Genomic DNA, 72,089 nt, shown 5'->3' on the forward strand with positions numbered 1-72,089 from the left:
TGTTGTGTGCTGTCCTTAGGTTAGTTAGGTTTAAGTAGTTCTAAGTTCTAGGGGACTTATGACCACAGCAGTTGAGTCCCATAGTGCTCAGAGCCACTACCGTATAGCTTCTGTTCAGCTTTCCTACGACGGCAGTTGTCGCACCAGTCTGTAGCCCACCTCTCCTTACTGATGTGTACGTAGTTGTACACAGCAAATATACTTTCCAAAATGCCAAACATATTTTTCATGGTCGCCTTCAACTGTGATTTGCCTGTTTTTACTAGAGGCTAACATGTTTACTGTAACTGAAAATGCTTGTTGAGATAAAGTTATAGGTTATGTGGCCCTTGATCTCTGCCCATCGTACAAGCCGGGACACATTTTTGGACACATGGAAATGTATATACGTGTATATGCATAAATTCGTCATTATTACACTACAGGCCATTAAAATTGCTACACCAGGAATAAATGCAGATGATAAACGGGTATTCATTGGATAAATATATTATACTAGAACTCATATTACACTTTCACGCAATTTGTGTGCATGGATCCTGAGAAATCAGTACCCAGAACAACCACCTCCGACGGTAATAACGGCCTTGATACGCCTGGGCATTGAGTCCAACAGAGTTTGGATGGCGTGTACAGGTACAGCTGCCCATGCAGCTTCAACACGATACCACACTTTATCAAGAGTATTGACTGGCGTATTGTCACTAGCCAGTTGCTCGGCCACCATTGACCAGACGTTTTCAATTGGTGAGAGATCTGGCCAGGGCAGCAGTCCAACATTTTCTGTATCTAGAAAGGCCCGTACAGAACCTGCAACATGCGGTTGTGCATTGTCCTGCTGAAATGTTGGGTTTCACAGGGACTGAATGAAGGGTAGAGCCACAGGTCATAACACATCTCAAATGTAACATCCACTGTTCAAAGTGCCGTCAGTGCGAACAAGAGGTGACCGAGACGTCACCCCATATCATCTCGCCGGGTGATACGCCAGTATTGCGATGACTCATACACGCTTCCAATGTGCGTCCACCGCGATGTCACCAAACACGGATGCGACCATCATGATGCTGTAAACAGAACCTTTATTCATCCGAAAAAATTACATTTTGCCATTCGAGCACCCAGGTTCATCGTTGAGTACACCATCGGATGCGCTCCTGTCTGTGATGCAGCGTCAAGGGTAACCGCATCCATGGTCTCCGAGCTGACCGTCCATGCTGCTCCAAACGTCGTCGAAGTGTTCGTGCAGACGGTTGTTGTCTTGCGAACGTCCTCATCTGTTGACTCAGGGATCGAGGCGCGGCTGCACAATCCATTACAGCCATGCGGATAAGATGCCTGTCATCACGACTGCTAGTGATACGAGGCCGCTGGGATCCAGCACGGAATTCCGTATTACCCTCCTGAACCCACCGATTCCATATTCTGCTAACAGCCATTGGATCTTGACCAACACAATCAGCAATGTCGCGATACGATAAACCGCAATCGTGATAGGCTACAATCTGACCTTTATCAAAGTCGGAAACGTGATAGTGCGCATTTCTCCTCCTTACACCAGGCATTACAACAACATTTCACCAGGCAACGTCGGTCAATCGCTGTTTATGTACGAGAAATCGGTTGGAAACTTTCCTCATGTAAGCACGTTGTAGGTGTCGCCACCGGCGCCAACCTTGTGTGAATGCTCTGAAAAGCTAATCATTTGCATATCACAGCATCTTCTTCCCGTCGGTTAAATTTCGCGCCGGTAGCACGTCATCTTCGTGGTGTAGCAATTTTAATCGCCAGTAGGGTATTTCATGTCGTTTGATCAGTTCTTAAAGATGTTTTTTCATCATTCCAAAAATGGTCAAATGGCTCTGAGCACTATGGGACATAGCATCTGAGGTCATCAGTCCCCTAGAACTTAAAACTACTTAAACCTAACTAACCTAAGGACATCACACAAATCCATGCCCGAAGCAGGATTCGAACTTGCGACCGTAGCGGTCGCGCGGTTCCACACTGAAGCGCCTAGAACCGCTCGGCCACACCGACCGGCTTTCTTCATTCCCTCAACTATCCATATCCCAAAGATTAAACGTGCAAATACTGTCGCTATTTAAAACAATGAATGTGCAATAATTTCGCATGGGTCCCATGGTTTTACATAATTACAGTAACAGTCACAGAAATGGAGTGTAATCGCGGGCTGCTTCTCGCGATACACGGCCGTCGACGGAGTGATTTCATCTGGTGATGGTGAAGTAAAATTCCCGTGTTGCCCGGAGAACCATAGTGGCCCACACACGATTTCTGAGCCGCTAATGCAACGAAGAAATATGAAAAAAAGAAAAAATAAAACCACCTTGCAGTTTTTCATATTAAATTGCTTCTACCATATAACGATAAACATGCATAACAAGTAGATCGTGATCTTTCCATGTACGTACCGTGGAGGAGGCAGAAGCACCCAGTGGTACGTCATCGTATGAAGTGCCACTACAATAGGCCACCTGGCTTGGTGCCCCCTCTTGCCGCTGAGTGGAAGGGCGTAATGGGGCGCGTGCCGGCGCGTCAGTGGCCGCGGCGCAGCAGCCGTGGCCGGGGATTAACGTCCAGCGGCGGCCCACATCAAAGCGGGGCGCGCCAGCGCGGCGAGCGGGAGGGTTGGGGGAGGGAAGACTCGTGGGAGCCACAGCGTGCCGCTCCGCGCAACAGGCGACGCCACACACACAGCGCAGCACACGCGTTCTACAGGTTGGAGCGACACGTTCCCCTACAACCACCTCACAGAGCCTGAAACCGTATGGAGTTTCGCAGGTCGAGGCAGAAGAGTGCCGGTCCAAATACGCACTGAAACCGGCATTTAAACATCCTGCTAGTCACCCCAAGCATACTGTTAAACAGTAGAATAGCAAGTGCAGGAGTAGAAATTTGTTAAGAACCAACGCAGACGACCAAAACTGCGGTCACAGTGGCATCGATATCGGTGGATTCCGTCGACGACCGACATCGGCCGAAGACGGCCGATCTTTATCAAATCAGTACACCACTGTGACCGAGGTCACACTGTTGCGCCTGCCGGAGTCTGGAACCGCGCGACAGCTGCGGTCGCAGGTTCGAATCCTGCCTCGGGCATGGATGTGTGTGATGTCTTTAGGTTAGTTAGGTTTAAGTAATTCTAACTTCTAGGGGACTGATGACCTCAGATGTTAAGTCCCATAGTGCTCAGAGCCATTTGAACCACACTGTTGCCGTTCTCATCGTCTGAACACATAGACTTCGGACAACTGCTGAAATTCAAATCAGTTGGCTTTCTTCGGTGAAATTGACCGACGCCCACGCACACGAAATATGGCCTATGAGAAACTGTAAGCCTAATCCAAGAAAGAATGAGTATGTGGCATCCTGAAGGAGAAAAAATATCGTAATCAGGATGCATTTCGAAATATGTGGATTGAAATCGCAGGTTAATTGGAAACGGAAATTTTCGAAGTAAATTATAACCTCAAACGTAATTTGTTCAAGTGAGGAGAATGGCATATCTTATGCTTAAAGTTACAGTAGTGCAGTGGTTCCCAATTTCTGCAGACGATAATTACTCACTAAGGGGTAAAATGAAATTCTCTGAGCGCTAAAAACTAGACGATTCAAATCTGTTTCAGCCACGAAACAAAATTATTTTCAAAAGATAGTTACTATTATCATAATTTTGTAAGACTCTAATAATAATTATCTAAGATACCGATAATAATCTCAGTTAGTAGCATTAATGCGATGGTGGTTACGGGTTCCTCACGTAATCCATCCACTACACACATATGTTGTGCTTAGTCCCGTACATAGTCGATGGTAAAAGTGAGATATATACCTAACAAATGCTGAATATCTCAAGAAAATGTCTTCGCTATGTTTTAGATAGTACCTGCATTAGTCCAGAAATTGCTTCATTACTCTCTTCGAAGCAGATTGTAACCGCCCTGTTAAGTTGTTAGAAGCTTAGTCAGTCAGTGTCGTAATTTTGAAATTAGAGTTATTATGAATGTCGCATAATAAGTATTTCGCGTGTAGCGCCGTTGCGACAAAGGCAAAGGTCAATTGTGGGAACTAAGCTAATGAATATTAAAAGTAATGATATTAAGAAATTTACCCGACTGACCATACAAAATAATGGAGCACGTACATTCGCGAGTGAGTGGTTCAAAATAAGAATTAATACTGAAAGGGAAATTGGTCATAAATTTAGTTACATTTGTACACACTCAGTTGTATACGAACGTACGATTGGGATAGAGGCACGTACCTTCTAAGTGCTATTAGTCCCCGCGGCCTCGGTAAAAAGAATTGTGATTAAAAGGTATTTATTCATCTAAGAAAGAAAATTATCGGCCTTCCTAGGCGGCCACGAAGGGAAAGAGATGAACACATTCATATACCTCTATTGTTGAGCAGCGCCGTCGTGAAGATTGTCGCCTCCATCTAAATTCACCATACAAAATTTAAATAATAATAATAATAATAATCTTCCAGTGTTACGTGAGCTGGGATCCATGGTATCGTAAATCAGGAAATCATATTGTTCATAAATTGCTTTCATTATACAGCGCAATTTGACTTAAAAATTACACGGCACGTCTGATCAATACGACATGAGAACAACTAAAGGTAACTAATACTAAAACTAATAAACGAAGAGCGTAATCTTCTTTTGTCCACCAGTGCTAAATACTTTTCACATTAATCTCTGGTATGAGAGTCGAATAACTATCTATACATTTATCAATATGACAAAAATTATTAAGTTCCTTTATAAGATAAATGAATTTATTGACAGCACGACAGAGCAGTGACTATATAAGGGCTACCTGTAGTGCTGTACACAGAATTATTATTATTATTATTATTATTATTATTATTATTATTATTATTAATGGCTATGGTCAGACACAAATCGTTAACAGCCTGAAATTTTCAAATCTCTGCCAGTTCGGAAGTGTGGAGTGCAGCAATCAAGTAATTTACGAACAGTAATTATAGTGCACACATTTTAACTTGGTTGACTGTAAATGGGATTGCAGTGTGCTGGTCAGCCAAGTCCCTCAGTGGAAAGGGCTAATGCATGGGCAGGGCAATATGTTTTGTAACAAGTGTCTGCCATCATTGTAGATAATTAGCTTTCTTCTATGAGAAGGAATTGTGGGTAGCACTTGCGACGCACCACGAATTCCTTCGTCATTCATTCTAAAACACACACACACACACAACTATGTATCATTCACCTTTAATCATTTTAAGAACAAAAATGTTGCAAGAAAAGTCTTTCATTCCACAGTTTAGTTAGGTGCTAAAGTTGGTGATAATGTGAGGGGAGGGGGAGGGCAACAGACGGCGGTGGAAGACCGGAGTTCTAGCTAATGTCTAATTGCACTCATAGGTAATGGTCTAAGATAGGTTGTGAACCACTGCTGTAGTGTATCTTCTTTGAATTGTGTTAGGTGAACATTAGCTGTCTACAAACTATTATTATTGTTTACTGGCGTTTTTATGCCAGTATGTGGGTGATTCTGTTACATGGAGAGGTTTATGTGTCTCCAGTTTTCAGTGCTTTATGTGTTAAGATTATCATATTCTGGGGTGGCCGAGCGGTTCTAGGCGCTACAGTCTGAACCGCGCGACCGCTACGGTCGCAGGTTCGAATCCTGCCTCGGGCGTGGATGTGTGCGATGTCCTTAGGTTAGTTAGGTTTAAGTATTTCTAAGTTCTAGGGGACTGATGACCTCAGATGTTAAGTCCCATAGTGCTCAGAGCCATTTTTTATCATATTCTAAACTTTATGTTCTTCTTTCATATGTATGCCGAATGACGCTTATTAAAGGTTAATTGACGTACAATTGCACAACTTCAAATAAACAAAGCAAAACAGTGCGTGTTCTCTTGTTTTCCAAGGTCACCACAAATCATCTCGAGTATGTAAAACCGAGGAATCATACCCCACTGAAACATTTTTGGAAAAATAAATGCTTATTTCGAGCTCTTGTAGAGATGTTTCTCGAGCTCTGTTAAAAAATCCGATTCTCACATTGAAAATGCAGTTCTGGCTCAAGTAAATCTAGAAGATAGATATCGATATTTGACATCCGGCAGTTACATTTTGGCTCAAATGGCTCTGAGCACTATGGGACTTAACATCTATGGTCAGCAATCCCCTAGAACTTAGAACCAATTAAACCTAACTAACCTAAGGACAGCACACAACACCCAGCCATCACGAGGCAGAGAAAATCCCTGACCCCGCCGGGAATCGAACCCGGGAACCCGGGCGTGGGAAGCGAGAACGCTACCGCACGACCACGAGATGCGGGCAAGTTACATTTTTCCAGTAATTAGACGTACACCACGTTCTGAGAAGTACATTTTTTTTTTTTTTTTTGTGATACGTTGGCTGTTCTTCACTCTTGCAACCCGAAATACTACGAAATATTACATTTATTCTATACCGAATTTTGGAGCTCTGCTCCGTTCAAGTTCACTAAAAGACACTATAATATAGGTGTTTGCCGGCCGAAGTGGCCGTGCGGTTAAAGGCGCTGCAGTCTGGAACCGCAAGACCGCTACGGTCGCAGGTTCGAATCCTGCCTCGGGCATGGATGTTTGTGATGTCCTTAGGTTAGTTCGGTTTAACTAGTTCTAAGTTCTAGGGGACTAATGACCTCAGCTGTTGAGTCCCATAGTGCTCAGAGCCATTTGAAGCCAATATAGGTGTTTTCCTTTGTTAAGACATACCTCTGAAATAATACTGCCAGCAGAGCCCTTGTTACTTCCTTTATTAAGTATTTAAAAGAACATTAAAGTTTCCAGTACAAGAATCTGATTATATGAATATACTGCCAGTACTGCATTAATCTTCACGGTGTTTACAATAAAGTGAGCTGCAATGAAATCACAAATCTAACTTTCATTAACTAAATACTCCTTGATTACTCATACATAGCTTTTATCCATACTTCACATAATAGAAACATTATCTATTTTCACCACGAAACTTAACCATTATGTGCTCATAAACTCATGGGCAAAATCTTTATACACCGGAGTTGCACATTCTAGCACCATACCATAATAAACCATACTCCGAACAACATGTTTTGGAGAGATCCTTAATGCGGTGTATAATTGAACCTGCATATTTTCGTAATCCCCACGCATAAATGTGAAAGGCATCAAGCAGGCCTACGGCATGTTAAATTGTGAAGTTGTGGCAGAAGGGAAGTGGTGTCACACAGTTTAACTATTGTGGCATGGCGTTTTTCCCTTCATCTCATTTATTCTTAAAATTTGTCTGGTAATTCCAGTAACTGATGACATCGTTTACACTACTCTCCACGTTCTTTTATAGACAGATATAACTCAGTTATATACGTTCGGCATCTTTTTAGCAGCAAACGCCGCATCGCAGCATTCGTCTCCAAGCATCCTGGTATCCATCCGACGCTTGGGTAGCCAAAACCTAACCTGCTTCGTACACAGAATAGTTTCTAACCTAATTTAACCTCCTTTACGAAGGAGATTGGACGCACCGTGACAGAAGATGTTAGCGGACGACATCTGCAGACGGCGTCTGACTACCGTTGTCGGTTCCACTGTGAATGGAGCCTAAGTGGGGCGTGTCTGCCGCAACTGTGTTGTAACTAAATGTCAACACGATGTGCACGAACTATAAACAAGCTATACGCACATTTCGTCAGACCATGCGAGAGGGAAGCCAAGAACAACTGACTGAGCACTTCGACAACAGTACGGAACAGACAGAATGTGCTGCTGTAACGAAGCTAAATATAGTAACTTACAAGGGAACCTCCCCATCGCACCCCCCTCAGATTTAGTTATAACTTGGCACAGTGGATAGGCCTTGATAAACTGAACACAGATCAATTGAGAAAACAGGAGGAAGTTGTGTGGAACTGTGAAAAAATAAGCAAAATATACAAACTTAGTAGTCCTTGGGCCATATAGGCAACATCAAGGAGAACGTGAGCTCAGGAGCGCCGTGGTCCCGTGGTAGCGTGAGCAGCTGCGGAAGGAGAGGTCCTTGGTTCAAGTCTTCCCACGAGTGAAAATTTTACCTTCTTTATTTTTGCATAGTTATCTGTCCGTTCGTTCATTGACGTATCTGTTCACTGTAATAAGTTTAGTGTCTGTGTTTTGCGACCGCACCGCAAAACCGTGCGATTAGTAGACGAAAGGACGTGCCTCTCCAGTGGGAACCGAAAACATTTGATCGCAAGGTCATCGGTCAACCGATTCCTCCACAGGAAAATACGTCTGATATATTCTATACGACACTGGTGACGGCATGTGCGTCACATGACAGGAATATGTTGTCGACCCACCTAACTTGTACACTTGGCGAATGGGTAAAAAGATTCTTCTACCTTGCCCGATTTAGGTTTTCTTGTGGATGTGATAATCACTCCCAAAAAAGTGATGAAAACATAAGAGTTTGTCACATAAACTGAAAATAAGAAATTAAAGTTTTCTCTCGATGGAAGATTTGAACCAAGGACCTTTCGTTCCGCAGCTGCTCATGTTACCACGAGACCACGGTGCTCCTGCATTCCCATTGTCCTTAATGTTGCCTATCTTCCCTTGAACTACTCAGTTTGTATATTTTGCTTATTTTTTCACAATTCCACACAACTTCTTCCTGTTTTCTCAATTGATCTGTGTTCAGTTTTTCAAGGCCTATCCACAGTGCCAACTTATAACTAAATCTGAGGGGGGGTGCGATGGGGAGGTTCCCTTGTTAGAGAAGCCATAAGAACACCTTTCAGGATCTAAATTTCGCATAAAGGAACGCTCTGAAAACTCTAAGTTAAACACTACAACAGCCGTAAGCGTTAACAGGCTTAGGAAGCGAGAGCGCATTCGGTCACCAGTTCGTGTGTGTGTGTGTGTGTGTGTGTGTGTGTGTGTGTGTGTGTGTGTGTGTGTGTGTTTCGACGGGAGGGGGTAATCACGTGATCACCTGCTATAACACTTCCGTCTTACTCAAGCTCAGAGTCCACATTACCGATACCGATGGAAGACCGGCTCTATTAAGTTGGAGGATGCTCTGATGAATCCAACAAGTGTCTACAACAAGCTGCCACCAACTTGGAGTCCACTGCTGCAAATCCACAGCCGTCCGGCCACGGATGGAAGCCGTAGTCCTGCCGGTCACAACGATGGCTGACTGAGGATGCGGACCGGGGCCGATCTTCCGTGGATGAAGAAGCGATGTGCCCCTTTGCAGGCTGTTCAGCTTAGGCACTGAGCGCCTGTATTGCTGCTACTAGGGCAGTGAAGGTCCCACCTTCTTGATTGTACGCTCGGACCGCCACTCGGGCTTTCCTTCGTGTTGCTGCTGGGTCTTCCGCCTACACGCCATCTCGGCAACAGGGCCACGCAGAGTTTGGGAGCCGAGCCTATCTCGTTTAATTGAGAGCGCTGCGATTTTGACGGACATCTACAGCCATTCGAGGCTGCGGGAACGCACAGCCGTCGGATCCTCGTACGACGCGCCCGCAGTGCTGACCACAGGCAAGGCTGCGCCGGGGAGAAGATGGAGTGATTACAAAACTCTCGCCAATAAATAATTGTTGACTGAATGGTTTCATTAGCGCCTTGACACTCTAGAGGAACACTCAGCCACGCTCTTTGCTCGACTCCCTGATAACAACGCGACCTTGGCTCTGGTCGGAACAACATGCAAGTCAAATCGAAGTTTCGTAATTTGAAACATGTCTGACGGTATACTGCCATGTAAATTTTTTGTGTCTTTTATGGTGGTGGTGGGTCGGTGGGAGGATCTGTCAGACCGCTTCTGTTTAAATACGAATATTTCTGGAAAGGCTTGAAAATGACTGTTATCAATATCAAGTGAAAATACAAAATAATGTTATTAGTCACACTTACTATATTTTACATTGTACTAGCCATTTCCGAAGTTCAACAGATAGCTTCATTTCAATTCATAAAGAACGCATGTATTGTGTTAGGTTGGTGCGTAAGAGCGTAGCGTTTTTGTTTTGCAAGTTTTTATTCCGTGTGCTATGGGGTACTTCACTGTTGCAGTTTCAGCTTACGTATTGTCATTTTCGTCATTTGGAGATACCGAGTGCGGCTGTGAACGATGGAAAATGGAAGGCCTAGTAGAGAAATCGGAACATTTCCGACAAATTTTTCTGTTTGACAGCAGTGGTGGCAGCCAGAAACATTTGCGCCGTGTATGGAGTTAATGCCATTAGTCAGAACACGGATAAGAAAATGGTTTTCTCGTTTGAAGGAGGCTTGTTTTGGTATTAGTGACTCTCCTCGTTGAGGAAGACCTTAGGGATTTGATGAAGATCGTTTGAACGCATTAATCCACACTGGACCACGTCACTGTACTCGAGAACAGAAAAATGTATTGAAGTGTGATCAGTCCACCATCGTGCGCCATTTTCATGCAATGGGGAAGGCTCAAAAACCTGGTGTATGGGTAAAGCATGCTTTAAGCCACATTTACAAAAATTTGCATCTTTGCTTGCTCGTCAATCGCCTCTTGAACAACACAGACGGTTGCAACCCTGTATTGTTACTGGTGACTAGAAATGGTGTCTTCATGCTAACATAAGGAAAAGAAAAGAATAGCTTAGCCTAAACAAAGCAGCAACTCCCCGTACAAAGACCTCCGCAGATCCACGAAATATAATGTCATTCATCTGGTGGAACAGCGACGGTCTGGTTGACTACGAATTGCTTCCTCGAGGTGTAACCATAACTACTGGCATTTGTTGTCAACAACTGAGACGTCCAGCAGACGCAGTGCAAGAACAAAGACCAGGGAAACTACGTAAAGTGATGCTACCCGACGATAACGCCCGCCCGCATTCTTATAGACAGACAAAAAAACACTATACTTCAACTGGCTTGGGAAGTCATGCCACATCCACATTACTGATCTGATCTCGCGCCCTCAGATTTTCACCGTTCCACTCTCTATCGAACACCCTTCAAGGAACTTCCTTTCCGGATGAAAATGCGCTCAGAACACGCCTCAACGAATTCTTCGCCTAAAACCACGTGATTTCGACAGTCGCGAAATCGAAAAGTTACACCAGTGTTGGCAGATTCGGAAACAGTGAAGGAGAATATATTACTAATACATTGTCTCTGTTATATGTACCTCTTGTGTTTATTTAACTTACGGAAAAACGCTGCTAACCAACTTATGCACCAAACTAAGAAATACTAGTTTTGAGTTACGTCAGCCACTGCAGCAGAAGACAAAAACACCATTTTACCACAATTCTCGAAGTTGTACGCAAGTTTTCACTACATAGGTGAACAGTGACGCAAGTGTAAACACGTTTCAGTTCAAACATGCTACTTTTTCCGTCGTATTAAATTACACATTATATTGAACTAAGGAAAGTGGCGTATTAGGAGCAAAAAATACTGAAGAACATAATAGTGGACAATTCACATTGTTCTTCAAGACTTGTCACGTCAAAACATTCCGCAGTACCTTTCAAATGGTATCCGCACTGGCCGTCTCGTCGCATCGCGTCACGACTCCGTCATGGTTTCTCGGGAAGAAAGTTCTGACGGCTGACGTCATCTTCCTTTGTTGATCATGTGACCCCAAGATCATTTCGTCTCTATACACAGACAGGATTCGAACTTGCGACCGTAGCAGCAGCGCGGTTCCGGACTGAAGCGCCTGGAACCGCTCAGCCACAGCGGCCGGCTGCCATTATTACAGTCTGTCCAAGGTCTCCATCTTTCCGTATTTGAACAGCTCGCGTGTCTGAAAACGGACGTGGTTCTTCACTCACCATCCAAAGATAGCACGTCTCTTTTGGTGACACAAGGCCACTCCTCGGTTGTTTTGGGGGGAGGAGAGCAGACAGCGAGGTCATCGGTCTCATCGGGTTAGGGAAGGACGGGGAAGGAAGTCTGCCGTGCCCTTTCAAAGGAACCATCCCGGCACTTGCCTGGAGCGATTTAGGGAAATCACGGAAAACCTAAATCAGGATGGCCGGACGCGGGATTGAACCGTCGTCCTCCCGAGTGCGAGTCCAGTGCACTAGCCACTGCGCCACCTCGCTCGGGGGGCCACTCCTACCCAAGCATGATGCCTGTCTGCTGAATCTCTCCTCGTAAATAAAGAAACCTTCACACGACCGCTAGCTGTCATTCTGCTGTCATACTGTCGTACACATCGAAGCGCCGTCTGACGAAGGTTTCACCTCTTCACGTCAAAATGGCTCTGAGCACTATGGGACTCAACTGCTGTGGTCATCAGTCCCCTAGAACTTAGAACTACTTAAACCTAACCTAACCTAAGGACGTCACACACAGCCATGCCCGAGGCAGGATTCGAACCTGCGACCGTAGCAGTCGCACGGTTCCGGACTGCGCGCCTAGAACCGCGAAACCACCGCGGCCGGCCCCTCTTCACGTCCCGCTGGTTGCGTGGGTCCTGATACGGGAATTTACTTACAAGGGAACCTCCCCATCGCACCCCCCTCAGATTTAGTTATAAGTTGGCACAGGGATAGGCCATGAAAAACTGAACACAGATCAATCGAGAAAACAGGAAGAAGTTGTATGGAACTATGAAAAAAATAAGCAAAATATACAAACTGAGTAGTCCGTGTCCAAGATAAGCCACATCGAGGTACGTGTACACTGATGAGCACCGTGGTCTCGTGGTTACCGCGAGCAGCTACGGAACGGAAGGTTCCTGGTTCAATCCTCCCTCGAGTGAAAAGTTTTAATTTTTTTATTTTCAGACAATTATCAAAGTTCATGCACTCAGACATGATCAACTTCGCTCTCCAAAATTCCAGGACATGTTCAGATTTGCTTGGACACATGCAGGATTTGACGGTCTACACACGGAAAAACTTGAAAACGTTAAAAACGTATGTTTTGACAGAGCACAGGGAAAACTGTGCGACTGTGAAACTTGCATTCATTTGTTGCAGTTTATGTGACAAACTCTTATGTCTTCATCACTTTTTTGGGAGTGATTATCACATCCACAAGAAAACCTAAATCGGGCAAGGTAGAAGAAACTTTTTACCCATTCGCCAAGTGTGCAAGTTAGGTGGGTCGACAACATATTCTTGTAATGTGAAGCACATGCCGTCACCAGTGTCGTATAGAATATTTCAGACGTGTTTTCCTGTGGAGGAATCGGTTGACCTATGAATTTGCGATAAAATGTTTTCGGTTCCTATTGGAGAGGCACGTCCTTTCGTCTACTAATCGCACGGTTTTGCGGTGCGGACGCAAAACACAGACACTAAACTTATTACAGTGAACAGAGACGTCAATGAATGAACGGTCAGATCGTAACTTTGCGAAAATAAAGTAAGTAAAGTTTTTACTCGAGGGAGGACTCGAACCAAGGACCTCTCGTTCCGCAGTTACTCACTCTAACCACGGGACCACGGCGCTCCTCAGCTTACACACTCCTTGATGTTGCATATCTTACACTTGGACTACTCAGTTTGTATAATTTGCTTATTTTTTCGTAGTTACACACAACTTCATCCTGTTCTCTCGATTGATCTGTGTTCAGTTTTTCAAGGCCTATCCACTGTGTCAATTTATAACTAAATCTGAGGGGGGTGCGATGGGGAGGTTCCCTTGTTAGTAGAACTAAATTTTTACTACCGATCGTAAGAGGTAGTTTCTGAGTAGTCCTCTTACACTAAAATCTCTGCGGAAGTCATAAAAAAGTGCCGTTCGTTGGCTGCAAAGAGGAGAGGGAGGTAAAGGCCTCAAAGCAGCTGGCTGACAAAGCAATCAAAGTGGTATGAAGAAGCTTAGCCTTAGCGAAGATGATGCCTACTAGTGTGACAGATGGCAGCACATGATTGAGAAATCCGACCACGAGTTACGGGAAAAGGTGAGGACAAAGCAGAAAGAATTCCTTTTCTTAGTTTTTGTGCATATTATGTATTATCCACCTTTCCAGAGAACTTATACCTTGTTTTCTGAAGGTTGTCTGACGCTTTTTCTTGATTGACATATCCCATGAAAGTCTCCTCATTCTTCGTAAGTTTTCTTTCTACTACCTAGCGTAATCTCAAAAATGGGATTGTGCTGCCTTTTCCTTTCATAACTGATCATTATCTAACAAATTCTCAACTTTATCTTCCATTCTGTTGAATCATACTCTGGTCAGAATGTGGTGCATGTGTCAAGCTGATTGTGCGAAACTTCTCGCCTTTATCTTTGGGATTGCGTGGATGAGGTAACAATACTGAGTTGACTTGGAGTTAGACGCATGCGACATTCCATTTCGGAAATTGTTAGGGAATGCAATATTCCGAGACGAACAGCGTCAACAGTGTGCCGAGGCTACAGTGAAATAACCGCAGAAAGCAATGTTGGAAGTACGACGGACATATCCGTTAAGACAGGGGGCGAAATTTGGCGTTAGTGGGCTATTATAGAGACGACCGACGCGAGTGCATTTGCTGACACCATAACATCGCCTGCAGCGCCTCTCTTAGGCTAGTGATCGTGTCCGTTGGGCCCTAGACGTCTATAAAACCGTGGCCTGGTCTGACGAGTGCCAATTTCTGTTGGTAAGAGCTGATGACAGGTTTCGAGCGTGGCTCAAATCCTACGAAGCAAAGGACCCAAGCAGTCAACAAGGCACTGTGCAAGCTGATGATGGGTCCATAGTGGTGTGGACTGCCGGCTACTTGGAGACCATTTGCAGCCATTCCATATTCCCAAACAGCGACCCAAATTTTATTACGAATGAACCGCAATTTTTCACGATGGGTTTGAAGAACAAGTGATTTGGGCACCTAGATTGCCCGGCATCAATCTCATCGGACATTTATGGGACACAATCGAGAGGTCAGTTCGTCAAGAAAATCTTGCACCGGCAACACTTTCGCAGCTATGGACGGCTATACAGGGTGTTACAAAAAGGTACGTCCAAACTTTCAGGAAACATTCTGTGGTGTCACCGCCAGACACCACACTTGCTAGGTGGTAGCCTTTAAATCGGCCGCGGTCCATTAGTATACGTCGGACCCGCGTGTCGCCACTGTTAGTGATAGCAGACCGAGCGCCACCACACGGCAGGTCTAGAGAGACGTCCTAGCACTCGCCCCAGTTGTACAGCCGACTTTGCTAGCGACGGTTAACTGACAAATACGCTCTCATTTGCCGAGACGATAGTTAGCATAGCCTTCAGCTACGTCATTTGCTACGACCTAGCAAGGCGCCATAATCCTTTGCTACATATATTGTGATGCCTGTACCGTCAGACCAATGTTCTCCCATTGTGGATTAGAGTTAAGTATTACAAGATTTTCGTACTTTATTGCAATTCTCAAGACATTGTCCTGTTCCAGACCTCACGCCAGTCTGCGTGTATTTAAACGCGTACATTTCGGCCTCCTCTAGCAACACGGTGTTGGCTCCTCTGCCAACACAGCACATTCCTGACACACAAAGAAAGAAAATATGTTATCTGGACATGTGTCCGGAAACGCTTACTTTCCATGTTAAAGCTCATTTTATAACTTCTCTTCAAATCACATTAATCATGGAATGGAAACACACAGCAACAGAACGTACGAGCGTGACTTGAAACACTTTGTTACAGGAAATGTTCAAAATGTCATCCGCTAGCGAGGATACATGCATCCACCCTCCGTCGCATGGAATCCCCGATGCGCTGATGCAGCCCTGGAGAATGGCGTATTGTATCACAGCCGTCCACAATACGAGTACGAAGAGTCTCTACATTTGGTACCGGGCTTGCGTAGACAAGAGCTTTCAAATGCCCCCATAAATGAAAGTCAGGAGGGTTGAGGTCAGGAGAGCGTGGAGGCCATGGAATTGGTCCACCTCTACCAATCCATCGGTCACCGAATCTGTTGTTGAGAAGCGTAGGAACACTTCGACTGAAATGTACAGGAGCTCCATCGTGCATGAAGCACATGTTGTGTCGTACTTGTAAAGGCACATGCTCTAGCAGCACAGGTAGAGTATCCCGTATGAAATCATGATAACGTGCTCCATTGAGCGTAGGTAGAAGAACAAACTAAAATTAGCTCTAACATGGAAATTAAGCGTTTCCGGACACATGTCCTCATAACATATTTTCTTTATTTGTGTGTGAGGAATGTTTCCTGAAAGTTTGGCCGTACCTTTTTGTAGCACCCTGTAGAGGCAGCATGGCTCAATATTTCTGTTGAGTCCATGCCACGTCGAGTTGCTGCACTGCGCCAGGTAAACGGAGATACAGGTCGATATTTATGAAGTATTCCTTGACTTTCGTCACCTCAGTGTAAATGTAACTGATGTACGTCTGAAATAACCTGCTCATCAGCGGTGAGCTGTAATCGCGATCGCTTTGGATCCGTGTTGACCTGCAACACCTCTGGGAGAACCTGCGCGGAGCCAGTATTGCCTAGAGGTATAGCCTATCGACAGGTGGGAGGGGGCAGAGCCCATTGTCCCGCACCGTCGCGTGTCCCGCGTGCTGGGGTCACGTGATCGATCTGCGGCGAGGTGAGGCGACCCACTTCTGGGCGTTAGGTGGTCTCCTGCATTGCCAATGAGGTCTCCTGCCCTCGGCTTTTAGCGGCCAGATCAACAAGTGCACGCGCCGTGGTGGATTACAATGCCTGCGCCCTTGCCCTAGGCTCACCCTCTCAGCGGACTTCTGAAATGTGTCCACACTAGAGAAGCTGTAGGCATCAGCTCACCACCGTATTTTATTTTCTCTTAACAATAGGGTGCCGTCTTTGATACTTCAGGTAAAGGGTAAATAAAAAAACAGCTATAATTTTCTGTCAGTCGCAGACAGAAAGCGAAGTACCCTTAGACCATAGTGTAAGGCGATCATCGATGTCATTTCATATATATATATATATATATATATATATATATATATATATATATATATATATATATATACAGGGTGATTCAAAAAGAATACCACAACTTTAAAAATGTGTATTTAATGAAAGAAACATAATATAACCTTCTGTTATACATCATTACAAAGAGTATTTAAAAAGGTTTTTTTTTTCACTTAAAAACAATTTCAGAGATGTTCAATATGGCCCCCTCCAGACACTCGAGCAATATCAACCCGATACTCCAACTCGTTCCACACTCTCTGTAGCATATCAGGCGTAACAGTTTGGATAGCTGCTGTTATTTCTCGTTTCAAATCATCAATGGTGGCTGGGAGAGGTGGCCGAAACACCATATCCTTAACATACCCCCATAAGAAAAAATCGCAGGGGGTAAGATCAGGGCTTCTTGGAGGCCAGTGATGAAGTGCTCTGTCACGGGCTGCCTGGCGGCCGATCCATCGCCTCGGGTAGTTGACGTTCAGGTAGTTACGGACAGATAAGTGCCAATGTGGTGGCGCTCCATCCTGCTGAAATACGAATTGTTGTGCTTCTTGTTCGAGCTGAGGGAACAGCCAATTCTCTAACATCTCCAGATACTGTAGTCCAGTTACAGTAGCACCTTCGAAGAAAAAGGGACCAAAAACTTTATTGGCTGAAATGGCACAGAAAACGTTCACCTTATGCGAGTCACGTTCATACTGAGTTGTTTCCCGCGGATTCTCAGTGCCCCATATACAGACATTGTGACGGTTGACTTTCCCGTTAGTGTGGAAAGTTGCTTCATCACTAAACACAATCTTTGAAACGAAAGATTCATCTGTTTCCATTTGAGCAAGGATAAAATCACAGAAATCGATTCTTTTAATCTTATCAGCTGCAGACAGTGCTTGAACCAATTTCAGACGATAAGGTTTCGTAACTAACCTTTTTCGTAGGACTCTCCATACAGTTGATTGTGGAATTTGCAGCTCTCTGCTAGCTCTGCGAGTCGATTTTCCTGGGCTGCGAACAAATGCTTGCTGAATGCGTGCTACATTTTCATCACTCGTTCTCGGCCGTCCAGAACTTTTCCCTTTGCACAAACACCCATCCTCTGTAAACTGTTTATACCAACGTTTAATACACCACCTATCAGGAGGTTTAACACCATACTTCGTTCGAAATGCACGCTGAACAACTGTCGTCGATTCACTTCTGCCGTACTCAATAACACAAAACGCTTTCTGTTGAGCGGTCGCCATCGTAGCATCAACTGACGCTGACGCCTAGTCAACATCGCCTCAAGCGAACAAATGTACAACTAAATGAAACTTTATAGCTCCCTTAATTCGTCGACAGATAGTGCTTAGCTCTGCCTTTTGTCGTTGCAGAGTTTTAAATTCCTAAAGTTGTGGTATTCTTTTTGAATCACCCTGTATATATATAAATAACTGAAAAGTAATTACAACTTAAATGTAGGTAAATGAATAGTTAGCTCAAAACCAATTTTATGTAGGAGTTTAAGAAAGAAGCACCGGTAAGAAATGGAAAATAACTGACAGAATACTGTACTCCTCGGCAAATCACGTAAATGTATAAAACTACGAGTATTGTCTGTTCTGTCGGACATGCACACATTTGTGTGGCAGCGTGACAGATCCTTGACATTTACTTCAGTACGGATGCGCTAATGTCGTCCGAACTTGTAGGGGAATCAATAATTTGCGAGGAGGGGGTTAATCAACGAGGAACGCCGCATTGCAGCGTCCCGTAAGTTGGAAATTCTAGTCGCTCAGGACAGTTCCCAGATGGCCGAAGCGCTTAAGACAACCGCTCATGAGAAGCGACAAATCCGGGCTCGAGTGCTCGCCCGGCACAAATTTTCGCCATTGCATTTTCACAGCGCCTTGTGCTGCTGGTAGTCGCAAGTTTCTCACCCACCCCATTCCCTTTCCTTCCCATTCCTCTACTTCATATACAAATCATGTGCGCCATGCGGTGCAATCGGTGAAAAGCGGAACGTGCAACGCAAGAGCAGCGAATCACTGGAAGAGGTGCCGAAGTAGCGTCACAACACAGGGGGAGAACGGCAGAAGACTTAGAGGGTGGTGGACGTAACAGTGAACGACGGAGAATGATATGGGAGTGCTGCAGAAATTTTGAGATAATTAACTGTTTTAGAGAGAATACTTAACAGCATAAAACCGGCGTGACTACAAGAAAGATCTACAACAATTTAACAAACTGAAATAATGTAGTGTAATCAATGGAACATTGTGTGTGAACAGTTGGTTTTGTAAAACAAACTGAAAATAATGAAGTATAACTCAAAAGAAATAACTGTAGGGCTAGGATTTCATTTAATCATTAAACTGTAAATCAACACCAAGAAAGGTCGACACACTCAGACGGAGCTGACCATCATCATAAAGGTCGCGCTGAGCAGATTATACGCATCTGCAGCAGAATACTTCAAAACCTCGCGGGGTAGCCGCGCGGTCTAGGGCGTGTTGCGACGGTTCGCGCGGCTATCCCCGTCGGAGGTTCGCGTCCTTCCTCTGGCATGGCTGCATGTGTGTGATGTCCTTAGCGTAAGTTAGTTTGTTAGATTAAGTAGTGTGTAACCCTAGGCACCGATGACTTCAGCAGTTTGATCCCATAGGAACTTACCCCACATTTCCACTGCTTTAAACTAGAAGATACATTAGAACACAGTTTCAGAATAAAGACTCGGAAATTTCAGTGATCATAATTAAAGCATGTCGCAGATTCTCTCAGTATATAAAAGTCCGTTGCGGAAATAAACACTTAAAAATTACCATTAAGAGTTCGAAAACGGTAAAAACAAAATGGAAGTCACATTATAATAGCGGACAATATCAAAACTAGGACAGAGTAGAGAAGTTCTCAGAATAAAAATGGAGGGATGAAAGAATGCAACGTGAATTTTGAAGTAGAAATGAAAGAAACAGACAAAAGCGTCACAAATTGGATTAAAATCCGTGATAAAAGGGTATCAGTGATAACATTTACTCATGACATTTCTGTCCTCTAAGTTTAATGAAGATTTACAAGACTTGTTAAATATAATGAATGATCTTCTGAGAACAGAATATGCATTAAGCGGAAACCAAGGTAAGAGAGACGTTTTGGGAAGTGCCAGCAATGAGATTAGTGGCAAAATATTAGAACAAAGTAACAGTAGATGTGAAACAGTCCTGCTACTTTAGTAATAAAATAAAAGATGACGAACGAAGTAAGGAAGTAAGTACTGTCGTTTAGTGAACTAATCAGGATTTCATCTAGTAACGGACCAGATATTTGGTCGGATACGGAAATTCGTTGCAGATAGAATACAACGTCGTTCTTAAGGAGACAAAATCGAGAAATGTATAGTTAATTTCAGTTGGATCCCAGTTTACAGTACGTTACACATAATGGATATCGTCAGAAGCTCTACGAGGCTTTTCGCAGACGATTCTGTTGTTATAGACAATGTTGAAATGCCAAAAAACCGTTGACAAATTAAGAAAGACCTGAAAACATTGACGGGGACTGGTGGTTGACCCAGAACGTAAATATATGTAACTTATTGCACATAAATAGGCGAAGAGATCCGCTACTGTTCTATTACACGATAGGCGAAAAATCACTGAAAGCAGTATCTGCTGTAAAATATGTAGAAGTAAACACCCGGAGCGACGTAAAGTGGAATGGCCACGTAAAACAAATAGTAGAAAAAGCAGATACCAGACAGATTCATGGGGGGAATTTTAAAAAATGTAATTCATCCACAAAATTAGTGGCTTGCAGAAGAATCGCTAGATCCTTTCTTGGGTACTGTTCGACTGGGATCCTTACCAAGTAGGATTGACAGAAGAGAGAGCGAATATCCTACGGGGAGCGATATTTTTCATCACGGAATCATTGAGTCAGTAGCAGAATGTTGGAGATGCTCAACAAAGACCAGTGGTATGTTTTACAAGAGAGGCGTTGCGTATCAGGGAGAGATTTACTGTTGAAATTTCGAGAGCCTACGTTCCAAGTAGAGTCGTGTAAAATATTACTCCCTGCCACTCACCTCTCGTGAAAATCAGACAAAATTTTCTATAATGCAAAGCTTTACCGACAGTCGTTCTTTTTTCACGTGCCACTCACGACTGGAACAGGAAGGTGGGGACAATTTAGTAGTAGCAGAAGTGTCCTCGGACCTGTAACGGCAGTACAAGTATCCTCTGTAATGGTGAAACGTCCCCTTAGAAAAATTATGAATGACTGTGCTGGTAAACCTCTACGTTATTTGATTTTCAAACAGCTGAGCAAAACTCAACATACTCAAACATTTCTCTCTTTACTTGTTCTGATCAACACTAAACTGACACACACTATTTTTAGCGCAACGCAATCTGACTTTCAATAATCCGTACAAAGGATTGGCCCTGACTAACAATAACCTATACCTTTCATGAATCACTTACCTCACAAAAATATTCGTTACTCGAACTACTGCAATACAGCGAGCGCCAATACTGCCAGCTAAATAAAAAGATTCTAACTACTGACGGCACTAGCTACTGATAGGCATAGTTAGCAAATAAAAGATTTTGATGGAGAACAAACAATGTATTTACCTTAATAGTGTTCAAAAGTCTATATATATCAGTTCATGACATCCAGTCTTAAAAATTTCCTTTTTCTGGCGGACACCCGTCCAGATCGTCCGCTCTGAAAACTCTGCCATCTCTCTCCCCACATCCACCAGTGCTGGCGGCTAACCTCCAACTGCACAACGCTAGGCGCTGTTCACATCCAGTTGCCCAACACTACAATAGCAAATATTCCAACAATGCCAACCAGCCACAGATTGCATACAGAACAGTCAGTGATTTTCGTACAGAGCGCTACGTGACGTCATCAGCATAAAAACCTAAACAGCCTACTTACAACGGAGGTGCGTTCCAGGCAGGGAGCTGTCATTTAGTTTCTTTCGACGAAAAACCGGAGCATCGCAGATATTCGTAGGTGCATGCACAATGTCTACGGAGACCTGGCAGTGAACAGAAGCACGGTGAGTCATTGAGCGAGGCATCATCATCATCATCATCATCTTCATCATAATCGCAACGAGATCGCGCACACCGGCCCGATCTCCCGCGTGCTGGCCGGCCGCGCACAGCTGTGACTCCTGTGATGATGGAACGTGCGGACACTCTCATTCGAGTTGATCGACAGATCACGATCAGACAAATGTGGCCATATTTGTTTACGGAATATGACAGTGTACAAGTGATGTGTTAAGACAGTGAAAGGAACCTGTGACCACTGGAGACAGTGCCACAAGTTCCTCCAAAGAATCGTAACACAACACACACAAATGTCATCCTAACAAATGTAAATCCACCTGATGATGGAGGTTTAAACCTTTGAAACGCGTCGTGAAGATACATAAACAGTGACTGGTTACAGTAAACTTGTTGTTTCATTTAATTAAATGACCAGATGATTGTACAGGGAACAGAAGGAAAAAAAGAGGAGCATATAGATTGAGCCAAAACGCAATAAACTGCAACTGAACTATATCTCTAAATAAGACAAGGACAATGGCTTTGGGCCGGCCGGTGTGGCCGAGCGGTTCTAGGCGCTTCAGTCTGGAACCGCGGGACCGCTACGGTCACAGGTTCGAATCCTGCCTCGGGCATGGATGTGTGTGATGTCCTTAGGTTAGTTAGGTTTAAGTAGTTCTAAGTTCTAGTGCGAAGAGCCATTTGAACCACTTTGATCAATGGCTTTGACAAGGAAGAATCAGTTACGTTCAATAATAATAATAATAAATGAGAAAATTTTAGAACTAGTATCTCACTTCAGTTATGTGAGATGTGATACTGTTTTAATATATGGGGAATCTACTGAGAAGAAAGTTCATGAATATCAAGCTGTCTGCGCAACAATTCGAACAACTTTGGGAAAAAAGACAAGAAACGAAACGAAAATGAAATGCTTTGAAGTTGAGGCTGCACCTACTCTTGTACAGGGTGACCTAAAAGTCCGTTAACATATGAAAATTCACTACTTCTCAGACAAATTAGGGTAGGTACAAACTGATACATACTCTTGGAATGGCATGGGGTTTATTGAAACCAAAGAAAGTTCACAAAACGACCAACAGTTGCGCTTCATATGATACAAAAACAATAATAGAATATAGCAAATGCTCAACATGTCGGCTGTCATTCGTCAACAATACGTGTAGTCGAGAGACAATGTTGTGAACAAAATATCAGTAAGTATAGTAAGAAATTACCATGGGATGTTGTCTTTTAGCATCCCTAATGATGACGGACGATCGCGGGAGACTTGCGACTTTAGGTAACCTGACAACCAATAAATAATCTCGCACATTGAGGTCTGGGGACCTGGAAAACCAAACATGACGGAAGTGGGGGCTCAGCACGCGTTCCTTACCAAACGATGTATGCAAGAGATATTTCATACGTGTAGCAATATGGGGTGGAGCACCATTCTGTGCAAGTGTTATATCTTCCAGCAGGTCTTTATCAGCCATGCTAGGGATGATGCGGTTCTGTAATGAAGGGTGGGGCAAATAAGTGGTCCGGAGAATAGATCTCCACGATTTTGTTGTCACGTGACGCTCCACAATGATCACCCGTTGCTTCACTTTGAGTACCTTCGTTAATTTGCAATGCTGCACTCACACTGACACAGCCCGCACTACGCTCTCAACCGTCGTGGACCACGTAGCGGGCGTACACGAGGTTTGCGCGTCACGGGGAGTGGTTATATGCGTACATTCATGTCCAATCGTATCCTCTCGTCCGGGCCACGTTTATTTGCCCCACACTGCAAATCGTACCCATCATCCTGACAGTTTGAAGAGGGTCCGATCACGATTTATCCGGGTGATCCACACCACACTGCTACTTTCTCGTCATGCAATGAAGTTTCCACCATAGTTCCACTGTTTTCGGGAGCTCAAATTCTATTAGGGTTATAGCAAATTTTGTTGATAAGAACCTCAGTAAATTAGCTTACTATGCCTACTTTCATTCACTGCTTTCGTATGGCATCATATTCTGGGGTAATTCATCGTTGAGTAGAAAAGTATTCATTGCTCAAAAACGTGTAATCAGAATAATAGCTGGAGCCCACCCACGGTCATCCTGCAGACATCTATTTAAGGATCTAGGGATCCTCACAGTAACCTCACAGTGTATATATTCACTTCTGAAATTTGTTGTTACTAATCCAACCCAGTTCAAAAGTAATAGCAGTGTGCATAGGTATAACACCAGGAGAATGGATGATCTTCACTATGCAGGATTAAATCTGACTTTGGCACAGAAAGGGGTAAATTATGCTGCCACAAAAGTCTGATAGATAGCCAAGTAACATTTAAAAATAAATTAAAAGAATTTCTAGATGACAACTCCTACTCATTGGCTGAATTTTTAGATATAAATTAAGGAAAAAAAACAACTTAAACATTAGTGTCATGCAAAATTTTGTGTAATGTAATATCTTGTACAGACATATTTTATTAACCTGACACGTTCCACATCATTACGAAGTGTCGTATTCATGATCTATGGAACAAGTATTAATCTAATCTAATCTGCGCAGTCTACCGGCCAATTTTTGCACTCGTTTTTGGTTTCAATTAAACCCCATGTCATTTCATGCATATGTGTCAAATATTGCCTCTCTCTTACATTATTTCCTGAATTAGAGCATTTTCAAATGTTAACGGACTGTTAGGTTAACCCATATATGGTTCCATACCGTAGAAGGTAAATAAAACCTGGTTAAGTGCAAGTAGGACTTGTGCATTGAGGTTTCCGTACAAACTTAATTATATGTGTAAGCATAGTTTATCCATTCTGGGAATAGTGAATCTCAGTATTTTTGCCTGTTATCGGTATCGATACTTTCAAGATATCGGTCGTGTGAGTTCCAAGACCATATCAAAGTATCTGCAATAGTTCCTCCGGTTAGCTCGGACATAAAAAAGAAGCACGCTAGGGACTTCCATTTATATGTAGAGAGGGAAAATTTAGTAAAACATTTTTTAACTTATGTGCTAAAACATGAGCACACCTTACATTTTCTGTTTGCATTCAATAATGCAGTCTATTATGCTTTGGATGCATGATGAATGCAATTTACATTGATCAGCCATATCATCATGACCACTTACCTAGTAACCGATATGTCCATCTTTGGCACTGATTACAGCCACAACGGGCCGTGACATGGAAGCATTGAGGCCTTGGTAGGACACTTGAGAGAGTTGGCACTGCATCTGCAAACAAAAGTCATCTAATTCCCAAAAATTTTGGAGGGGGGTGATGAGCTCTGACGTCACGTTTAGTAACATCCCATGTGTGTTCGATCTGGTTCAGGTATGGGGAGTTGGGCGGCCAGTACATCAACAAAACTCGTCACTTCATCACATTCCTGGTCTTGTGACATGGAGCATTACCTTATCGAAAAATGTCACTGTCGCTATGAAACATAATCGTCATGAAGAGGTGTACGTGATCTGCAATCAGTGTATGATACTCTTTGGCCGGTATATTCCCTTGCACGAGCTCCACTTGACCCGTGTATGCCCTGGTGAATGTTCCCCAGAGCGTAATGGAACCTCCGCCATCTTTTCTTCGTCCCGCAGTACAGATGGAAACGAGCTGTTCCCCTAGAAGACGACGGATTCGCGCTCTCGCAGAGGCATGGTGAAGAAGATATCGGGATTCATCAGACCATGCAACGCTCTGCCATTGCACCAACGTCCAGTTCCGATGGTCACGTGCCAATTTCAGTCGGAGTTGTCGACGTAGTGGTGTTAACATTGGCAGATGCTTAGGTCGTCGGCTGTGGAGGCCCATCGTCAGGGGTGTTCGGTGCACTGTGTTTCAGACACGCTTGTACTTGCCCAGCATTAAAGTCTGATGTTAGTTCCTCCACAGGTCGCCGCCTGTTCTGATTTACCACTCTGCCCAACCTACGATGTCCGACATCTGTAATGAGGGGTGGTTGCCCTTCCCCATCACGTCTGGTCGTGGTTTCATCTTGGTTTTCCAACGTGTTGAGGACACTTACCATAGCAATCCTCGATCACTCGACAAGTCGTGCATTTTCCGAAATACAGGTGCCGAGTCTCGGGACCATTACAATCTGCCCTTGGTCAAACTCAGAGAGATAGCGCACATTCTACACACGGACAGCATGCTCAGTGACACTAGATGCCCCATGCGTGTGTCAGACTAGCAGTCATTCTCTGCCAGGTGACGCTGCTATCGCCTGGATGGGTATATATCGATAATAGGTCGGTGGTCATAATTTTCTGGATGATCAGTGTATGTTCAAACGGCAAAAAAAAAGAAAAAAAACTAGGTCTCAGAAGAGGTGGATAGAGGTAGGTGGATGCGAAGACCTAGGGAAGAATTGTACCGGAACATAAGAACAATACTCGGTGAAATCAGACTCAAAAGGGCAAGGTTTGCTGGACATGTAGTTAGGATGAGTATGGACAGAATGACGAAGAGAGAGTGGGAAACAACAGGGAGGACAAGGGGAAAGACAGGAACAAAGTGGGTTGCTGAACTTCGGAAGGACTGGTTGGAATTGGGGGTAAAGGTCGAAGAAAAGTGAAATTGGAGGAACAAATATACATCGACCAATATGCCGGAGATCAACGACAGAGAAGAATACAGGAAAAAATTAGAGTGTCACCAGTGGAGCCGACAGGAGAAAAGGACACTGATGACCTCGGAATAAGAGCAGGAGAGGAGAGGAGAAAGAATGAAGAGGTTCTGGGAGAAGAAGAAGAAAATGCAGTCCACGAAGGGGCTAGCCTTGTTCCTACAGAGGCCGTAACGCAAGAAGAAGAAGAAACGGCAAAACAATTTTTAAATGATATAATTACAATTTATTAAGTTTCATATTTTTTACTTTGCTTGTATTGTGGAACTTTGTTTCTTGCCAAATTTCATGACTCTAGGTCAGCTGGAAGAATCGTGTATATTTAGATGAAAGAGTTTGCGGGTATCTAAATATGTTATATGAATGCGTGGTGTACGCTCTTTCGGCCGTGTCCAGAAGAACAGACAACACGCGGAATCCGCAGCTGTGACACATATTGTGTAATCTGTAGGAGGAAGAGGGAAATAAAGGAAAAGGAAAGGACTGTAGATATAAATTGCATCAGGACTTCGTGCGTTATCAATGGTGACTAGTGAAAATGTGTGCCGGACCGGGAATCGCATAAACTGTTGATGCAGCTGATATCGATGGTGACTCTCCTTTCCTTTCTCCGCCCCATTCTTCAATTTACATAATATCTATTACAGCTGTGGATTCCGTGTGGTATCTGTTCTTTCGGACATGTCAGAAAGAACAGATACCACGCATTCATATAACTGATTCACCTCGATGGGCAATGAATCGACCACATTCAGTACGGATGCACAGTTACGTCCGAACTCCTGCTGGAACCTCAAAGTGGCGAGCATGGAGGACATGGATAGGTGGCGCTGGATGGGAGTGTGGGTCGGTCGAGAGGCGTATCGAGATAGTCCACCCAGCTGCGATAAGCACTGTGTGTGGGTGGCGCAGGGGTTAACGCAACTGCCCAGCAAGCGGGAGATCCCGGATTCGAACCGCGGTCCGGCACACGCTTGCGAGCGTCGCCGCTGCTGCCCCACAAAGTCCTGATTCGGCTGATGTCAATAGTCCCTTCCCTTTCCCGTCCTCCTTCAATTTGTGTAATCAAAATATGTGATACAAATAATCGAACCTTTTGACTGCATTGACTTCGAAGCGTAATTTAAACCGCCAAGGGACCATGCACTTTAATATGTGACATAAATTTGAACTTGATCCACCAATCTATTCTAAAAGCAAACGGGTCTTAAAAGATGGACGGCCAGACTGACGGATAAAAAATGACAAATATTTTTTTTCGTGCTGTATAATCACCGACTAACAGTTTTCGAGTTTTTTCCTTTACTTGTATTGTGGACCCTTCCTTACTGCCAAATTTCATGATTCTCAACGGGAACTGTGTGTGGGAGAGTTGTCGAATATCAAAATATTTGACATAAGAGGTTGTATCTTTTGGTTGCCTTCACTTCCATAAGAAGATTACAGTTTTTACACCTCCAAGGGACCATAAACCTTAATATGTGATGTACCGGGTGATCCAAAAGTCAGTATAAATTTGAAAACTGAATAAATCACGGAATAATGTAGATAGAGAGGTACAAATTGACACACATGCTTGGAATGACATGAGGTTTTATTAGAACCAAAAAGATACAAACTTTCAAAAAATGTCCGACAGATGACGCTTCGTCTGATCAGAATAGCAATAATTAGCATAACAAAGTAAGACAAAGCAAAGAAGATGTTCTTTACAGGAAATGCTCAATATGTCCACGATCATTCCTCAACAATAGCTGTAGCCGAGGAATAATGTTGTGAACAGCACTGTAAAGCATGTCTGGAGTTATGGTGACACATTGACGTCGGATGTTGTCTTTCAGCATGCCTAGAGATGTCGGTCTATCACGATACACTTGCGACTTCAGGTAACCCCAAAGCCAATAATCGCGCGGACTGAGGTCTGTGGACCTGGGAGGCCAAGCATGACGAAATTGACGGCTGAGCACACGATCATCACGAAATGACGCGCGCAAGAGATCTTTCACGCGCCTAGCAATACTTGGTTTTTTTTTTTTTTGTTCTAACAAAACCCCACGTCATTCCAAGCATGTGTGTCAGTTTTTACCTCTCTATCTACATTATTCTGTGGTTTATTAAGTTTTCAAATTTACACTGACTTTTTGATCACCCGGTGAATTTGAACTTGATACGCCTACCTGTTGTGAGAAAAAGTGTTTCTAAAAGTCAAACGACAGACAGACAGACAGACAACAACAAAGTGATCCTATAAGGGTTCCGTTTTTACATACTGAGGCAGGGAACCGAAAAAAATGCGCGTATTCAGGCAGAAGATATGAAGTTATTGAAATACAGGGCTATTACAAATGATTGAAGCGATTTCATAAATTCACTGTAGCTCCAGATACGTATAAAAACTCACAAAGTTTTGTTCGGCTGAAGCCGCACATCAGGTTTCTGCCGCCAGAGCGCTCGAGAGCACAGTGAGACAAAATGGCGACAGGAGCCGAGAAAGCGTATGTCGTGCTTGAAATGCACTCACATCAGTCAGTCATAACAGTGCAACGACACTTCAGGACGAAGTTCAACAAAGATCCACCAACTGCTAACTCCGTTCGGCGATGGTATGCGCAGTTTAAAGCTTCTGGATGCCTCTGCAAAGGGAAATCAACGGGTCGGCCAGCAGTGAGCGAAGAAACGGTTGAACGCGTGCGGGCAAGTTTCACGCGTAGCCCGCGGAAGTCGACGTATAAAGCAAGCAGGGAGCTAAACGTACCACATCCGACGGTTTGGAAAATCTTACGGAAAAGGCTAAAGCAGAAGCCTTACCGTTTACAATTGCTACAAGCCCTGACACACGATGACAAAGTCAAACGCTTTGAATTTTCGGCGCGGTTGCAACAGCTCATGGAAGAGGATGCGTTCAGTGCGAAACTTGTTTTCAGTGATGAAGCAACATTTTTTCTTAATGGTGAAGCGAACAGACACAATGTGCAAATCTGGGCGGTAGAGAATCCACACGCATTCGTGCAGCAAGTTCGCAATTCACCAAAAGTTAACGTGTTTTGTGCAATCTCACGGTTTAAAGTTTACGGCTCCTTTTTCTTCTGCGAAAAAAACGTTACAGGACACGTGTATCTGGACATGCTGGAAAATTGGCTCATGCCACAACTGGAGACCGACAGCGCCGACTTCATCTTTCAACAGGATGGTGCTTCACCGCACTTCCATCATGATGTTCGGCATTTCTTAAACAGGAGATTGGAAAACCGATGTATCGGTCGTGGTGGAGATCATGATCAGCAATTCATGTCATGGCCTCCACGCTCTCCCGACTTAACCCCATGCGATTTCTTTCTGTGGGGTTATGTGAAAGATTCAGTGTTTAAACCTCCTCTACCAAGAAACGTGCCAGAACTGCGAGCTCGCATCAACGAGCTGCGCCGAGTGTGGAAGGAACTTGATTATCGGCTTGGGGTCTGCCGAATCACTAAAGGGGCACATATCGAACATTTGTGAAAGCCTAAAAAAACTTTTTGAGTTTTTGTATGTGTGTGCAAAGCATTGTGAAAATATCTCAAATAATAAAGTTATTGTAGAGCTGAAATCGCTTCAATCATTTGTAATAACGCTGTATGTAAGCGGCTGTAACAAAATAGATGAAATAATGAAACAATAAGACCTGAATTAAAATCTTTTCCGACGTCAACATGTCTTGTCCATGTCCTATATTTTCTATGTAGTCTCCATCACGTTCTATGGCCGTACGCCAACGTTGTGGAAGAGTATGTAGTCCCTACTGGTAAAAGCTCTTGTCCTGTAGACGTAGCCATGTTTTCACTGGATGACTGACACTCTCGTCATCTTCAAAGTGTGTTCCCGTAGAGAATCTTTAAGCGCCCAAAAGATGGAAGTCCGGGGGTATCAGGTCTGGAGTGCAGAGTGGATGAGGCAATGATGTCCAACCCAATTTGGCGGTGTGTTCCCGGGTTCTCAGACTTGTGTGTTAGCCTGCATTATCTTGTTGGAGCAAGGTTTCTGCTGGATTCTAATCCGACCGAACACGTCAGAACGGTTCTTGAGTTTATTCAGAGTCGTCTCGTATGCCTCTGAATTGATGGTTGACCCTCTTGGCATCACATGCACGAGAACGACGTCATCACAATCTCAGAAGATTTTCATCATGACTTTTCCAGCAGAGAAGGTTGTCTTGAATTCCTTCTTTTGTGGTGAATGAGGATGATGCCATTCCATGGACTGTCTTTTTGTTTTCGGAGCAAAGTAGTGAACCCAGCTGTTGTGCCCTTTAACGATCCGTGACAGAAAGGCCTCTCCGTCGGTCTCAAAACGCTCCAACAATTCAGATGATATGGCCTTTCTTTGAATCTTGTGGTCCGCTGTGAGCATTCGTGAAACCTATCGTGAGCACTTCTTTGAATATCCGAGAGTCTCGATCATTGCAGACGCACTTCCAATGCTGACCGACAACCTCAGAGGCAACTGCCGAGTTGTGATGCGCCGGTCGGCACGAGTAACGGCATCCGCACGATTCAGCATGTCAGGAGCAGTGGTTGTGACAGGACGTGCCGAGCTCTGTTTCTGCATTTCCTGAGGCTGTAACCTTCTTTACCCATTGCCCGCCGCACGGGATTAGCCGAGCGGTCTGAGGCGCTACAGTCATAGACTGTGCTGCTGGTCCCGGCGGAGGTTCGAGTCCTCCCTCGGGCGTGGGTGTGTGTGTTTTTCATTAGGATAATTTTCTGTGTATATAAATGGCTTTTTTTTTAAAATGTGGGGCATTACTTATTGAATGACCCTCGTATATTAGGGACTGATGACCTTAGCAGTTAAGTCCCATACGATTTCACATACATTTGAACATTTTACCCATTGCCAGATTGTACCACTATCAACTGCCGCATCGCCATACAATGCACACAAACGTTTATGGATTTTCACCACGGTTTCTTTTTCTGCACACAGGAATTCAATAACAGCACGCTGTTTGTAACATGAGTCGTAGGTAGGCGCCATTTTGACGCTGTACTACGGCTCTGCCATCTGACGGAACGGTTCGAAATTTCACCGGCGCACAGAACAAACACCAAATGTGAAACACCAACAAGGACGCTTTTCTGTGTACACTCCTGGAAATTGAAATAAGAACACCGTGAATTCATTGTCCCAGGAAGGGGAAACTTTATTGACACATTCCTGGGGTCAGATACATCACATGATCACACTGACAGAACCACAGGCACATAGACACAGGCAACAGAGCATGCACAATGTCGGCACTAGTACAGTGTATATTCGCCTTTCGCAGCAATGCAGGCTGCTATTCTCCCATGGAGACGATCGTAGAGATGCTGGATGTAGTCCTGTGGAACGGCTTGCCATGCCATTTCCACCTGGCGCCTCAATTGGACCAGCGTTCGTGCTGGACGTGCAGACCGCGTGAGACGACGCTTCATCCAGTCCCAAACATGCTCAATGGGGGACAGATCCGGAGATCTTGCTGGCCAGGGTAGTTGACTTACACCTTCTAGAGCACGTTGGGTGGCACGGGATACATGCGGACGTGCATTGTCCTGTTGGAACAGCAAGTTCCCTTGCCGGTCTAGGAATGGTAGAACGATGGCTTCGATGACGGTTTGGATGTACCGTGCACTATTCAGTGTCCCCTCGACGATCACCAGTGGTGTACGGCCAGTGTAGGAGATCGTTCCCCACACCATGATGCCGGGTGTTGGCCCTGTGTGCCTCGGTCGTATGCAGTCCTGATTGTGGCGCTCACCTGCACGGCGCCAAACACGCATACGACCATCACTGGCACCAAGGCAGAAGCGACTCTCATCGCTGAAGACGACACGTCTCCATTCGTCCCTCCATTCACGGCTGTCGCGACACCACTGGAGGCGGGTTGCACGATGTTGGGGCGTGAGCGGAAGACGGCCTAACGGTGTGCGGGACCGTAGCCCAGCTTCATGGAGACGGTTGCGAATGGTCCTCGCCGATACCCCAGGAGCAACAGTGTCCCTAATTTGCTGGGAAGTGGCGGTGCGGTCCCCTACGGCACTGCGTAGGATCCTACGGTCTTGGCGTGCATCCGTGCGTCGCTGCGGTCCGGTCCCAGGTCGACGGGCACGTGCACCTTCCGCCGACCACTGGCGACAACATCGATGTACTGTGGAGACCTCACGCCCCACGTGTTGAGCAATTCGGCGGTACGTCCACCCGGCCTCCCGCATGCCCACTATACGCCCTCGCTCAAAGTCCGTCAACTGCACATACGGTTCACGTCCACGCTGTCGCGGCATGCTACCAGTGTTAAAGACTGCGATGGAGCTCCGTATGCCACGGCAAACTGGCTGACACTGACGGCGGCGGTGCACAAATGCTGCGCAGCTAGCGCCATTCGACGGCCAACACCGCGGTTCCTGGTGTGTCCGCTGTGCCGTGCGTGTGATCATTGCTTGTACAGCCCTCTCGCAGTGTCCGGAGCAAGTATGGTGGGTCTGACACACCGGTGTCAATGTGTTCTTTTTTCCATTTCCAGGAGTGTATATAAATGGCTTTTTTTTTTAATGTGGGGCATTGCTTATTGAAAGACCCTCGTATATTAGGCGAAAATGAACTTGTAAAGTTCGGAACTAGTCGCCTAACATAAATACTGCAACTGTTGACAGTATCATTAATAAACGCTTTGACAAGACAGACTGCCGAAAACGATAATGAATTACCGTCTGAGAGCAAAGAGACAATCAGATAGACCTGGTAAGGGACGGGTGGACGATAGAGACCAGAGCAGGTGGCTATAACAGTTATTGCTTGCAAGAAGATGATGATGATGGTTATGATGAAACGGAAAGACGCTTTTAAGCGCCTTCTACGACGTGTCTTTCGTCGCGTCGCCGCCACGAGCTGCTGTGACGATAACGCAGATTGAACCGGTGGGTGTGGAGAAGGCGCTGCTGGGTGCTGCTACGGGAGGCGCGGGCCTAATTTGGATTAAGCAGTTATTGTTGGCGCGGATGAAGTCGCCGGCGGGGCGTATTAGGTGTCGGCAGAGCGGCGCCAGGTAGCGCCCGCCGAGATTGCGAACAGGGGGAGACGGTGGGAATTAAAACGCGGCCGCCGCACCGCTAGCCTAGCCTACCCTGGTCTGATCGGCCGTTCCCGCTGCTCCTCCATTCTGCGGGAGGACGGGGTGGAAGCGAGAGCGCGCGGATGCGAATTAGGCCCCGTCTCGCACTCCCGTTCAGCCGCGGCTCCCGAGCGATCCTGTTAACAGTCCATGGCTGCCAGCCTCGCTACGTGATGCACATCTCAATTCTCATACGCGAGTGACCCCTCCTGTAAACGGACAAGGGAGCTGCGATTTGGAGTACTGCAATTCCTCAGCCTGTCATTTTGTTGAGATAACGCTATGCGGGCAGTGCGATTGCGGATGACCTAATTTTTCATTTGCCCGTTGTCATCACCGTCCAGCACTTACCACTTGATAGGCACCGCTAGGAAAAGTCCACCCACAGACTCTTTCGTGCTTAACCATCTTCAGCAGTGCGCATACACGTTAATATTCCCTGTTCACTGATATCATTAGGTCGTCGTTATAACACGCCTTCTGATAAAACCCGTATGTGCCTGATAGAGACATAATAATATGAGTAAGTAATGCAACACATTTCTTTTCTCGGCCAATTCCTATTTTTAAAAAAAGTGGAACTCGTTGTGGGGCATAGTGAAATAGTCCCGCTTCAGGCCCTATAGTTTCATGACGTTCCGATAGATGGCGGGGCTACACGAAGGCTTCAAAATTTGGGACGGAGGCTCGTTCCGAGCAGAGATCTCTCATTGAGTTTCTTTTGGCGAAAAACCAGAACAGCACAGATATTCATAGGCGCTTGCAAAATGTCTTACGGAGACCTGGATGTGAACAAAAGCATGGTGAGTCGTTGGGCGAGTCGTCTGTCATCATCCAAGATGTTACTCCAGACGGGTGTAAAATGAATTTGCGCAACGGAAAATAATAAACGCTAAAATGAAAATTTGGCCATGTCTGACTACTCCCTGAAGCAGATCTTAGGATCTCTTAATTCTATAAATAACAATCTAAACATAAATGAATAACGAAGGCAACGGATCCCACTACATAATAAACGTTGTTCCTGCTTATATATTTATTGTAGATTGAAAAAAAAACTTTAGATTACGATGTTTACATTTCGTAAGTAAATTACTAATCAATTGCCCAACTCTGACCATTATTATGACTGCGCGGTCTATTATCAGTAACGCGAAATGACTGACATCATCTACATACCAAACACTAGAAGACACTACTTTCAAAGATGATTTACGGTGGTGTAGAACATCAGTGGAAATAAACTAACGTGATGACAGCTATTTAGCTTTTTTAGCCTCAATAAGTCGAAACAATTTGCGATATCACCGTATGTACTGCGTCCGGTGCGTCGGAGCGATGGTTCTCGTACTTGTCTGTGACGATAGAAGAACTCCAGCCACAAATACTCTCTTTCAAACACTAGGACGGCAAAAGGCGGTCCTCTCGCTAATATACTCTAATACTGTCTTCTCATCTCTGTGTTCTAAAGACGAGAAACGCGAGCTCCCAGCCACAAGGACGGGGTATAGGCAGAGGAAGTGCTCTCAATTACTGAATTCTGACGACGACTTCCAACCCGGAGTTGAAGTCCAGAATCGTATAGGTTCGCAACAGTGCAGTGCCTAACTGTTCTAACTATAAACTCTCCTGAGAGGAAAGACAGCAAGTCCGCCTATACCAAAAAGCGACCATCACACATAGGCGCTCACCTCATCTCTCCACCGCTGGTTTCCCAGCAAGCCTCAGCTCCCCACTATCGTAATTCCGAAAACGAATCATATTTCCGAAACCACGGAATATTCTCTCTCTCTACAGATTCTTCCGAACGCCGACCAACCATGTTTTAGTCTTTTGTCGTCCAGCGCGAAAAGTTTGCGAGGAAAAACCTATACTCGTACAATGGTACGCTTCTGAGTAAAAATCCTTGGAAATAACCCAGCCTGCGAGATTTCCAAGGTTACGCTTCCTCGTTCCTCTCAGCTGCGTCCAAGATTTTCATAGTTTCCGAAGTGTAATCCTTCCCATCCGGCTACAAAACCAACCGGTCGCGACGCTATTGTGCCCAGCGCTCAGGTGTCCCAACGTCCGTCTAGCTACTTCCTGTGTTTAAGCAGAAGCAACACACCTGTGTGGGCCTTCCACCCAGGGCTTGAGTTTCGCCTGCCATTTCATTTCCACTGTCGTTCCAACCTCGACTAGTATAGGCAATCATTCATTACGCCGTTCTGATAATAAAGACACTCCGTCACCTTTCATGGAATAAGCTTTAACAGTTATTTACAAGGCGTATGTGACAATGTCAGTCTCTAGAATTAAATTTTCACTCTACAGCGGAGTGTGCACTGATATGAAACTTCCTGGCAGATGAAAACTGTGTGCCGGACCGAGACTCGAACTCGGCACCTTTGTCTTTCGCTGGCAAGTGCTCTTTCTTTAAGGAGTGCTAGTTCTGCAAGGTTCGCAGGAGAGCTTCTGTGAAGTTTGGAAGGTAGGAGACGAGGTACTGGCAGAAGTAAAGCTGTGAGGACGGGGTGTGAGTTGTGCTTGGGTAGCTCAGTTGGTAGAGCACTTGCCCGTGAAAGGCAGAGGTCCCGAGTTCGAGTCTCGGTCCGGCACACAATGTCAGTCTCCTTTATATATTCATATATACGATGTACGACCAATCGCATTGATACCTAATTGTGTTTGTAGATCACGGCAAAGTGTGTGCATGGGTGCTTGTAATGTGCAAAATTATAGCCACCTTCCAATCATCGTAACAAGGTCATTCAAACTTGCCCGGTACCTGCGTACCGGATGGCCATTCAGAGCTACGACTACTGTGATGCTGGAACGTGCAGACACTCTCAGCCGATCTAATGCAAACGAATTTCTCCCGCAAGGCCTCATACAAGTCTGCGATCCCGAGAGGGGCTCAGAAAGCTTCATCGGACTGTAGCTCTTCATCCGCGCTATAACGCGTATCTCGTATCTTCGCAGGAAGCAGTAGGTGGAAGATGAGGAGGTTATTGATGCAGCACGAGGTTCGCTGCGAAATCGACCAACAGTGTGGTACCACGCGTGCATACAGGCACTCCCAGTACATTATGTTCAAAAGTAGGGTCTTTTAGGTAAAAGAGTTAGGAATAACATGATGTATTGGAATCCTGAATAAAGTCAAACTGCTTTCACAAAAAAAGTGTTGCACTACTCATATAACGCCCATCGTAATACTAACGTCACATGATATTCCTGTTTATAGGCTGCTAAATAGCATTTCTGATTTTATTTCGATTAAATTAACTCTGTTTGCGAAATTACGGTATTTGCACCGCGTGGACAGTAAAGAAATATGGCTTAAAATTGTGCTATAAAAAGGCAAAGTCGTTTGGAAAATTAACATCTAGAAACTTCTGACGTTGTATGAATCTTTGTGTTACGAATGTTTAACCATGTCACTTGCAGAGAAAAACGATTTTACACCTTTCTAACAGAGGCACGATACAGATGTAAGTGCATTTTTGTAATGTTTTGCCAACAATAATCGGACGATCTAATGTTACACTTTATTTTATAGAATATACAACCTTCTAATACTGCTGCTTTGATTATCTATAGTAAGTAATTACTGTCCGGTTAAATTAGATTGGAAGCGACTTTTTTGGTGACGCATCGATCGATCGACACAGGTGCTCTATCTTTACTTATTTTCTGTTTTGAAAATCGTACCTGTATCTCAGTCCCAAGTCCGATTATCTTTTTACACAATAGTTTCCTTTGTAAGACTAACTATTTACATCATTATTCGTCACTAAGCACACTGTTAACTAACAGTGGCCGCTTTGGCCTAAATTTAACTTTCACTCAAGGCGATAAGGCATTTACAACAACTTCAGTTTAAAATCAGAACAAAAATAACTCCCACTTTTTTACCGCCTCTGAAACAAATCCTTTTGTTTGAGACTTCAAGATATACATGAACAGGAAATTTAATCAACTTCTTCGAAAGGAACAACTTCATAGTCTTAGTCATTTTTGATCACACACAGTCAAGTAAAAAACTTCCCTTGTTCCACACATCATCCATCCCTCTGTTAGTTGACCACGAGTCTGAATAGTTCTTTTTTTTTTCACTGCAGTCAAATTTACGTCCATTCCAGTCTGTGACCTCATTAATTTATTGTTTTTTCCCATCTTAGTAATTCCAAACATTCCCTTACACGCTTAACAAGCTCTCAGCTATTGATTTATTTTCTCAGAAAAATCCAACTGGTAGTTGGTAGCTCCAACGTAAGGCGCGTAATTTGGCCCCTTAGGGATACGGCTGCAAGGGAGAGGAAGAAAACCAATGTGCACTCCGTGTGCATACCGGGGGGAGTCATTCCAGAAGGGTACAGGGTGCACCCATCTGCAGGTGGTCGCTCATGTCAGCACCAATGATGTGTGTCGCTATGGATCGGAGGAAATCCTCTCTGGCTTCCGGCGGCTATCTGATTTGGTGAAGACTGTCGGTCTCGCTAGAGGGATGAAGACAGAGCTCACCATCTGCAGCATCGTCGACAGGACTGACTGCGGACCTTTGGTACAGAGCCGAGTGGAGGGTCTGAATCAGAGGCTGAGACGGTTCTGCGACCGTGAGGGCTGCAGATTCCTCGACTTGCGCCATAGGATGGTGGGGTTTCGGGTTCCGCTGGATAGGTCAGGAGTCCACTACACACAGCAGGCGGCTACACGGGTAGCAGGGGTTATGTGGCGTGGACTGGGCGGTTTTTTTTAGCTTAGATGGCCTCGGGCAAGTACAGAAAGGACAACAGCCTCAAAGGGTGCGGGGCAAAGTCAGGACATGCGGGGACCAAGCAGCAATCAGTATTGTAATTGTATACTGTCGAAGTTGCATTGGTAAAGTACCGGAACTTCAAGCGCTGATACAAAGCACTGAAGCTGTAATCGTTATAGGTACGGAAAGCTGGCTGAAGCCAGAGATAAATTCTGCCGAAATTTTTACAAAGGCACAGACGGTGTTTTGAAAAGATAAATTGCATGCAACCGGTGGTGGTGTGTTTGTCGCTGTTAGTAGTAGTTTATACTGTAGTGAAGTAGAAGTGGATAGTTCCTGTGAATTATTATTGGTGGAGGTTATACTCAACAACCGAGCTAGGTTAATAATTGGCTCCTTTTACCGACCTCCCGACTCAGCAGCATTAGTGGTAGAACAACTGAGAGAAAATCTGGAATACATTTCACATAAATTTCCTCAGCATGTTATAGTCTTAGGTGGAGATTTCAATTTACCAGATATAGACTGGGACATTCTGGTGTTTAGCACGGGTGGTAGGGACAGAGCATCGTGTGACATTATACTGACAAGGGGAGGCCGCCAATTGTGAAATTCAGATTCGATTCATACTGCGCATAATAAAAGCTCATGGCCAGAGGTGTAATGTGCCAAAGTACCAAGATGCACTTCTCAGCCGTTGTCGAGAAAATCGACAGTTAAAATAAACTGTTGCGGTGAAATACTCTCTACGATTAATAATTTTCTACAGCGTCGTGGCGCAGCGGTAAGCGCTCGGGTTCGTAATCCGAAGGTCACCGGATCGAATGTATGTACACACACACACACACACACACACACATATATATATATATATATATATATATATATATATATAATGTGTGTTAAAAATTCCAGGCTATCAGTTGCAACAATTATGCATATAATAAGTTGTTGAAAGTCATTTGTCGTGGAAAAATTGGCGACTTCGAACATCATTATGTTTTCCGCAAAGAAAGTTGTATTTCACAAATGTTATTAATTGTCTTCATAATGTTAAACACGTATAGTTAACGGAAGACGTAGAAACGATATTTCGAAACGAATACGTATAGCGTAAGTCAAACGTTCGAATTAGAATAGAAACCCCACGAACACAAATTTACTGTGGCAGGTATGAAATATAAACTCCGTTACTCGCTCGTTACACTTGAAGTACAGATGTTGAATGGGCCGAAACGAGCCGCCGCATAACGGCGTAGTTGCCTGCTAACTTCGAAAGAAGGTAGATGCGGTCCCTAGCGCAAGTTATAACATCGTCTAAAATCAGTGCGGACGTGAGAGCTTTGGTACATCCTGTTAAACAAACGGAAAAATGGAGGCGGTACAATTGGAGAGCGATCCGCCTTCACCAACAAGCATAAGCAATTCATTAATAGTGTATATATATATATATATATATATATATATATATATATATATGACATACAAAAAACTAATAATAAAAAAAATTGTTGTATGGCTCGAGATTCGATCCGGCGACCTTCGGATTACGAACCCGAGCGCTTACCGCTGCGCCACGACGCTGTAGAAAATTATTAATCGTAGAGAGTATTTCACCGCAACGGTTTATTTTAACTGTCGATTTTCTCGACAACGGCTGAGAAGTGCATCTTGGTGCTTTGCCACATTACACCTCTGGCCATGAGCTCTTATTATGCGCAGTATGAATCGAATCTGGATTTCACAATTGGCGGCCTCCCCTTGTGAGTGCACTATCCGAAAATTACCTCGAGCAATTAAACAGAGAACCGACTCGTGGAGATAAAATCTTGGACCTACTGATAACAAACAGACCCGAACTTTCCGATTCTGTAAGCGCAGAACAGGGAATCAGTGATCATAAGGCCGTTGCAGCAACCCTGAATACGGAAGTAAATAAGAATATAAAAAAAGGGAGGAAGGTTTATCTGTTTAGCAAGAGTAATAGGAGGCAGATTTCAGACTACCTAACAGATGAAAACGAAAATTTCTGTTCCGACACTGACAATGTTGAGTGTTTATGGAAAAAGTTCAAGGCAATCGTAAAATGCGTTTTAGACAGGTACGTGCCGAGTAAAACTGCAAGGGACGGGATAAACCCACCGTGGTTCAACAACAAAGCTGGGAAACTACTGCGAGAGCAAAGAGAGCTTTACTGCAAATGTAAACGCAGCCAAAAGCTCTCAGACAAACAGAAGCTACACGATGTCAAAGTTAGCGTAAGGAGGGCTATGCGTGAAGCGTTCAGTGAATTCGAAAGTAAAATTCTATGTACCGACTTGACAGAAAATCCTAGGAATTTCTGGTCTTACGTTAAATCAATAAGTGGCTCGAAACAGCATATCCAGACACTCTGCGATGATGATGGCATTGAAACAGAGGATGACACGCGTAAAGCTGAAATACTAAATACCTTTTTCCAAAGCTGTTTCACAGACGAAGACCACAATGCAGTTTCTTCTCTAAATCCTCGCACGAACGAAAAAATGTCCATGGATTAGTAAACCAACTGAAATCACTCAATATAGAGGAAAGTCCACTGGACCTGACGGGATACCAAATCGATTCTACACAGAGTACGCGAAAGAACTTGCCCCCCTTCTAACAGCCGTGTACCGCAAGTCTCTAGAGGAACGGAAGGTTCCAAATGATTGGAAAAGAGCGCAGGTAGTTCCAGTTTGCAAGAAGGGTCGTCGAGCAGATACGCAAAACTATAGGCCTATATCTCTGACATCGATCTGTTGTAGAATTTTAGAACATGTTTTTTGCTCGCGTATCATGTCATTTCTGGAAACCCAGAATCTACTCTGTAGGAATCAACATGGATTCCGGAAACAGCGATCGTGTGACACCCAACTCGCTTTATTTGTTCATGAGACCCAAAAAATATTAATTATAGGCTCCCAGGTAGATGCCACTTTCCTTGACTTCCGGAAGGCGTTCGATACAGTTCCGCACTTCAAAAATGGTTCAAATGGCTCTGAGCTCTATGGGACTTAACATATGAGGTCATCAGTCCCCTAGAACTTAGAACTACTTAAACCTAACTAACCTAAGGACATCACACACATCCATGCACGAGGCAGGATTCGAACCTGCGACCGTAGTGGTCGAGCGGTTCCAGGCATCTACATCTACATTTATACTCCGCAAGCCACCCAACGATGTGTGGCGGTGGGCACTTTACGTGCCACTATCATTACCTCCCTTTCCTGTTCCAGTCGCGGATGGTTCGCGGGAAAAACGACTGTCTGAAAGCCTCCGTGCGCGCTTGAATGTCTCTAATTTTACATTCGTGATCTCCTCGGGAGGTATAAGTAGGGGGAAGCCATATATTTGATACCTCATCCAGAAACGCACCCTTTCGAAACCTGGACAGCAAGCTACACCGCGATGCAGAGCGCCTCTCTTGCAGAGTCTGCCACTTGAGTTTGCTAAACATCTCCGTAACGCTATCACGGTTACCAAATAACCCTGTGACGAAACGCGCCGCTCTTCTTTGGATCTTCTCCGTCAACCCGATCTGGTACCGATCCCACACCGATGAGCAACACTCAAGTATAGGTGGAACGAGTGTTTTGTAAGCCACCTCCTTTGTTGATGGACTACATTTTGTAAGGACTCTCCCAATAAATCTCAACCTGGTACCCGACTTACCAACAATTAATTTTATATGATCATTCCACTTCAAATCGTTCAGTACGCATACTCCCAGATATTTTACAGAAGTAACTGCTACCAGTGTTCGTTCCGTTATCATATAATCATACAAAAAAGGATCCTTCTTTCTATGTATTCGCAATACATTACATTTGTCTATGTTAAGGGTCAGTTGCCACTCCCTGCACCAAGTGCCTATCCGCTGCAGATCTTCCTGCATTCCGTTACAATTTTCTAATGCTGCAACTTCTCTGTATACTACAGCATCATCCGCGAAAAGCCGCATGGAACTTCCGACACTATCTACTAGGTCATTTATATATATTGTGAAAAGCAATGGTCCCATAAAACTCCCCTGTGGCACGCCGGAGGTTACTATAACGTCTGTAGACGTCTCTCCATTGATAACAGCATGCTGTGTTCTGTTTGCTAAAAACTCTTCAATCCAGCCACACAGCTGGTCCGAAATTCCGTAGGCTCTTACTTTGTTTATCAGGCGACAGTGTGGAACTGTATCGAACGCCTTCCGGAAGTCAAGGAAAATAGCATCTACCTGGGAGCCTGTATCTAATATTTTCTGGGTCTCATGAACAAATAAAGCGAGTTGGGTCTCACACGATCGCTGTTTCCGGAATCCATGTTGATTCCTACAGAGTAGATTCTGGGTTTCCAAAAACGACATGCCACGCGAGGAAAAAACATCTAAAATTCTACAACTTTAGCGCCTAGAACCTCTCGGCCACGCCGGCCGGCAGACAGATGGGACCGAAACACAAATTGGCAGGTATTGGTTTCAGGCACCTCAGTATAGCAACATTTTTTTTTTTTGACCAGTACTACCTAGTGTAGGGATATCGATATCCTATGTATTGTCTACGCGTGCTGCTAGAGCCCTATCACGGCTATCTGCTGCTCTGAATTAGAAAAACAGCCGCTGTTTTGTGCTGTTGCGCTCGGGGGTGCGCAGATTTTGGCGCATGCGCACTTGTATTTGGGCGACACGCTCCAGCTGCGTAATGTGCTCGCTGTGAGTGGCTCCACATAAATTAGTTGGCGCATTAGGATCATACGGAATAAAATATGGCGCCACCGGCGGCATTAATAAATGAGCCGCGCGTCGCTGGCAGCATCGCAGTGCGGGCGCGGCCTGCAGAGCGAACACCGGACACGGGAGCGGCGAATGGCCTGCGGCGTGGCATCGCACAGCGGCAGGAAGCTCTGGCTGACCCCGCTCTCGTTCCTGCTGCAGATCCCGTGATCCCGTGCACGACGAACATGAGTTGGACACCAAATGCTGTAGTGTTTGCTTATGTACCAGTGCACCGGCGTGTAACCGACTTTTGGCTGGCGTGGAAATGGAGGACATCAGAATGAAAGCAGTAAATTCCCACTGAGTTGACTAATGTATGTGGAGTACCTCCTAATATCGGATTTCCTTTCGCTCGGCGCAGTGCAGCAACTCGACGTGCCATGGACTCGACAAGTCGTTAGAACTTTCAAATAACTTCCGGGTATTCAGCCAGGTAACACTTTCAGCGACCGCCGATATTTCGGCGGGTGAACACCCCGCCATTTTCAAGGCAAACTGCAACGGACAGGCGACGTACATGCAAATTTAAAATATCGGTTCTCGGGCTGATGCAGGAAAGATAACACACACATCAGACACTAGTGCCACCGACAATGACCAAAGTCAGAGATATCGATAGTGAGACTATGAACTCGCAGGGGAGGTAGCATTGACTCTGTCCCTCTCTTTTTTGACAAGGGAGAGAGCCGGATTCCATAGAGAGTTTAAACAAAAAAACTCCATGCCTGTTAACGAGGTTGCTCGCAAATTTATCTCAACTGCCTCATTGATAGGAGGACGTGCATGCCAATATCTCGGTGTTATTACATAACATGGAGTGACCAGTATCCAAGCAATGTTTGGCAATAGCAGATATATATATATATATATATATATATATATATATATATATATATATATATATAATAACACCGAAATATTGGCATGCGTGTCCAGCTATTAAGGAGGCAGTTGAGATTAAATTAGCGATCAACCTCGTCAACAGGGATGCCGGTTTTTGTTTAAATTCTGTTTGGAATCCGGCTCTCTCCATTGCCAAAAAACAGAGGGACAGAGTCAATGCTACCTCACCTGCGAGTTCATAGTCTCACTATTGATATCTCTAACTTTGGTCATCTTTGGTGGCACTAGTGTCTAGTGTGTAAGTTCCTGCATCAGTCCGAGAACCGAGGTTTTAAATTTGCATGTACATCGCATGTGCGTTGCAGTTTGCCTTGAAAATGGCGGGGTGTTCTCCCGCCGAAATATCAGCGGTCGCTGAAAGTGTTACCTGGCTGAATTCCCGAAAGTTATTTGAAAGTTGTATACGCCAGGAGAAACTCAGGTCTCACAAGTCGTTAGAAGTCCCTTGCAGAAATACTGAGCCATGCTCATATCGAAGTGATGTGGCCTCTGTGAATCGGTGTGCAACATAGGATCCCAGCAGTTCTTCCATTTCTGCCGTTGTTGAGCTTCCCGTTGCCAATTCAACCCAGCTGTGTTTTTTCTGTACGTTTGGCTCCTATCTAGTACATGTTTCGACCAACTGCTATCTTTTCTTTGAGCGATATGGCCAGCCCACTGCCATTTCAGAGTATTCACTCTTTCCTTTATGTGCCTGACCTTTCCTGTCCGTATCATATCAACTGCTTTCTTTGTGTAGCCCATCATTGACCTTTCCATTCCTCTTTGGTTTACTATTAGTTTTCAAACAATGATTTCAATAAATGTTCATGTCTCACAACCATAAGTTATCACTGTCAGCATACGATGGCCAACTGTTTTCTTCAACACGGCCCACACCTTGATTTCAAAACTGCAGAATAAGCTTGCCATCCTAATTTAATAGCCGGCCGCGGTGGTCTCGCTGATCTAGGCGCGCAGTCCGGAACCGTGCGACTGCTACGGTCGCAGGTTCGAATCCTGCCTCGGGCATGGATGTGTGTGATGTCCTTAGGTTAGTTAGGTTTAAGTAGTTCTAAGTTCTATGGGACTGATAACCACAGCAGTTGAGTCCCATAGTGCTCAGAGCCATTTTTGAACCTAATTTAATACGTCGAAATATTTCTGGTTTTATGTCTCCCCTCATATTTACTAGTTGACCCAGACTGACACATACTTGGGCCTTTGCAGGTTGATACTTCCAATAGATATCTTTAGCTCTAGTGTCCATTCATTCACCATGATCTTAGTTTTATCATGATTCACTTTTAGACAAACTTCAGAGCAGACTACCGGAATATCGCTAGGCAGTATTTGAAGTTCTTCTACATTATTTGCAAATAGAACAATATCATCAGCAAACGTCAGATTATTTAATCTCTCTTTTCCAGAACTTGGAATCCCTTTTTTTCCATATCAATTTAGACATCTCATTTTCTAGGACTGCTGATAATAGTTTTGGAGGTACAGAGTCAACGTGTTTTACACTCTTTTCAGCGGGAAATTTCAATGTGGTGTTTTTGTGTAAGTTACACATGACTGTAAAATACCCCTGTTCTATTCCTTGTCCTGTTGAAGCCTCTGGTTGACTGATCAAACCGAGTCCCTTTTCAAAATCTATAAAGGCAAAGAAGTAGATGGTACTAATTTTTCTACGCATAGTTTCGCATAGAGTGAGGATATGGCCAGTTGTATTTAAATCCTGCGCGGAACTCAGTTTGCTCAGTATGTTGAACCAGGTGTAATGTTCAATCTTGAGTCAAAACTCTAGTAAAAACTTGGTACAGTATGGACGAAAGGCTCATTGGGCGACAGTTCTTTATTTCTTTGGCACTAGTTTCTTATTTATTAAGATTATTTTGGGTTTACTGCAATCTCTCTTTAATTTTCCACTGTTCAAACAACTTGAAAATATTTTAACTGAATTCTTTATAGATTCTTCTTCTGGGAGGTCATCATTACCTGGACCAGTCCCTTTTTTGTCTTGTCTGTTGCATTTTTAACTTCTGAAGGGAGCATTTCTTGGATCTGGGAACAGCAGCGTCCGATTTGTCTAATATTAAGAGATCATCATTGACTTTACATTATAAGTTCCCAATATTTTCGAGCGCCTTGATCAACGTGTAATTTTCATGTATATCATTTTGAAATTGTATTACATATTTCTTTAATTTTTTGACGTAACTTATGTTTCATGTACTCTCTCTTGTTCATGAAAGTAACTCACACTTATTGGCATACCAGAAAAGCATGTAACGTACCAAGATGTAATCAGTAGTCATCTGTGTTATCTTCGAATGTGTATTTGCTAGAAATTAGAACGCCTGATTTTAGCGACAGACTGTTTGTGGAGGTCTCGTGGTTCACGCATGAGGGGACATAGTTTTGTGAAACTAGTTTTCTCTGCCTCGTGATGACTGGGTGTTGTGTGATGTCATTAGGTTAGTTAGGTTTAAGTAGTTCTAGGTTCTAGGGGGCTGATGACCATAGATGTTAAGTCCCATAGTGCTGAGAGCCATTTGTGAGTCTAGGATGATATTTTTTTTCTTAGATTGTAATGTCAATCAATTACTTCACGTATGGCTTCACACATGGGATGACTTTTCGACTGTATGCCTCAACAAAATGGCTCAAATGGCTCTGAGCCCTATGCGACTTAACTTCTGAGGTCATCAGTCGCCCAGAACTTAGAACTAATTAAACCTAACTAACCTAAGGATATCACACACATCCATGCCATAGGCAGGATTCGAACCTGCGACCGTAGCGGTCGCTCGGTTCCAGACTGTAGCGCCTAGAACCGTATGCCTCAACAGATACGACTTATTTCGTAATGCTTATGTATAAGTAAGAAAGACTGCTGCTGCAGAATTTAAACACAACCGGAGTTCTACGTTGAATCTGTTTAATATAATACTCGGTGATCGTTATAATTAAACTGACGATGTTCCGAGCTCTGCAGTGCGAACTGTATACAGCGCAGGCCGCCGAAACATTGTAGATACGTTCATCAATCAATGCGCATTTGGAGTGTGCTGAAAAAATAATAGTTCCACTTTCTGCCAGCAGGTGAAAAATGGCGCTGTAGCAGTCAGAATGTGAAATGTTTCCTGTTTTGACGTCAGTATGTTGTTTGTCATTTGGCGACGAGTGTTGATTTCATTTGCAAAGTGACCATCGGATTAAAGGTTTAAGACGTTCATTCTCCACACGAAACTTATTGGCTATTGACAGGAAAGTCGTGCAGTGATGGTAAAATTGCAACTTTACATGAAAATAAATATCACGTGTGTGTTTACAGCATTTAACGCTTTCCATTCTGTTCTTTGTGTCCCCGAAATGATAGGAATTTCCCATTACCTGTATGATATACAATCCCACCGAGGCCCGATAAATGAGATTCCACTATATAACACTTTGACGTGTAAAAAAAAAAAAAAAGGTTCAAATGGCTCTGAGCACTACGGGACTCAACATCTGAGGTCATCAGTCCCCTAGAACTTAGAACTACTTAAGTCTAACTAACCTAAGGAGCCGGCCGCGGTGGTCTAGCGGTTCTGGCGCTGCAGTCCGGAACCGCGGGACTGCTACGGTCGCAGGTTCGAATCCTGCCTCGGGCATGGGTGTGTGTGATGTCCTTAGGTTAGTTAGGTTTAAGTAGTTCTAAGTTCTAGGGGACTTATGACCTAAGATGTTGAGTCCCATAGTGCTCAGAGCCATAACCTAAGGACGTCACACACATCCGTGCCCAAGGCAGGATTCGAACCTGCGACCGTCCCGGCGCTCGGTTCCAGACTGTAGCGCCTAGAATCGCTCGGCCACCTCGGCCGGTTCTGAGGTGTAAGACTGTCAGATAATGACGAAGTAGTCGGTCAACAACTGGTAATATATTTGATACACTTTATCTAGTTCTGTATTTTCTACAATCATACACTGAGGTGACAGAAGTCATGAGATACTGCCTAACATCGTGTCGGACCTCCTGTTGTCCAGCGTAGAACAGCAGCTAAACTTTGCAAGGCTCAAGACGTTGTTGGAAGTCCCCTGCAGAAATATTGAACCATGCTGCCTCTATAGCCGTCCTTACCAAAGAAAATGTTGCTGGTGAAGAATTTTGTGCACGAACTGACCTGTCGATTATGTCCCACATAGGTTCGATGGGATTCATGTCGGGCGATCAGGCTGGCCAAATCATTCGCACCAATCGTCCAGAATGTTCTACAAACCAGTCGTGAATAACTGTGGCCCAGTGACATAGCGTATTGTCATCCATAAAATTTCATTGTTGTTTGGAGACATGAAGTCCATGAATGGCTGCAAATGCTTTCGAAGCAGCCGAAAATGACTATTTCCAGTCAATGATCGGTTCAGTCTATTTCATGTTAAGACATCCGGAGCCACCACCGGTTTGCACAGTGCCTTGTTGACAACCTACGTCCACGGCTTCATGGGGTCTGCGCCACACTCGAAACCTACCATCAGCTCTAATTAACTGAAATCGGGACTCATCTGATCAGGCGACCGTTTCACAGTCACCTTGGTTCCAACTTATATGGTCACGAGCCCACGAGAGGCTTATGCAGTATAGCTTGTCCATTAACACTGACAGCTATACCCAAACCATATTGCTCTTGGTCGTTAAGTGATGGCCGTTGTCCGTGGTGAGAGGTAATGCCTGATACTTGATATTCTTGACACACTCTTCCACTGTGGATTGCGGAATATTGAATAGCCTAACAATTTCCGAAATGGAACGTCCCATGCGTCGAACTCTACTACCATTCCGTGTTCAAATTCTGTTAACTCACATTGTGCTGTCAAAATCACGTCGGAAACGTTTTCACATGAATCGCCCGGGTATAAATGACTGCTGTATCAATGCACTGCGCTTTTGTATCTAGTGTACGCGATACTACCACGAATTGTATGTGTGCATATCGCTATCCCATGACGTTCTCCCCCTACAACCACAAATTGCACGATATTACGAACCGTAAGAAGATGGCCATAGTACTGTCTAACTTACGGCTAGTAACGACCGCGCACAAACTATGTACACAAGCTTATCTCTGGCTGCACCATAAATGACTGAAGTGTTGGCTGTCGCCCGGAGGCACGTGGTGGAATGTGCGCGCCGAACTGCAGACAGCGTGTGGCTGTTGTGTTGTCTGGCAGCAAATGCGCTGGAAGAATGCTGTTTGTTTACCCGACAGGCTGTCACAACCGGCTGCAGCCGCCCGGAAAATTGCGGCTCCAGCGCCACGCCACGCGCTCTTGTTTTCTGCCCCGTTCTGTTCTCTCTAGTTTGCGCCTCTGTGCCATTCTCGTTACTGAAGATCCGCGGATCTATGGAGCGCACTGTGGACGCTTTTGTGAGCATGTATAAAAGAACATGTAGGTCACAAAAGACACGTTCTACGCGGCTGTACAAAGGGCGCTTTCATTACTACTTCTTGTTAGCGGGTGGGCGCCTAGTATTTCAAGTAACTAAGCTTCTGAAACGCCATAAACCTCCCAAATGTGTGATGATGTCAGATATTTACAACTTATAGCCGATACCACTAGCACTCAAACGCGAAAGATATCGATATATTTTAAAAATATGGCACCTCACATAAATATTTGAAGAAAACGCCATGTTTCACCAACGAGAGCTACTGAGCTAATAATATAAATTTATTTATTACACAACCACTTCAGGCTCACAGACCTTCATGAGGACTGAGCGAGGTACGCTATGTGGTCAAAAGTATTCGGACACCTCGCTGAAAAGTTCGTGGCGCCCTCCATCGGTAATGCTGGAATTCAATATGGTGTTGACTCACCCTTAGCCTTGATGAAAATTTCCACTCGCACAGGCATACATTCAGTCAAGTGCTGGAAGGTGTCTTCACTTAGTGCTATCCGTCGGTGAGGCCAGGCACTTAGTCGGCGTTCCAAAACATCCCAAAGGTGTTTTATAGGGTTCAGGTCAGGACTTTGTGCAGGCCAGTCCATTACGGGGATGTTATTGTCGTGTAACCACTTTGCCACAGGCCGTGCATTACGAACAGGTGCTCGATCGTGTTGAAAGATGGAACCGCCATCCCCGAATTGCTCTTCAACAGTGGGAAGCAAGAAGGTGCTTAAAACATCAATGTAGGCCTGTGCTGCGATAGTCCCACGCAAAATAACAAGGGGTGCAAGCCCCCTCCATGAAGCACCACACCAGAACACCACCGCCTCCGAATTTTACTGTGGGCACTACACACGCCGGCAGATGACGTTCACCGGGCATTCGCCATACCCACACCCTGCCATCGGTTCGCCACATTGTGTACCGTGACCAGTCACTCCACACAACGTTTTTCCACTGAACAGTCGTCCAATGTTTACGCTCCTTACACCAAGCGAGGCGTCGTTTGGCATTTACCGGCGTGGTGTGTGGCTTATGAGCAGCCGATCGACCGTGAAATCCAAGTTTTCTCACCTCCCGCCTAACTGTCATAGTGCTTGCAGTGGATGCTGAAGCAGTTCGGAATTCCTGAGCGGCGGTCTGGATAGATGTCTGCCTATTACACATTACGACCCTCTTCAACTGCCTGTGGTCTCTGTGAGTCAACAGACGAGTTCGGCCTCTACACTTTTGTGGTGTCCCTTCACGTTTCCGTTTCACTATCACACCGGAAACAGTGGACTAGGGGTGTTTAGGAACGTGGAAATCTCGCGTACAGACGTATGACACAAGTGGCACACAATCACCTGACCACGTTCGAAGTCCGTGAGTTCGGTGGAGCGTCCTATTCTGCTCTCTCACGATGTCTATTGACTACTGAGGTCACTGATATGGAGCACCTGGCAGTAGGTGGCAGCACAATGCACCGCATATGAAAAACTTACGTTTTTGGGAGTGTCCCGATACTTTTTATCACATAGTGTAGCTAGACTAGCATTCAGGAGGACGACGGTTCAAATATGCTCTCGGCCACCTAGATTTAGGTTGTCTCTGATTTCCATAAATCGCTCCAGGCAAATGCCGGGCTGGTTACATTGAAATGGCTCGACCACTTTCGTTCCCCCCCTCCCCCCCCCCTTCCGTATTTCAAGATTGTCCCTGCCTCTGATGACCTTGTTGTGGAAGGGACCTTTATCTCTAATCTTTCTTATGTAAGACTACATTTGTCAACATAAAGTTTTGAAAGCAGATGTTCTACTTTCTGCCAAATAATACTTCATTTATTATTCCTGTAAATTTACTGATTGCAATTTTACTAGCACGGTATTGTTTCTGCGGCTGCTTGTGTTTCTATACTACACTCACCGAAAAAAATCCCAGCACAATGACATAATTACTGTGTAGAAATTAAATTTGGTGGGTACATTTGTGGAGATAACTAGTGATTAACTTTACAAGATCACAGGATAAAGTAAGCACGACGAAAACCACTGCGAATGTGAAACGCTAGTAGATTGATAACCCGCGTAACCACCAGAACGTTGAAGAAGCATGCAAACTTGCACGCATTTTGAATTACAGGTGCCGGATGTCAGTTTGTGCACTGCAGTTCCACACCTGTTGCACTTGGTCGGACAATACAGGGCTGTTAATGCTGGTTGTGGATAACGCAGGAGCTGTCGTACGCTAGTGTCCTATAAGAGCTCGATTGGAGATAGATCTAGTGATCTAGCAGGCCAAGGCAACACGTCGACACTCTGTAGAGCATGCTGGGTTACACCAACGGTGTATGGGCGAGCGTTATCCTGTTGGAAAACACCTCATGCGATTCTGTTCACGAATAGCAGCATAACAGGTCGAATCACTACTCATGTACAAATTTGCATTCAGGGTGCGCGGGTCAACCACAAGAGCGCTCCTGCTATCACACAAAATAGCATCAAGACTATCCTCCAGGAGTAGGTCCAATGTTTCTAAAAAATGGTTCAAATGGCTCTGAGCACTATGGGACTCAACTGCTGTGGTCATCAGTCCCCTAGAACTTAGAACTACCTAAACCTAACTAACCTAAGGACATCACGCACATCCATGCCCGAGGCAGGATTCGAACCTGCGACCTTAGCGGTCGCACGGTTCCGCACTGCGCGCCTAGAACCGCGAGACCACCGCGGCCGGCCAATGTTTCTAGGTTGACTGCAGGCGATCACCTTGTCTCCTTTTAACCAACACATGGCCATCACTGGCTTCCAGGCAGAACCAGCGTTCATCAGGAAACACAACAGACCTCCACTCCACCCTGGAACGAGCTCTCGCTTGACACCACTGAACTCGCAAACAGCGGTGGTTCGGGGTCAGTGGAATTCACGCTACAGGACGGCTTGCTCAGAGCTGTCCTTGAACTAACCGATATTTATCATTTCGTTGTAACTGTGGTGCCAACCGCTGCTCGAATTGCTGCTGCAGATACGATATGATGCGTCACAGCCGTGCGCTGAACACAACGGTCTTCCTATTCGATAGTGCTACGTGGCTGTACGGAGCCCAGTCTTCTTGTGACCGTACCTTTCCATCAGTCCAGCAGTCATGTACAATGGCCACATTCCTGGCAAGTCTTTCTCCAGTATTGTGGATAGAACATCTGGCTTCCCTAAACCTTATTACAAGACTTCGTTCCAACTCAATGGGCTTTTGGTAATGGCGTCTTCGTCGTCTCAAATGCGTTCGTGACTAACATTCACTCACAACATCAAATCTCAAATGACTGCGATGAATTGTAGTATGAATGGTACATTCTCTAACGAAAGTTCTATGACGTCCATTTTTCATTGCACGTCCCCTTGTGTCAAACGAAACACTTAAAACCAGCCGAAATCGAGCGGATGAAAATGATTTTAAAATACGAAAAAGTTTCTCTTTTGCATCTCTTTAAGGTAGTGTATCTGTAAAAGCCTATATTTGTGTAGAATCAGTGTTTCAAGTTTAACGACTCTACATGTACTGACAAAAATAAAATCCCAACAAGGAGGAGTTGTCAGAGATAAACAGTAGTTGGTAGGGGTGTTTCTACATCTGAAAGATGTGTATTTAAATTCCGTGCCAGTCGCGCAAGCAACGGTCGCGAGCCTTAGTAACCTTTGAGGTTTGACTTTGTGAGCTAATATTGCTGGAATATTGCTGCGCGGTGTCGGATCCTTACCGGGTAGGATTGACGGATGACATAGAAAAAGTGCAAAGAAGGGCAGCTCGTTTCGTGTTATGGCGCAATAGGTGTGAGAGTGTCACTGATATGATACGCGAGTTGGGCTGGCAGTCACTGAAACAAAGGGGTTTTTCTTTGCGGCGAGATCTACACTCGTGGAAATTGAAATAAGAACACCGTGAATTCATTGTCCCAGGAAGGGGATACTTTATTGACACATTCCTGGGGTCAGATACATCACATGATCACACTGACAGAACCACAGGCACATAGACACAGGCAACAGAGCATGCACAATGTCGGCACTAGTACAGTGTATATCCACCTTTCGCAGCAATGCAGGCTGCTATTCTCCCATGGAGGCGATCGTAGAGATGCTGGATGTAGTCTTGTGGAACGGCTTGCCATGCCATTTCCACCTGGCGCCTCAGTTGGACCAGCGTTCGTGCTGGACGTGCAGACCGCGTGAGACGACGCTTCATCCAGTCCCAAACATGCTCAATGGGGGACAGATCCGGAGATCTTGCTGGCCAGGGTAGTTGACTTACACCTTCTAGAGCACGTTGGGTGGCACGGGATACATGCGGACGTGCACTGCCGGTCTAGGAATGGTAGAACGATGGGTTCGATGACGGTTTGGATGTACCGTGCACTATTCAGTGTCCCCTCGACGATCTCCAGTGGTGTACGGCCAGTGTAGGAGATCGCTCCCCACACCATGATGCCGGGTGTTGGCCCTGTGTGCCTCGGTCGTATGCAGTCCTGATTGTGGCGCTCACCTGCACGGCGCCAAACACGCATACGACCATCATTGGCACCAAGGCAGAAGCGACTCTCATCGCTGAAGACGACACGTCTCCATTCGTCCCTCCATTCACGCCTGTCGCGACACCACTGGAGGCGGGCTGCACGATGTTGGGGCGTGAGCGGAAGACGGCCTAACGGTGTGCGGGACCGTAGCCCAGCTTCATGGAGACGGTTGCGAATGGTCCTCGCCGATACCCCAGGAGCAACAGTGTCCCTAATTTGCTGGGAAGTGGCGGTGCGGTCCCCTACGGCACTGCGTAGGATCCTACGGTCTTGGCGTGCATCCGTGCGTCGCTGCGGTGCGGTCCCAGGTCGACGGGCACGTGCACCTTCCGCCGACCACTGGCGACAACATCGATGTACTGTGGAGACCTCACGCCCCACGTGTTGAGCAATTCGGCGGTACGTCCACCCGGCCTCCCGCATGCCCACTATACGCCCTCGCTCAAAGTCCGTCAACTGCACATACGGTTCACGTCCACGCTGTCGCGGCATGCTACCAGTGTTAAAGACTGCGATGGAGCTCCGTATGCCACGGCAAACTGGCTGACACTGACGGCGGCGGTGCACAAATGCTGCGCAGCTAGCGCCATTCGACGGCCAACACCCTGGTTCCTGGTGTGTCCGCTGTGCCGTGCGTGTGATCATTGCTTGTACAGCCCTCTCGCAGTGTCCGGAGCAAGTATGGTGGGTCTGACACACCGGTGTCAATGTGTTCTTTTTTCCATTTCCAGGAGTGTATTTACGAAATTTCAATCACCAACTTTCTTTTCCGAATGCGAAAATATTTTGTTGACCCCCACCTACGTAGGGAGAATGGGTTCAAATGGCTCTGAGCACTATGCGACTTAACTTCTGAGGTCATCAGTCCACTAGAACTAACCTAAGGACATCACACACATTCATGCCCGAGGCAGGATTCGAACCTGCAACCGTAGCGGTAGCGCTGTTACAGACTTTAGCGCCTAGAACTGCTCGGCCACTCCGGCCGGCTACGTAGGGAGAATTGATCATCATAATAAAATAAGAGAAATCAGAGCTCGAACGGAAAGATTTAGGTGTTCCTTTTTCCCACGCGCCATTCGAGAGTGTAATGGTAGAGAAGCAGTATGAAAATGGTTCGATGAATCCTCTGGCAGGCACTTAAGTGTGAATTGCAGAGTAACCATGTGGATGTAGATTTCCGCATTACAACAACGAGAGCACTGTTTTCCACGTCCAACACGCTTTACATACTCTTCACTGCTGATGCTGCCACTTGTGGTCTGTGAGCGATTATTGCACGTTGACGTCGAACATTAATATGGATGGACCGTGTAGAGACGGTGTACGCGTTACCACCCATTTAATGCAGAGCAAAAAATGATCAACTACCGGCTGACGTGCTTGCTTTCTGTTGCGGTGGTGGCCTGTACGGCGCGTCGTTTGAGTGAGTGGTGCAGCATAGTGCACTTCGCACTAGACACAGTGTGCTCGCGAGGCAGCAGTCGGGTCTTTCAATTGTGGCAGCACGTCTCGGGCGCCGCCGGCGATGGGGGGGCCTTCGGATATTGAAGGTCTTTGTCGCTCTAGGAGGCGGCCGTGTCGGGCGCAGGCGGTGATCAAAGGCGGCGCGCCAGCTGACAGCGGCCCCTGCCACCGGCCGGGGGCGTCCGCGCGCAGCCAGCCTGCAGAACCACTCCATGTGAGCGCTGCGGGGACAATCACTGGGTGTCTTTCTCATTCACATCTCTTCTACGGGAAAAATGTCACATTTTGTCTTGGCGTGGCTGTCGTGCTGTTCCAACCGCAACGTTATTTTTCCACGTAACTGTTGCTAAGTATGTGATACAGGAAAGGCAAGGCAAGTTTGTTGAGCCAATCCATTCTAAATGGTTTGACACGTATCGACGGGTATTTTAACAGTGCTTTACTAGGTATAGCCCTCTTGAAAAGGATGTATTGTGCCTTCGTTGTATGCTTGAAGAGGATTTCCCAGCCAATGATTGGAGGGAACGTATAGACTGATGATTTTCACGGGTTTGCAGCAGCCTGGTTCCATCGTCCTGACGACAACACGATATTTCGGCGGACCATCTGGCCGCAATCTTCAGGTGAGATTGAGTGCACAATCACGCCGGAACTGAAGAGACCTGTACAACAGGCAGCCTGTCAGCAGCATTCTACGCTGCTCTTCAGCCATAGAATACACAATGAGAAAAAACAGGAAGAATACACATAAGTTACAGAACGGTGGGCAATAAAACAGTAGACACGTAAGGACAAACACGGAGCCGTTCACACTCGACGATAAACCACACGGCAAACTGTTGATACGAAGCACAATCACTGAAGATCGCGATGGCACAGGTGAACGATGAAGTGCGAGGGTGAACACTGATGGCGATGACCTCCGGCGCGCGAGAGTCCACGTAGCGTGTGCGAGTCCGGGGACCTGCCAAGAAAGGTGGACGGGGGGTGGGAGAGGGAGAGGGGAGAGCAGAGATGCCATGGGCATAGGAGATAGGAGGAAAGGAGGAAGGGGGAGGGGAAGCATGGGGAAGAGGGATGGAGGAAGAGGGATGGGGGGAAAAAGGAGAGAGAAGGGAGGGAGGGTGCCTAAAGGAAAGGACACATGAAGTGGGGGGGAGGATCAAAGTTGATAGGAGGGGTAGATGGAGGGGAGGAGGACATCATCAGGGAGGGGGAGCTGGCGGAAGCCACCTTGGGAGAGTGTAAGGAGGGTGGAGAGATGGAGACCGGGAGGGACGTGGGAATACAGGCGCGGCAGCGGGCGAGGGTGGGAGAGGATGGGTGAGACAATGGGATGAGGAGGATCGAGTTTGCGGGAGGTGTACAGGATCCGTATCCTTTCAAGGAAAAGGAGGAGGTTGGGGAAGGGGATGAGATCATACAGGATCCGCGTGGGGGAGGGGAGACGGATGCGATAGGCGAGGCGGAGAGCATGGCGTTCAAGGATTTGGAGGGATTTAGAAAAGTTGGGGGGGGGGGGGGCGGAGATCCAGGCCGGATGGGCGTAACAAAGGATAGGGCGGATGAGGGTTTTATAGGTGTGGAGGATGGTGGAGGGGTCCAGACCCCACGTACGGCCGGAAAGGAGCCTGAGGAGACGGAGTCGGGAGTGTGCCTTGGCTTGGATTGTCCGGAAATGGGGAGTCCAGGAGAGGCGACGGTCGAGGGCGACGCCAAGGTACTTAAGGGTGGGAGTGAGGGCGATAGGACGGCCATAGATGGTGAGATAGAAATCAAGGAGGCGGAAGGAAGGGGTGTTTTTGCCTACAATGATCGCCTGGGTTTTGGAGGGATTGACCTTGAGCAACCACTGGTTGCACCAAGCGGTGAACCGGTCAAGATGGGATTGGAGAAGGTGTTGGGAGCGCTGCAGGGTGGGGGCAAGGGCAAGGAAGGCGGTGTCAAAAGACCTCAGATTCGGCGGCCCCTTTATACCGCGGGTACTGGCCGTTGCGTGTGCGCGAGCAACGGAAGAGCTGCCCTCTGTGAGGCGAAGAATTGCAGCAGCGCCAGCGGTGAAAACTGTCAAAAGCGAGGAATCGCAAAATTAAAATGCATCCGGTCGGAAATCAGACCGTTGTTGTTTTATCTGTGATAAAATATGATTCCACGTCTTCCTTAAAGGAAAACCTTTATCTCTATTAATAATATCATCAGACAGACGTATTTCAATTGATTCTTTCACTACGCAGTCCCAGTAACGGGAAGCCGAGGCAATAATTTGCGTCTCATTGTACGACATATTGTGCCCTTCATTAAGACAGTGTTCAGCAACGGCCGATTTTTCCGGCTGAAGCAGACGTGTATCCCGTTGATGTTCCACACATCGATCCTGAACTGTACGAACAGTCTGTCCAATGTAGGCCTTTCCGCAGTGACAGGGAATCTTGTATATCCCAGGCTTCCTCAGTCCTAAATCATCTTTAACCGATCCAAGAAGGGATCTAGTTTTGGCCAAAGGCATAAGGACGCTTTTAATATCATATTTCCTGAGGATTCTTCAAATTTTCCAAGAAATACTTCCCACGAAGGGTAAAAAAGCAACGGATTTGGAAGTGTCCACCGTTGGTTCTCGTGGGGGTCCAAATTGAAAAGCACGAGTAATTTGGCGATCAGAATACCCATCCTGCCTGAGGACAACCTCGAGGTGATCCAACTCCTGTTTCAAGTTATCGGAATCCGAAACAGCATAAGCCCTCTTGACCAGTGTGCGTAAAACCCCCAAGCGTTGATGTTGTGGATGAAAACTTGTGGCATGGAGGTAGCGGTCCGTATGCGTAGGTTTTCGGTATACACAAAGTCCCATTTTCTTTCTTATGTACTAAGACATCCAAAAAAGGTAATTTGCCATCTTTTTCAGTTTCCATCGTAAATTTGATTCTTGGATGAAGGCAGTTACAATGATCTAAAAATCGATGAAGAGATTCCATTCCATGTGGCCAAACGATGAAAATATCATCCACGTATCTCAAAAAACATGTTGGTTTAAGCGAAGGTGTCCTAAGTGCCATATGCTCAAAATCTTCCATAAAGAGATTGGCGACAATAGGGAAAAGAGGACTCCCCATAGCCACACCGTCAGTTTGTTCAAAAATTGCTTCATTAAATAAAAAATACGTCGATGTCAATACATGGCGACACAGCTCACTAGTTTTGTCATCCCAAGAGCTGACCAATTAGCAATAAAGACTCCTCCAAACGTACCTGAGTAAAAAGTGAAACAACATCAAAGCTCACTAGAAGATCGGATGTTCCAGGGCGTAGTGACGTCAGGCGTTGAATAAAATCGGACGAGTTGGATATGTGGTGTTACGACGAGGGAGTGTTATCACGAGGGAACTTATAGTTTAACGTGGACTCTGAATCATAGCGCAGTCTCACATTTTCAATGTACCAAAGTTGTACCAGTGGTCAAATAAGTCATAGGATAACCCTAAGGACGACGGAGAATCGAATCCAGACCTTTAGACTTTTAATATGGCGCTTAAATTTTTTTTTCCTTGTCTCGTGCCATACTATCAAGAAAATGGCAAGCTTTAAACGTGCTATTATTTACAGGGTTATGTGTATCAGATATTCTGTAACGTAATCACTGATCGTAAATACGCAACCCTGAAATATAATCAAACGAAGCAGCAGACGGCTTTAGTAGTGGACGTAGCACACGCAAACCACTTGCTAGTCAACGAAATCACAGACCGGAGCAATGAATTGCCAGTTTGCCTGGCGTTCATTTTAAACGAAAGAAATGCTAACAGCCCATGACAAACATGCGACTGGCTCACTCTATGTTGTTATAACGGACAATGTAGATGAACGTGTTGAAAAGTGTCGAAGTGCCAGATCTCACATTTTTCTAGGGAATCGAAAAACAGTCTCTCTCTGTACATAACTTATGTTTATCCAAAAAATCGAGAAGCTTTTTCCACCACAGAATTACGCTGTCCGCCTCATCACTGCAAAAAATAATGAGACAGATAGAAATTAGATAGTTTACTAATGACGTTTTATGTATCATTACAGAAACTGACTGGTTACAAGTATAATAAAAGAGTTTTGACAAGTTTATTCTCGCAGAGAAGAAGACAGCAAATCAGGCACGGTTAACAGTACTATTTCCTTGGCAGAAATTAGCGATGCTGCCGGTTTCTAACCGCCACCTGCACCTTCGGACAGAAGTTCCTTTCTCTTCGTACGAATATACTGGTAATTCACAAGCTGCGACATTGTCCCCAATATAACAGTGAACCGTATATACAATAAGTTTTCTTTAATTTACGTCTATGGTCACAAACTTTTTGTTAACAAATTATTGGTTTCGGTCTATAATGACTATCATCAGATTTGTTTTATAAAAACAAAGTCCTGCAGCCATAGTGGCATCGTCAAATGTTAAATGCAAAACCAGCATCGTCATATATATATATATATATATATATATATATATATATATATATATATATAGCATCATATGCAAGAGTCATGTCAGTAGGACTACTCAAAATGCTACTCTCAACAACATCATCAACGAACTGTGTTCAGTGTCGTTAATCTTATCCGATAAATCGTTTAAGGCACATTGAAAACATTAGCAGTCCTATTGCACTTCCTTGAGGTAAACTCAATGCTACTTTGGTATCTAAGTGCAGATGTGTCCTCTGCGCCACCTAACGACATTGTTGAATGATGGTGCATTCGTGGCGTAGAGGAAAACAGAGATTGGATGACATCCAGCAAATAATCGAGAACGTATTATTCTGAGATAAGGGATTGGCACAAGAAAAAATGGTTCAAATGGCACTGAGCACTATGGGACTTAACACCTGAGGTCATCAGTCCCCTAGACAGAACTACTTAAACCTAACTAAACCTAAGGATATCACACACATCCGTGCCCGAGGCAGGATTCAAACCTGCGACCGTAGCAGCAGCGCGGTTACTGACTGGAGCCCCTAGAACCGCTCTGCCAGAACGGCCGGAAAATGGCACAAGAGAGGTATCTGTGGCGCGTCGCAACAAAGTAGTCCGAACTGCTGTCTACTACATCCACATCTACAAAGATTCTCTGGAAGCCACGGTACGGTGCGTGGAGGAGGGTACCCTGTACCATTACTAGTTATTTCCTTTCCTGTTCCATACGCAAATACAGCTAGGGAAAAGCGACTGTCCACATTCCTCCGTTTCTTCTTCTGTAGTGGTCAATCCAAGGATTGGTTTGCAACAGCTACAATGGCAGCTTGTCTCCATTCCGTGCGTCTATCACGTAACACGTCCTTTTATTTATCCGCTCGTTCGCGGACCTAAGTAGCAGCCCAAAATTTAGATAATTAATTAATGTGACCGTGTACCTAATGGGCTAGCAATCGGATTGGACTGCTCAGGAGGTGTTACATTCCGTACTGTCCTCACAAATATGGTAATAAGTATGGTTTGGTGGTAATGAGGACAGTAAACACAGTTTCATAAACAAAACCTATATTCTTAGCAAAGCACAAAAATAAGGAGACAGCCACTGCCTTCGTCAATACACTGTTAATGACGGCTAATCTCATCACAGGTCTCTTTAGTTATTGTTAATCGTCACACGCAATATCCAATCACTGTAATCCAAGTAATGCCGGCGCGGTAGACGCGGGAGTATAATAGCGACACTCGATATCACTAATATCACTTTATAATAAAACTTTCTCACTTTTCCGCATAATACTGATACAAAGGGTTTAAACCACGGCGTTGGCCACTCCCTTTGCCGGTAATTTGTATTAATTTCTGCTGGCTTTTGCACAGCTATGCCCGCCTCGCGGTAACCTAACACACCCAGACAACTTCGCACTGCTCTCCGCCCAGTTATTCCCGCCTCGCGGGAATCTACCCAAGCCGTCCACTCGGCACTCCGGGGAATCCCCTCTAGCTCGCGCGTCCTGCACACACTACTCGATATTTGCCCTGTCGACCTGTGTGAGCGCAAATTTTAATAGTAAGGGCCTGCGGACCCCTTACAATCAGCTTTTCTCTTCATTTCTTTATAGGTGTTACATCCCACATCTTTCACGATTTGATCCATGTACCTCAGTCGTGGCCTTCCTCCTTTCCCTCAACACATCCCCCTATGATTGTGTTCAGGAGTCCTTTATGTCTTAATAGATGGCCTGTAAATTGCACTCTTCTTTTAACAATGAAACTCCAGAAGCTTCTCTTCTCACCTGCTCTTTCCAGAACCACTTCGTTTGTGACCTTGACGATACATTTTATTTTGAGTATGCGTCTATAGCACCACATTCGAAAAGAATTTAGCTTCTGGTCTTCCTCTGTCCCGAGAGTCCCTGGTTCACACCCATAGTATGCCACACTCCACACATATGATTTCAAAAATCTTTTCCTGATTTCAAGGCTGATGCTCTTACAAGGGAACCTCCCCATCGCACCCCCCTCAGATTTAGTTATAAGTTGGCACAGTGGATAGGCCTTGAAAAACTGAACACAGATCAATCGAGAAAACAGGAAGAAGTTGTGTATGTTGGCGGCAGGAGAATCGTTCGGCAGTCAGCTTCAAATGCAGGTTCTTTAAATTTTCTCAATAGTGGTTCTCGAAAATAACGTCGTTCCTTCCAGGGATTCCCATCTGAGCTCCGGAAGCATCTCCGTAGCACTTACATGTTGTTCGAACCCACTGATAACAAATCCAGCAGCCCGTCTCAGATTTGCTTCGATGTCTTCCACCAATCCGACCTGGTACGGATCCCAAACACTGTAGCAGTACTCAAGAACAGGCCGTACCAGCGGCCTATGTGCGGTTCCTTTTACAGGTGAACCACTGTTTCCTAAAGTTCTCCCACTGAATCGGAGTTTATCATTCGCCTTCCCTACCACAGTTCTCACATGCCCGTTCCATGTCATATCGCTTTGTAACGTTACGCCCAGGTATTTAAACGACTTGACTGTGTCAAATAGGACATTGGTAATACTGTATCCGAACATTGCAGGTTTGTTCTCCCTACATAACGCATTAATTTACATTTTTCCACATTTAGAGCTAGTTGGCATTCATAACACCAACTAGATTCTGTTTAAGTCGCCTTGTATCCTCCTACAGTCACTCAACTTCGACACCTTACCGTACACCACAACAACAGCAGACGGCTGTCAACCCTGCGCGCCAAATCATTTTTATGTGTAGAGAATACCGGTCGTATCACACTTGTCGGGGACACTCCTGACGATACACTTGTCACCGGTGAACACTTGCCGTCGAGGGAAACATACTGGGTTCTGTTACTTAAGAAGTCTTCCCACTACTCACATATCTGTGAACTTATTCCATATGCTCGTACCTTCGTTATCAGCCTGCAAAGGGGCACCGAGTCAAATGCTTTGCGTAAACCTAGAAATATGTAATCTGCCTGTTGCCCTTCATCCATAGTTCGCAGTATGGCAGCTGAGAAAAGGGTAAGCTGAGTTTCGCACGAGCGATGCTTTCTAAAACTATGCCGATTCGCGGACGTAAGCTTCTCTGTCTCATGAAGACTTATGACTCAAAAAAAATGTAGAGCAGGACCAACACAAGCACCAAGTTTCATGGTCTTAGGGAGACGTGTTCCAGACGACAATTAGAACTTTTTGATTTCTCCCACGTATAGAGGCCGCAGGTTTAGGCTGTTGTTATTATCCCAGCTGTCTCAGCTGCAGCGCAGCTTGCTCAGCACGGCGTGTTAAATAAGTGCCTACCTCAGTGCAGGGTGCGCTACGGCTGACGCACGCTGCCACATGCTGCATTTCAAGGACGACTCGGCGCCGCTTACTCGCTGCCACTGTAAACAAGCTTATCGTTGGCGCTTTGCTTGGGTAAGCAGAGGTGCCGAGAGGTCCCTCTCGCCTTTCTGCTGCTGGCTGCAGAGCTGTACCCGCGAGTACCGGGTGCACGCTGGGGCAATCGTTCGACTTGTGTGGCCACGTTATCCGAGCCTCCTGGGCAGACAGCACTGTCTTCACCGCTGACGTTGTCTGTAGAATGCCCAGCGTAACGCGTGAAAGTAACGGACGAACTCTGACAGCAGTGTTAGTGAGGATAGCGAAACAGTGCCGATAGGAGAACGACGTTTCTGTTGGAAAACGCTGGCACACTCTAAGGTTGAGGTGTCGCAATTCGTTAGTATCTGACCTTCTTCTGGAGTTGCAACTTAACTTCTTGAGACCTCTCGGCGTTTACTTGGGAAATTATCTGAAGGGTAGTCAGTTTTTTGTATGATGGTGACAGTCGTTCCTAGGTACCAAGAATAGCAATACGTATGACAGTTTGAAAGCCTTAACCATTGCCAGTAGTTGTATGAAAACCCGAATTGCATTCGAGATCATGGTCACCTGGAAACATTTTCGGTGGGTTGTTGTTGTTGTTGTGGTCTTCAGTCCTGAGACTGGTTTGATGCAGCTCTCCATGCTACTCTATCCTGTGCAAGCTTCTTCATCTCTCAGTACCTACTGCAGCCTGCATCATTCTGAATCTGCTTAGTGTATTCATCTCTTGGTCTCCCTCTACGATTTTTACCCTCCATGCTGCCCTCCAGTACTAAATTGTAGATCCCTTGGTGCCTCAGAACATGTCCTACCAACCGATTCCTTCTTCTAGTCAAGTGGTGCCACAAACTCCTCTTCTCCCCAATTCTATTCAATACCTCCTCATTAGTTACGTGATCCACCCATCTAACCTCCAGTATTCTTCTGTAGCACCACATTTCGAAAGCTTCTATTCCCCTCTTGTCTAAGCTATTTATCGTCCATGTTTCACTCCATACATGGCTACACTCCATAAAAAATACTTTCAGAAACGACTTCCTGACACTTAAATCAGTACTCGATGTTAACAAATTTCTCTTCTTTAGAAACGCTTTCCTTGCCATTGCCAGTCTACATTTTATATCCTCTCTACTTCGACCATCATCAGTTATTTTGCTACCCAAATAGCAAAACTCCTGTACTACTTTAAGTGTCTCATTTACAAATCTAATTCCCTCAGCATCACCCGACTTTATTCGACTACATTCCATTATCCTCGTTTTGCTTTTGTTGGTGTTAATCTTATACCCTCCTTTAAAGACACTGTCCATTCCGTTCAACTGCTCTTCCAAGTCCTTCGCTGTCTCTGACAGAATTACAATGTCATCGGCGAACATCAAAGTTTTTATTTCTTCTCCATGGATTTTAATACCTACACAGAACTTTTCTTTTGTTTCCTTTACTGCTTGCTCAATATACAGATTGAATAGCATCGGAGAGCTACAACCCTGTCTCACTCCCTTCCCAACCGCTGCTTCCTTTTCATGTCCCTTGACTGTTATAACTGCCATCTCGTTTCTCTACAAATTGTAAATAGCCTTTCGCTCCCTGTATTTTACCCCCGCCACCTTCAGAATTTGAAAGAGAGTATTCCAGTCAACATTGTCAAAAGCTTTCTCTAAGTCTAAAAATGCTAGAAACGTAGGTTTATCTTTCCTTAATCTTTCTTCTAAGATAAGTCGTAGGGTCAGTATTTCCTGAGCACGAATTGACGATGGCTGCTTAATTAGAACTTTCATTTTATTTCATCGAGTAAATGGACGTAATTATTTACAACATAAGCGAGAGGAAATTTCCGTACTCCAGGAATACGTTCCTACCAACGTACACCAAAGATGGTTTTCCTAAAAAGAAGTTGCTCCGCCACATTGTACTCTGGCAGTCAGGCGACATTTTAACAAAGCGTTGGGCCGCAGGTAGGTTGGTAGCTGTGGTCTTCGAGAGTCGCCTTCCAGATCTTCCAAGGTAAAGCTACTGGACTTCGTGTGGGCTTTTGTTAAAAGCCGGATCTACCAAACGCCAGTCAACACGCATGAATAACTTGGTCATCAGCAGTTTTAAGACCGCGACAATCATTCACAACATGAAAGGAATTATTGGGAAGGTGAGCCTATTATTTCGTCGGCGACGTGAGCTTTCTAGCTATGTTGGAAACATGAAATTGGAACATTTTTTGTAAAAAAAAATAAATAAATAAAATAAAAAAGTGATGTGGGAGAAAAGATTGTAACTTAATATTCATTTTTCGCCATTGTCTTAGTTCGCACTTACTGATATTTATTGACGGCAAAGCAAGTCTACGATGAACTAATCAAGGCAATCAAGTAACAATGTTAAGATTACAGTACACACATTAAAAAAGTTTTACATCACGCCAGTTCCCAGAACTCCTGAAAATAGACGTTGACTGTGGATGTTGTATCGCAGACGCAGTCCCTTTGACTGTTCAGAGAGGTCACTAAACCTGCCCAAAGATGTAAACAAACATGCATGAGGAGCGCCAGTTATACGGAGGGGGTCCGACAGCCGATCAGTTCCAGGCATTCCACCAGGCAGGAAGTACACGGCTCGTGTTGTCTGTAGTTCAACCATGCTTACACGGTCAATACCGCGATTCGATGGTTTCTGCATTGTTACTTTGTGCCAGGAAGGGCTCTCAACGACGGAAGTGTCCAGGTGTCTCGGAGTGAACTAAAACGATGTTGTTCGGACATGGAGGAGATACAGAGAGGCAGGAACTGTCGATGCCATGCCTCGCTCAGGCCGCCCAAGGGCTACTACTGCAGTGGATGACCGCTAGCTAAGGATTATGGCTCGGAAAAACCCTGACAGCTACGCCACCATGTTGAATAACGCATTTCGCGCAGCCACGGGACGTCGTATTACGACTCAGACTGTCCGCAATAGGCTGCATGATGCACAACTTCACACCCGATGTCCATGGCGAAGTCCATCTTTGCAAACACGACACCATGCAGCGCGGTACTAATGGACGCAACAACATGCCGAATGGACCGCTCAGGAGTGGCATCACGTTCTCGTCACCGAAGAGTGTCGCATATGCTACTGGGTATTAGAGGTACCGGTGTGTACAGCAGTCTGGACCACCACCTCTGAAGCTCTGAAGGTCTCTCTGTATGGTGGTTCAACATGAAATGTGTGGTTCTCATGAGCAATAAAAAGGGCGGAAATTATGTTTTTGTTGATCTCTATTCCAGTTTTCTGTACAAGTTCAGAACTCTCGGAACCGAGGCGATGCAAAACTTTTTTTGATGTGTGTATTATGCTGTACTAGGCACAATGAAAGTTCATCCATGCTGTTTGTTTGTGCATCAGCAAACATTAAATCCTCTGCTCTTTAGATGTAATTATTAATAACGGTGCACATCAGAATTGCACACATCGACTATATTATTGCTGTGCTGTTTCTGCAGTACAGCTGATCATAAGTGAATAGTGGTATTCCTGTATTCTAGCGTAGGTGATATAATACTCACGCTTATATCAATAAAGAACACAGAAATTTCGCGTCTAACAAAATTATCCATGGAGAGAAGTTTAAAATTTGTCTAGCTTTGACCGTTCGGCTGAAACCATTATCGTCAGCTAATTTAATTACTAACTGCACACGTTGGCGTAACACATATTAGCTGCGCTAAGTGAGTTCAAATGTGACAATGCCGCGCGATAGTCGCTGACTGGCCTTATCTCCACAAATGTGACCTCCTAGCTGTGATTATTTGGACAACTGCGCTCTATCGACCTCCCCTGATTGTATTCTTGACACGCTGTACAGTGTTGTTGTGGTTTGAAGTGCATTTATGTGTCAGTTTGAACGTCGTGCTCCGCCTGCAACGTCAAACCGTAGGTGGGGCGTACAATTTTGCAACTTACGATGTATCCTTCAACAACCTGATTGTTTTATTGTAAGATAAAGTGTTAGCGAAGAAGATGCAGCTGGCAGAGTAAAAGAAAGACTCTTAGATAAGGTCGCAGAAACCACTGCGGATAGCCGAGTAACAGGAGAAGTTACCTATCTTTAACAGAGATGAATAGTGAATGTACGTGACTCGTGTGGATGTCGTGCACTTCGCAAACAGCAACTTTTAGCCACACTGTGACCTACAAATACCTGCACGAATTACGCATTTAATACATACACTATAAGACAAAAAAAGATGCACCACGACGGAATTACCCGAATGGGACGGAAGTCGTTAGAAGTGATGTAGGTGTACGGAGAAACAAATGATGACAATTTAATAAAAATTGAATCATTTATTCACGGCAAAAAGCCTAATGCTGGCAGGTATTCGGCTTGGTATTGATAGAGTTGTGAGATGTCCCCCTGAGCCGGCCGGAGTTGCGGAGCGGTTCTAGGCGCTACAGTCTGGAACCGCGCGACCGCTACGGTCGCAGGTTCGAATCCTGCCTCGGGCATGGATGTGTGTGATGTCCTTAAGTTAGTTAGGTTTAAGTAGTTTTAATTTCTAGGGGACTGATCATCTCAGAAGTTAAGTCCCATAGTGCTCAGAGCCATTTGAACCATTTTTCTGTCGCCCTGAGGGATATCGTGCCGTATTCTGTCCATTTGGTGAACTAGATCGTCAAAATTACGAGTTGGTTGGAAGGCCTTGCCCATAATGTTCCACAGGTTCTCAGTTGGGGAGAGATTCGGTGACCTTGCTGCGCAAGGTAGGGTTTGGCCAGCACGAAGATAAGCAGCAGAAACTTTCGCCGTGTACGGGCGGGCATTGTCTTGCTGAAAAGTGAGCCCAGGTTGGTTTTCCACTAAGGGCAACAAAACGAGGCGCAGAATATCGTCGACGTACCGCTGTGCTGTGAGAGTGCGAAACCATCACTGCTAGTTGTCGGGCGGTATGGCCGACGTCTCCAAACGCGTCTTCGCTGTCATCGGGGCTCACTTCGAAGGGATCACCAATTCAGTATTACAGGGCAGCGTGAAGGGTAAAAATTCAGAAGGATGTAAATTGCAGTAGATAGTGGAAGATGATGAAGCTTGCACAGGATAGAGTAGCATGGAGAGCTGCATCAAACCAGTCTCTGGAATGACAACTACAACAACAACAACAAGAACAACAACAACACATACTGCCGAGTTCCAGGTTTTTTATTATGTATTGTTTTGTATTTATGCGACAGTTGAAAATCTTTACTTTTTTTGTAAGTTCGAGTACTTTACTGTGCATAATATCTGATTGCCGGAGTTCTCCTTACTTGTTTCTAAGGACATAAAGGAGAGAGAATATAGATTTTCTTGCATGTTTTGCCCATCTAGAAGGATCTAAGGAGGCTTTTTAGATTTTTTAAACTAATGTGGGGTTTAAATATGTCTGGACTGTCAGCAGTCACTAACCTTTGTTACCTGTCAGCACTAGTCTCCCCTCCACCTTTCCCTCCTCAGCCCACCCTAAGGATGATATGTGAATCATATCCCTGGAGTTCCTTTTCTTCATATACAACGTTTTACAAGTACCAAGTGTAGTAGAAATTGCTCCTGACGATCTAGAATTCTACTTCCTTTTTCATATCACCCGCTTACCCTTGTTCACCTACTCGTGTGTGTGCTAATGGTGACTCATAGTGACAGTACATTTTTACGATCTGTAACTAAGGGGCAGTCAAACTAGACTGATGGAAAAAAGTAATAAATTGTTTATTATTTATAAAGTAACGCCATAACTTTAGATACATTTACCCCATTGTGAGACAAGACGGTCAATACCTATACGAAAAAAAAATGCGGTAGCCTACGGAGCCATGATTGTACCCAGGCGTGCAGCCCTACGCTCGAAGTATATCGACGGCCACGAATATCTTTCTTCAGGGCATCAAAAATTTGGAAATCCCATGGGGAGTAATCGGGATTGTTTGGGGAATACAGGTATGTGAGAGGTACTCGAAGCAACCTTGGCAGCATGTGGGTCCGTCCGTCTTCCACACAACGCCGATCTCCTCTCCCTATGCAATGTACATATTTTTAGAGTTCTGAAGAAAGATATTCGTGACTGTCGATTTGCTTCGGGCGTAGAGGCTCACGCGTGGATACAATCGTGGTTCCGTAGACAACCGCGAAAATTTTTCCATGTTGACATTCACCGTACTGTCTCACAAGATGGCAATTGCTTTTGGAACAATAAAAGGTTTACTTATTTACTTACTTACTTCCTGTCTCTCTAATTTTCGTTTGACTGCTCCTTATATTTATAAAGTATGATTTTTCGCTTGAGCAACATTCAGATAATTCTGCAAGAATCGAACAGTTTTATATAATTTTCCACGAAACCAATGTTTATAGAGATATCGCTACCTCTCTTTCTCGCAAACGACAAGTCAATAGAACATACCTAACTCACACGTAATACGATTACACACTGAAGAGCCAAAGAAACAGGTACACCTGCGTACTGTTGTGTAGGGCTCCTGGGAGCACGCAGAAGTGCCGCAACACGACGTGGCATGGACTCTACTAATGTCTGAATTAGTGCTGGAGGGAACTGACACTATGAATCCTGCAGGGCTGCTCATAAATCCGTCAAGTACGAGGGCGATGAGATCTCTTCTGAATAGCACGTTGCAAGGCATCCCCGATACGTTCAATAATCTTCATGTCTGGCGAGTTTGGTGGCCAGTGGAAGTGTTTAAACTCAGAAAAGTGTTCCTGGAGCCACTCTGTAGAAATTCTGGACGTGCGGGATGTCGCATCGTCCTGCTGATATTGCCGAAGTCCGTCGGAATGCACAGTGGGCATGAATGGATGCAGCTGATCAGGCAGGATGCTTGCGTACGTGTCATTTGTCAGAGTCGTATCTAGACGTATCAGGGGTCCAAGATCACTCCAACTGCACACGCCCGACACCATTCCCGAACCTCCACCAGTTTGAACAGTCCTCTGCTGACATGCAGACCCCATGGATTCGTGAGGCTGTCTCCATACCCTAACACGTCCATCCGTTCGATACAATTTGAAACGAGATCGTCTGACCATGTTTCCGCTTATCAACAGTCCGATGTCGGTGTCGCGGGCCCACACGAGGCGTAAAGCTTTGAAGCTTTATGTCGTGCAGTTGTCGAGTACCGTTCTTATTGCAGGGTTTGTGACTGTGCGTGTCTGTAGTGCTGTCCATCTAAGGTCGCTGCACATAATAGTAGTCAGTCCGTGAAAAGACCACATAGGTTGCTTTATAGTGCTGTACAGCATGAGTCTTACTAACGTTCAAAAACCTCTGAAGCGACGTAGATGATACTGATTCAAGTAGTTTAATACGAGGACCGCAGATGTCGTAAAATACTCAAAAGTGGATGAGGAATGTTGAACATGAGACGTCAGTAGACGACGTATCTCGCCGCACGTGCAGCGGTTAATCCTATCGCTCTGTCGAAGCTGATGATCCCAACGTTAGTCAAGTATTCACGTTGGTGTGGCTCCGGGCCCACTTGCGCGACTTGAGCGCGTGGGGCTCAGCGTTCGAGTCTTGCGTCTGGCAGGCAGTACTGTTTTCAGTGATTTAGACAATTATGTGTTTGCAATGAGTTAAAGTTTATTATTTTATTTACCGGTCCCTTGGTTTCGGCTGGTTTACAGCGAACTACAGGACAGTAGAAACCTGCTGTACCGCGTCACAAGTAAATGAAAATAAGCTATTATCAGTAAATGACCTAAGTTTTCTTTACTAAATAATATCCGTAAACAAACAAACAAGGGACAAAAGGAAAGAAACATAAAATAAGAACACGCTTTCCTCGCTTACACCAAGGAAACTAATATCGTAACTTTTATGTTTACAACAGATTTAAAAAAGGCGTTCGCAGACTGCACTGTTTGTCCGAAGGGAAGTATTGCATCACACAATCATTTCTTCACCCCTAGGCCCAATCGCTGCATGTGCGGCGAAGTACGCCACCCAGTGACGTCAAGGGTTCAACATTTTTTTATCCACCTTTCGGATATTTACCGACATTTGCGGGCGCATGTGTCTTATATTAAATTACTTCACTCAAAGTCATCTATGTCACTTCGGAGGGTTTTAAACATTAATTAGAATCACCATGTAAAACTGTTACGAGGTGTTCGTGTCAACCTCCAACGCTTACTGAGTCACAGGAGTGAGGAGCGGGTGTATAGTATCGACACAGCAATATGTGTCAACATGAAGTTGTCATCCAATGGCAGAAAGCTGCTACCGCTACGATGTGCCTACACCGTAATTAAAGTTACTCGATTTGTTCAACGTGGACCTTCTGAGGCATACCACTCTTACGGTATAGGAACAGGGGTTGTAAAAGGATCCTAACTGACAGGAACTGGAGACGAAAGCCACGCCTTGCCCGTGGCAGTCGGTTTTAAACCCGTCAGTAATTGCTGCAGTCAGTGAAAGCAAGTCCACCTCAGCCAGTCGTCGAGCGAATAATGCTAAAGGAACAGCAGGCAGTACGACACGAATATGTCGCGGGTAGTAATACAGGTACATTACAAAAACTATTTATCACAGTGGCGAAGGTCTCCAAGGGTCTAAACAGCACAGAAATTGCACAGTAGTCGACATGGGGCGTGTAATGTGGTTCGGACGAGTTGCGATTTTGGTACCAGGCGTGTGAAGGT

General features: G+C 45.2%; 1 non-coding gene across 1 annotated transcript; it reads left to right on the top strand.

Annotated features, from left to right (window-relative positions):
- The first annotated feature begins 36,258 nt into the window (after positions 1 to 36,258).
- Trnas-uga (transfer RNA serine (anticodon UGA)) lies at positions 36,259 to 36,333 on the top strand. Its single transcript has one exon. It is a non-coding gene; the product is annotated as a tRNA-Ser (tRNA).
- The last annotated feature ends 35,756 nt before the right edge of the window (positions 36,334 to 72,089 follow it).

This window comes from Schistocerca nitens, chromosome 5, assembly GCF_023898315.1.
Source record: "Schistocerca nitens isolate TAMUIC-IGC-003100 chromosome 5, iqSchNite1.1, whole genome shotgun sequence".
NCBI classification, from domain to species: Eukaryota; Metazoa; Arthropoda; class Insecta; order Orthoptera; family Acrididae; genus Schistocerca; species Schistocerca nitens.